Source organism: Haliotis asinina, chromosome 4, assembly GCF_037392515.1.
Source record: "Haliotis asinina isolate JCU_RB_2024 chromosome 4, JCU_Hal_asi_v2, whole genome shotgun sequence".
Classification (NCBI taxonomy): Eukaryota; Metazoa; Mollusca; class Gastropoda; order Lepetellida; family Haliotidae; genus Haliotis; species Haliotis asinina.
Genome location: NC_090283.1, coordinates 74,186,227 through 74,258,315, shown reverse-complemented (window position 1 = coordinate 74,258,315; position 72,089 = coordinate 74,186,227). Strand labels below are relative to the sequence as shown.

General features: G+C 39.2%; 2 protein-coding genes across 5 annotated transcripts; one reads left to right on the top strand and one right to left on the bottom strand.

Moving 5' to 3' along the window:
• The first annotated feature begins 14,825 nt into the window (after positions 1-14,825).
• On the top strand, positions 14,826-24,806 carry LOC137281860 (zinc finger HIT domain-containing protein 1-like). Its single transcript, XM_067813516.1, has 6 exons — positions 14,826-14,893; positions 19,547-19,717; positions 20,407-20,489; positions 22,355-22,443; positions 23,244-23,324; positions 24,218-24,806. Exons 1-6 carry the CDS (start codon positions 14,869-14,871, stop codon positions 24,237-24,239), a joined length of 471 nt encoding a protein of 156 aa, XP_067669617.1. The 5' UTR covers positions 14,826-14,868; the 3' UTR covers positions 24,240-24,806.
• A 3,015-nt stretch (positions 24,807-27,821) lies between these two features.
• On the bottom strand, positions 27,822-69,798 carry LOC137281865 (transcriptional coactivator YAP1-like). 4 transcript variants are annotated; one of them, XM_067813528.1, is made up of 7 exons: positions 69,175-69,798; positions 35,778-36,049; positions 34,896-35,083; positions 34,167-34,344; positions 33,747-33,827; positions 32,024-32,142; positions 27,822-31,238 (listed from the first exon to the last, which is right to left on the bottom strand). In XM_067813528.1, exons 1-7 carry the CDS (start codon positions 69,603-69,605, stop codon positions 31,155-31,157), a joined length of 1,353 nt encoding a protein of 450 aa, XP_067669629.1. In that variant the 5' UTR covers positions 69,606-69,798; the 3' UTR covers positions 27,822-31,154. The 4 variants fall into 4 exon arrangements, with proteins under 4 accessions (XP_067669629.1, XP_067669631.1, XP_067669630.1 ...); XM_067813530.1 differs by having other exon boundaries at positions 69,187-69,780; XM_067813529.1 differs by having other exon boundaries at positions 34,896-35,086; positions 69,187-69,764.
• Positions 69,799-72,089: the final 2,291 nt, after the last annotated feature.

Below are 72,089 nucleotides of genomic sequence, written 5' to 3'. Positions count from 1 at the left end.
TCTGTCAACCTGACATGAAAAATGACGATGCTGACTCATTATGCAACATGTACTAGATGTGGTTCTCAGCCTGACCTAAAACACCACAAGACTAACTCATTCGACGGCAACAGAAGCCTGAAACAGTTGGAAACCAAGGCATTGAACTACATGTACAAGGTTGTGTCTCTTAACTGGATCGAAAACATCGATGAAATTGCTGTTCACACCATAACAACATTTCTCTTCTTTTCAACCTTTAGCATAGAGCTAGTCCATGTTTACAAATATACGTTCAAAGACGATCTCACTTCTACACGACCTCAGCTGACACAACAACTGCCTTTCTACGGTAACTGGGGTATCATTGGGTGTGGACAGCACCCGCAACTCATTCTTACACTTCACCATGAATGCGGAGGGTTATACTTTCCCCGTTACTCGGAACATTTGGACAAGCAAAATACACCCCCTATATCTACTGACCACGTTCTTCACAGGGAAGTCCAACATAACATGGCTTTCTGGGAATGGAGCCCTCGTGACCACGGACAGTTGTAGTGTGTAACCCCTGTCCAGGCACCTCGGTCGTCTAGGTATAACCTAATATGGTACAAGGACATAGCACATTCTCAGTCACTGTAACTATAGAATTACAGCTGTTTCCAGCCTAAACTTCAGAAGGATTATGTCTTAGGAATCATTATTTCTTCAGTAAAGCGTTTCTACTTGAACTGGAATATTTAAAAACATTCTTTGTGGTAGGTAGTCTGGTGTCCCACAAGGGCCTAAAATGTTAAGAAAAACCCAACTCAGTATTAAAGAAAGCTGTGTTTCTCAATGTGACATGAACGTGTGAGTCAGCGAGTTTAGTTTTACGCCACACTCAGCCATATTCCAGCTATATGGCGGCGGTGTGTAAATAATTGAGTCTAGACCCGACAATCCAGTGATCAACAACATGCGCATCGACCTGCACAGTCTGGAACCGATGACATGTGTCTACCAAGTCAGCGAGCTTGACCATCCGATCCCATTAGTCGCCTCTTACGACAAGCATAGTCGCCTGTTATGGCAAGCATGGGTTGCTGAAGGCCTATTCTACCCCGGGACCTTCACGGGCTCTGACATGAAAAAGTAGAACACGAGCTCATTAAACAACATATATAGAACATGTACTGGTTGTTCTTTCAGTCTTATCTGAAATGTAACACGACTAATTTACCATACAACATGTACAAGTTGTGCCTCTCAAGCCGACCTGAAGCGTGACAAGACCAACTGATTTTACAACATGTACTGGTTGTGCCTTTCAAGCCAACCTGAAACATGAGAAGAATAACTCATTATACAACATGTACAAGGTGTGACTCCCAACTCCACCTGAAACATGACAAGAGTAACTAATGATACAACATGTACAGGTTGTGCCTTTCTATCTAATCTGAAATAGTACAAAAGTAAGTCATTAGACAACATGTACAAGTTGTTCCCATCAACTTGACCTGAAACATGACAAGACCGATTCATTATGCAACATGCACAAGTCGTGTCTCTCAACCTGACATGAAAAATGACGATGCTGACACATTATGCAACATGTACGAGATGTGGTTCTCAGCCTGACCTAAAACACCACAAGACTACCTCATTCGACGGCAACAGAAGCCTGAAACAGTTGGAAGTCAAGGCATTGAACTACATGTACAAGGTTGTGTCTCTTAACTGGATCTAACTGATTTTACAACATGTACAGGTTGTGTCTCTTAACTGGATCGAAAACATCGATGAAATTGCTGTTCACACCATAACAACATTTCTCTTCTTTTCAACCTTTAGCATAGAGCTAGTCCATGTTTACAAATATACGTTCAAAGACGATCTCACTTCTACACGACCTCAGCTGACACAACAACTGCCTTTCTACGGTAACTGGGGTATCATTGGGTGTGGACAGCACCCGCAACTCATTCTTACACTTCACCATGAATGCGGAGGGTTATACTTTCCCCGTTACTCGGAACATTTGGACAAGCAAAATACACCCCCTATATCTACTGACCACGTTCTTCACAGGGAAGTCCAACATAACATGGCTTTCTGGGAATGGAGCCCTCGTGACCACGGACAGTTGTAGTGTGTAACCCCTGTCCAGGCACCTCGGTCGTCTAGGTATAACCTAATATGGTACAAGGACATAGCACATTCTCAGTCACTGTAACTATAGAATTACAGCTGTTTCCAGCCTAAACTTCAGAAGGATTATGTCTTAGGAATCATTATTTCTTCAGTAAAGCGTTTCTACTTGAACTGGAATATTTCAAAACATTCTTTGTGGTAGGTAGTCTGGTGTCCCACAAGGGCCTAAAATGTTAAGAAAAACCCAACTCAGTATTAAAGAAAGCTGTGTTTCTCAATGTGACATGAACGTGTGAGTCAGCGAGTTTAGTTTTACGCCACACTCAGCCATATTCCAGCTATATGGCGGCGGTGTGTAAATAATTGAGTCTAGACCCGACAATCCAGTGATCAACAACATGCGCATCGACCTGCACAGTCTGGAACCGATGACATGTGTCTACCAAGTCAGCGAGCTTGACCATCCGATCCCATTAGTCGCCTCTTACGACAAGCATAGTCGCCTGTTATGGCAAGCATGGGTTGCTGAAGGCCTATTCTACCCCGGGACCTTCACGGGCTCTGACATGAAAAAGTAGAACACGAGCTCATTAAACAACATATATAGAACATGTACTGGTTGTTCTTTCAGTCTTATCTGAAATGTAACACGACTAATTTACCATACAACATGTACAAGTTGTGCCTCTCAAGCCGACCTGAAGCGTGACAAGACCAACTGATTTTACAACATGTACTGGTTGTGCCTTTCAAGCCAACCTGAAACATGAGAAGAATAACTCATTATACAACATGTACAAGGTGTGACTCCCAACTCCACCTGAAACATGACAAGAGTAACTAATGATACAACATGTACAGGTTGTGCCTTTCTATCTAATCTGAAATAGTACAAAAGTAAGTCATTAGACAACATGTACAAGTTGTTCCCATCAACTTGACCTGAAACATGACAAGACCGATTCATTATGCAACATGCACAAGTCGTGTCTCTCAACCTGACATGAAAAATGACGATGCTGACACATTATGCAACATGTACGAGATGTGGTTCTCAGCCTGACCTAAAACACCACAAGACTACCTCATTCGACGGCAACAGAAGCCTGAAACAGTTGGAAGTCAAGGCATTGAACTACATGTACAAGGTTGTGTCTCTTAACTGGATCTAACTGATTTTACAACATGTACAGGTTGTGCCTTTCAAGCCAACCTCAAACATGGGAAGAATAACTCATTATACAACATGTACAAGTTGTGCCTCTCAAGACGACCTGAAGCATGACAAGACCTACTGATTTTACAACATGTACAGGTTGTGCCTTTCAAGTCAACCTGAAACATGAGAAGAATAACTCATTATACAACATGTACAAGTTGTGACGCCCAACTCCACCTGAAACATGGCAAGACTAACTAATGATACAACATGTACAGGTTGTGCCTTTCTATCTAGTCTGAAATAGTACAAGAGTAACTCATTAGACAACATGTACAAGTTGTTCCCATCAATTTGAGCTGAAACATCACAAGATTAAATCATTATATAAGACGTACAGGTTGTGTCTCTAAACTTAAACCTGAAACATCACAATGCTGACTCATGTAACAACAGATGCAAGTTGTATCTCTCAACCTGCCCTGAAACATGACAAGACTAACTCATTCGACAGCAACAGAAGCCTGAAACAGTTGGAAACCAAGGCATTGAACTACATGTACAAGGTTGTGTCTCTCAACTGGATCTATCTGATTTTAGAACATGTACAGGTTGTGCCTTTCAAGTCAACCTCAAACATGGGAAGAATAACTCATTATACAACATGTACAAGCTGTGACGCCCAACTCCACCTGAAACATGACAAGACTAACTAATGATACAACATGTACAGGTTGTGCCTTTCTATCTAATCTGAAATAGTACAAGAGTAACTCACTAGACAACATGTACAAGTTGTTCCCATCAACTTGACCTGAAACATGACAAGACCGATTCATTATGCAACATGCACAAGTCGTGTCTCTCAACCTGACATGAAAAATGACGATGCTGACTCATTATGCAACATGTACTAGATGTGGTTCTCAGCCTGACCTAAAACACCACAAGACTAACTCATTCGACGGCAACAGAAGCCTGAAACAGTTGGAAGTCAAGGCATTGAACTACATGTACAAGGTTGTGTCTCTTAACTGGATCGAAAACATCGATGAAATTGCTGTTCACACATTTCTCTTCTTTTCAACCTTTAGCATAGAGCTAGTCCATGTTTACAAATATACGTTCAAAGACGATCTTACTTCTACACGACCTCAGCTGACACAACAACTGCCTTTCTACGGTAACTGGGGTATCATTGGGTGTGGACAGCACCCGCAACTCATTCTTACACTTCACCATGAATGCGGAGGGTTATACTTTCCCCGTTACTCGGAACATTTGGACAAGCAAAATACACCCCTATATCTACTGACCACGTTCTTCACAGGGAAGTCCAACATAACATGGCTTTCTGGGAATGGAGCCCTCGTGACCACGGACAGTTGTAGTGTGTAACCCCTGTCCAGGCACCTCGGTCGTCTAGGTATAACCTAATATGGTACAAGGACATAGCACATTCTCAGTCACTGTAACTATAGAATTACAGCTGTTTCCAGCCTAAACTTCAGAAGGATTATGTCTTAGGAATCTTTATTTCTTCAGTAAAGCGTTTCTACTTGAACTGGAATATTTAAAAACATTCTTTGTGGTAGGCAGTCTGATGTCCCACAAGGGCCTAAAATGTTAAGAAAAACCCAACTCAGTATTAAAGAAAGCTGTGTTTCTCAATGTGACATGAACGTGTGAGTGAGCGAGTTTAGTTTTACACCACACTCAGCCATATTCCAGCTATATGGCGGCGGTCTGTAAATAATCGAGTCTAGACCCGACAATCCAATGATCAACAACATGCGCATCGACCTGCACAGTCTGGAACCGATGACATGTGTCTACCAAGTCAGCGAGCTTGACCATCTGATCCCATTAGTCGCCTCTTACGACAAGCATAGTCACCTGTTATGGCAAGCATGGGTTGCTGAAGGCCTATTCTACCCCGGGACCTTCACGGGCTCTGACATGAAAAAGTAGAACACGAGCTCATTAAACAACATATATAGAACATGTACTGGTTGTGCTTTCAGTCTTATCTGAAATGTAACACGACTAAATTACCATACAACATGTACAAGTTGTGCCTCTCAAGACGACCTGAAGCATGACAAGACCTACTGATTTTACAACATGTACAGGTTGTGCCTTTCAAGTCAACCTGAAACATGAGAAGAATAACTCATTATACAACATGTACAAGTTGTGACGCCCAACTCCACCTGAAACATGGCAAGACTAACTAATGATACAACATGTACAGGTTGTGCCTTTCTATCTAATCTGAAACACTACAAGAGTAACTCATTAGACAACATGTACAAGTTGTTCCCATCAATTTGACCTGAAACATCACAAGATTAAATCATTATATAAGACGTACAGGTTGTGTCTCTAAACTTAAACCTGAAACATCACAATGCTGACTCATGTAACAACAGATGCAAGTTGTATCTCTCAACCTGCCCTGAAACATGACAAGACTAACTCATTCGACGGCAAGAGAAGCCTGAAACACTTGGAAACCAAGGCATTGAACTACATGTACAAGGTTGTGTCTCTCAACTGGATCTAACTGATTTTAGAACACACTCAGCCATATTCCCGCTATATGGCGGCGGTCTGTAAATAATCGAGTCTAGACCCGACAGTCCAGTGATCAACAACATGAGCTTCGACCTGCATAGTATGGAACCGATGACATGTGTCTACCAAGTCAGCGAGCTTGACCATCCGATCCCATTAGTCGCCTCTTACGACAAGCATAGTCGGGACCTTCACGGGCTCTGACATGAAAAAGTAGAACACGAACTCATTAAACAACATATATAGAACATGTACTGGTTGTGCTTTCAGTCTTATCTGAAATGTAACACGACTAAATTACCATACAACATGTACAGGTTGTGCCTTTCAAGCCAACCTGAAACATGAGAAGAATAAGTCATTATACAACATGAACAAGTTGTGACTCCCAACTCCACCTGAAATATGACAAGACTACCTAAGGATACAACATGTACAGATTGTGCCTTTCTATCTATTCTGAAACACTACAAGAGTAACTCATTAGAAAACATGTACAAGTTGTTCCCATCAACTTGACCTGAAACATGACAAAACTGATTCATTATGCAACATGCACAAGTCGTGTCTGTCAACCTGACATGGAAAATGACGATGCTGACTCAGTATGCAACATGTACGAGATGTGGTTCTCAACCTGACCTAAAACACCACAAGAATAACTCATTCGACGGCAACTGAAGCCTGAAACAGTTGGAAACCAAGGCATTGAACTACATGTACAAGGTTGTGTCTCTCAACTGGATCTAGCTGATTTTACAACATGTACAGGTTGTGCCTTTCAAGCCAACCTGAAACATGAGAAGAATAAGTCATTATACAACATGAACAAGTTGTGACTCCCAACTCCACCTGAAATATGACAAGACTAACTAATGATACAACATGTACAGGTTGTGCCTTTCTATCTAATCTGAAACACTACAAGAGTAACTCATGAGACAACATGTACAAGTTGTTCCCATCAACTTGACCTGAAACATGAAAAGACTGATTCATTATGCAACATGCACAAGTCGTGTCTGTCAACCTGACATGAAAAATGACATTGCTGACTCATTATGCAACATGTACGAGATGTGGTTCTCAACCTGACCTAAAACACCACAAGACTAACTCATTCGACGGCAGCAGAAGCCTGAAACAGTTGGACACCAAGGCATTGAACTACATGTACAAGGTTGTGTCTCTTAACTGGATCGAAAACATCGATGAAATTGCTGTTCACACCAAAACAACATTTCTCTTCTTTTCTACCTTTAGCATAGAGCTAGTCCATGTTTACAAATATACGTTCAAAGACGATCTCACTTCTACGCAACCTCAGCTGACACAACAACTGCCTTTCTACGGTAACTGGGGTATCATTGGGTGTGGACAGCACCCGCAACTCATTCTTACACTTCACCATGAATGCGGAGGGTTATACTTTCCCCGTTACTCGGAACATTTGGACAAGCAAAATACACCCCCTATATCTACTGACCACGTTCTTCACAGGGAAGTCCAACATAACATGGCTTTCTGGGAATGGAGCCCTCGTGACCACGGACAGTTGTAGTGTGTAACCCCTGTCCAGGCACCTCGGTCGTTTAGGTATAACCTAATATGGTACAAGGACATAGCACATTCTCAGTCACTGTAACTATAGAATTACAGCTGTTTCCAGCCTGAATGTGAGAAGGATTATCTGGAATGAATCTGAAACAAGACAAGAATAACTCATTATACAACATGGACAAGTTGGGACTCTTACCTCGACGTGAAACATGAAAAGATTAACTCTTTATGCAATATGTACAAGTTGTGCCTCGCAACCTGACTTAAAACAGGAAAAGACGTACTCATTCGCCTGAACAGAAGCCTAAAACAGTTGAAAACCAAGGCATTGAACTACACTACTTGTGATAGGTTGTCTGGTGTTTCGAAAGGACGCACAGTTTAAAAAGAAGTCAGTATTAAAGAAAGTTGTGTTTCTCAATCTGACATGAAACAGTAGAACACGAATTCATAAGACAACATATATTCAACACGTACTGGTTGTGCCTTCAGTCTGATCTGTAATGTTACGAGACTAAATTACTATATAACATGTACAAAGCCGACCTGAAACATGAGAAGAAGAACTCATAATACACATGTTGTGACTCTCAACTCGACCTGAAACATGACGATGCTGTCTCATACAACATGTACAAGTTGTGTGTCTCAACCCGTCCTGAAACATGAAAGGACTAAACCATTATACAACATGTACAAGTTGTTCCTGGCAACTCGAACTGAAACATGAGAATACTTTTTATTGGTTGTGGACATCATCCGCAACTCAGAAAGTCCAGGATAGCATGGAGCTTTTTTTGGCTTTTTTTCGGGAATGGAGCCCAAGTGTCCACGGGCATTTATAATGTGTAACCCGTGTCCAGGCACCTTGGTCGTCTAGGTATATCCTTTTACGGTAGAAGGGCATATAGCATTCAAATTCAGAGTGACTGTAGAATTTCAGTTGTTGGAGCAGCACTGGAAAGGATTATGGTTTGGAAATGAAGCTATGCGTGAGTGAGTGAGTGAGTGAGTTTTACGCCACACTCAGCCATATTCACGCTATATGGCGGTGGTCTGTAAATAATCGAGTCTAGACACGACAAACCAGTGATCAACAACATGAGCATCGTTCTGCGCAAGTGGGAACCGATGACATGTGTCTACCAAGTCAGCGAGTCTGACCACCCTATCCCGTTAGTCGCCTCTTACGACAAGCATAGTCGCCTGTTATGGCAAGCATGGGTTGCTGAAGGCCTATTCTACCCTGGACCTTCACGGGTCGAATCTATATGCACTAAGTGAAGCAGTTTCACTTGAACAGCAGCGTTTCAAGACCATTCTTTACCACAGGCATTGTAACGGTACATCTGGGTGAAATGACAAAATAAAATTTGAGTTAGGTAGCATGCTATCTAGCATTGTATGTTCTGTCGGCCACTCTCACGTTCACCCTAAATAGCTTGACAACAAGTAGGGTAACGTGTAGTTGAAACAATGAAAAAGAATTTATTGCATATAAATTTATCAGAGTCAGTAATGTCAAACATTGTAGATAACGATTTCTGGAATTAAATACAGAGAGAGACATTTTGAATGCTGCTAACCCTCAGCATTAAATATCTAGGAGTATTCATTTACAAGAATATCTCAAGCAAAGCTTGGATGTAGAACACTTACATAGTGTTGTTCTCGGTAGGTGTTGGTGACATATATAGAGAGAGCGGAAACTTCTTTTCCAAGGAAAGACAGTGACCTGCCTCCACCACAAAAAAATTCTACAACTGTCAACTGTCATATGAACTGCTAACTGACAAGAACGTCACAATACTAATGACGTAATTTGTTTGCAATCAACAAGCAAAGAAAGAGATTGGTGTATTGTTGGTGCAGTATCATTACATGTAGACTAGAGAGTTACGCGACTCAGTATAAATGTGGAAATGCCTTTTGACAATCGAAATATAGAACTTGCAAAAGTAGCTTTGTCAACAAACTGTGTACACATAAACTCATGACGTCATTATCAAAATATGGCCGCCTTCTTAGACAACAATGCCAAAGCAAAAGCTCTGACAAGACAATAGTAAGACATAAGCTTTATCAGGTGAAAAGCCTATGCATTAGAGTGTACACAACACTGGGCAGTTTTTAATAGGGTATTACGCTATTACGTCTCACAATCTAAAGACTGGGGATAAATATAATGACAGTGACAGGGGGAAAATGTAAACACCTCCGGAATTAACCCGAGGCCAAATGTGAAAAAGATAATTAGGCCTGTAGATTACAGAAAGTAACGCGTTTCAAGTGAATCTACAACGTTAAACAATATCTCCTCATGAAAGAGAGTTGTGTCTTATGGCTTTCTGGGAATGAAGCCCTCGTGACCACGGACAGTTGTCGTGTAACCCCTGTCCAGGCACCTTGTAGTCTAGGTATAACTACCAGAAGGACATAGCACATTCAAAGGCACAGTCATTGTATAGAATTTCAGCTGCTAACGAGCACTGAAAACGATAATGTGTGGACAATGAATTGATATTTCCCAAATAAAGCGTTTCCACTTGAACAGCAGCATTTCAAAAACTTTTTATTTACATGTATAATCGAATGTCTGGCGTCTCAACTGGATCTACAATGTTAAAAACCAACTTATTATTGAAGAAAGTTGTATTTCACAATTTGACATGAAATATTAGAACACGAACTTATTAAACAACTTGCATACAACATGTACAGGTTGTGTCTTTCAACCTGACCTAAGAAAAATTGCTACCCATTAGTGAAACACAAAGTAAGCGCAATGCATCTCCGCCTTTGGGAAGTTTACGTGGTTGTTCCTCAAAGGGGGTCAAAGTACTGTAGGATACGCAAGTTCACAAACCTTCAAAGTACGGTAATACCTACTAAAATGTTAAATGTAGCAGATGTGTGATTTTAAGTTATGGCTGAATTTTCCCACAGTGGACAGCGGCTGAAGTGATGGTACAAATCCAGTTAGGGGTGGGACCATGCAGGCAGCAAAGACACTGTAACTCAGTGTAAGTCCCTATGGTTCCTCGTGGTTGCTGGCGACCCATAACCCGTAACCAAGTGTATTGCCCTAATTTGAAATCCAGTTTTAGATATAAATGCTAGTTTTATATTTTCACGTCTGTGACATTTTATTTATTTTTTTGTTGTCCGCCGTGACCGGCTTTTAGCGATTTACATGTCCAATGTATTTATGATAGTCTCTCATAACGCTAAATGGGTGGCTCACTTTTATTCTGTATTATAGGTTATATGTGTCCTGTATTTTTGTATGTGAGGTGAGACTCAAATAAATAATCTGTCTGACTTTAAGTTATTTTCGTTTGTTGTGTAACATCCTACTCCGCAATATCCCAGCTTCATGTGGCAGGTCTGGATTGATTGTTATTTAAAACCGGTCTCAGCAATATTCCAGCTATACGACCACGGACGGTAAATATCTGAATCTGGACCAGAAAATCCAGTGATCAACAACATGATCTACGCAAATTGGAAACGATGTCATATGTCAGTCATGACCCGACCATCCAGTCCTATCAGTTGCCTCTAGCAACAAACATGGCTTGCTGAAGATCAGTTCGACCCGGATCTTCACGTGTAAGCATGTGTGGAACAAACAATCGTGTGACCGACATATTTAGCATCGACCCTTTGGTTGCAATTGGCATATCAAGGTAACATGAAGAGAGAAGGCTTATGAGAGATGGTAAACATGCTCATATAAATAAAAATAGTATAAATGGTATGTTATACTTTATGATCATAACGGATAACATATTGATACAGTAATAAAATCAACAAAATAATCAGTGTATATAGAAACAATATTTAATTGATACGTCTCACGTAATGGCCATGACTTACCGGATGTGTTGTTATGCATGTATAACGATGTTCTAGATCAAAAGTTATTGTTGAAATAAACATCCTTTGTAATATACAAGTGTGTTAAGTTTCGACGCTTACTACACTGAAAATTAGGCACTATACTACAAACTTCATCCAGTACGCCAGGATAACAGGATATGAAACCTTTCAACCACAAGCTAAAGTTACTCCATGCTAAACCAGTGAAATACAACAGCAGTCTCGCACACTATCAGCTATAACGCTTCCACCACACAGTTATTCAACGTTAATTATATATTTTATCACCAGCACAAGGAGTAAGTCGTTGTATTAGTTTCTAACAGGTAATATACGATAACCGGATATAGTGCAGATGCAGTTAGGATATCAAAACCAAAACAACACTGTAGATAATGAGCTATCGGCTATAAACTCTTCAAGGTGGAGGGTGGACTACATACAACATCTATTAATTGTCTACAACGAAAGAGTTGTTGAATCTTAGATTTATTCACTCACTTTCACAATAAATATTACATTTGGAAAGTTTATGGATATATTATACAATATATATTGTATGTTGTACAAACACATTGTTTAATTATATATTGATGCACTTACCTGAGTTTGTTGGGTTTGTTTCAACATTCCCTCCAAACTAACAAAATTCGGCAGGGCAGGAAGGCGTATTGAGCTACATTCCTTCTTGAACAATCTTCTGAACTCGTTGCATTCCGATGTATAAAGAACGGTCACCGTAGCGTGTAAATAATAGAGACGTGGACATTGGGGTTCAAATGTATGTTAATATCCTTTTAAACAGAATTCCAAACGCCTTGTCAGAATTAATATGACGTGCACTAGAGGACTTGATAAATAAGTTGACGTCTGCTTCTATCCCTCTAGTCTGAATAACGCGCAAGAAAAACTCGTGCAGCGGAAGTGGGCGCTGATTGGCCAAACTCGTAATCATGACATTACGTGACAGTTCTGTTGAACACCTGCGTGAAATATACATCACTTCTTACTTGGTTTGACATTTTGTTTATATAAGTGATTTTAACTGACTAAGCCAATGATGGTTGCACAGTAAGGTTAAACGTGTTGAAGTAGTGACTTTATCCTCACACGGATTGTACACTTGGAATCTATGTGTTGCCATTGGGGTTTTTATTTGCATATTTTAAATAATGATTCTACTGTGACTTCAGTAAATACAAGATTGTAATTAACTGAGAAATATACATACCGTGTTTGGAAATATGCTATGTTTTTATTGATAAACTCAGAGTATAATTTTGTTACATACCTCTGATTTTCTGCTAACTAGTCATTTTCAACATTATTTTTTAAGTGGTCGAGTATAATTATTGTAGTGAATACAGTCAATTATGAGCTGCCAAGTGCCTTATCATTATTCATAGTAAATTCAGCAATAGGATGATCATGAATAAAAGTAGAATGGCGACCAGTATGAATAGATGTGATGTGCAGAGTTGCGTCCCTTGGGTACACCAGAAATCTGTAATCGTTAGTTTGAATCCCGGTTCGCCCCGATAAGGGTTTAAGCACCATGTCTATACTGGTGGTAAATGTCTCAGAATTCTTTTTCATCTCACTCTCATTGAACCGGCAAACTGGCAGTTACTAGTTTTGCCGATATGTTAGTTACCCTGTGAATACATTCTGTGACAAAGTCTATCAAAGTAAATATCAAGTATACTTTGGTAGAGTGTATCAATTGTTCCCGCGTTATACTCAAATATACAAAATAAGCGAAAGAAAAGATATATCTGTGAATTGAAAATGATTCACACGTTATAGGCTGTACTCTATCGTGGAAGAGTGAGTGAGTGAGTTTAGTTTTACACTGCACTGAGCAATGTTCCAGATGTATGACGAAGGTCCGTAAATAATTAAGTCTGGACCAGATAATCCAGTGATAAACAGGATGAGAATCGATTTACGATAATGGGAACCGATGACGTATGTCAACAAGTCAGCTAGCCTGACCACCCGATCCCTCTTACGAAAAGCATTGGTGACTGAAGGCCAGTATTCTCACTGTGACCGTCACGGATTTACTGTGAAAGAAAACGCAAACACTGAAAAGGGAATTGGACAATCCATAAGCCACAGAGATCCGTACTGAGCCTGTTTGGCGGGTCCGTACTCAAATGTTCGAAAGTCCGTACCCGTGCATACCTGGCCAAGTTAATAACTTGGGGGATGTGCGGTGGGGGGTGCGCGGTGGGCGGTGGGCGGTGGGCGAGCTGGCTACAGCGCCAGGCTAGCGATCAAGCGAGGTTTGAGGGGTTGGGATCGAGCCCACCTGTGACCGGGTGCAGTACACAACCTTGTGCAAGATTCCACGAATCCGTCCGTATATCACCAGATGGTAGCCACGTGAGTACGTGCAAACACCTACTTGAGGGTACGGCAACGTGCAGTAAACAGAAAAGTACTGTGACTATGTGTCTCAGTACACCCAGGTGTGAATGGGTACCTCGATAGGATGAGACAGCTACAAACAACTCAATGTTCCTCAAGTAGCATGGGTTGAGTACTCACCAGGGAGTTGAAACTGACAATACGATGGGCCGTTGATATTGACATCCAATGATCGAGGGAAGTATATGTCAGCGCCGTGAGCAAGCACTAGTTGCCTGGATATGTGCACTATATACATAATAATCTAATAATAATAAAAATAATGATAAGTTATACCCAAAACTGTGAGACATACCAATTAAATATAATATTTGATTCGGAACGTTAACCGTTTGTAACAATTCCTTACCTTATATCCATATTGATGACTATTTAAATACATACATGTATATGATTTTCATATGACAGTATATAAATAGTTCAATCACCATCTGTATTTATACAGTATGTAGGCGGTTTGACCAATATCTCAAATACAGGCTAATATTTTGGGGAGACTTTTCAAAACATTCAAGACTTTTTCCACACTTACACATGCATATTATCTTGTGCAGTCGATATTCATTGTTGGTTGAAAAGGAGAGTTTGATGAAATTGTGAAGATATATTTGAGAGAAAGGACTTCTAAAGAAACAAATATCTTGTGAAAGTGACATTTGCCAAAACATTTATCTGCTGTTCATGGCGACTTTTCTTTTCATATTGATTGAACATTGAATATTATTTCCAGATACTGTTTACAGAATATTCCTAAACCCAGCACACTTTCAGAATAGATATGCACCCAAATGACAAAATACTTTTGGAAACCTGGCGTTATGGGATGTTCAGGGAGGGGAGATAATTGCGGGTTACGGAAAGAGGCGAGTAGTTACGAATGCAGGTTACGGAAAGAGGCGAGTAGTTACGAATGCTTGCTCTTTGTGTGAACGACAACATAATTGATTGTTAAAATGGTATTGTAACTATATAATATATATATATATATATATATAATAATTGCCTCTTGACGTATTGCACAAACTGTGCATAGAATATGAATCCAAATCTTTGCTGAAAGTATATCTTGAAGACATATACGTTTCATTTACTTTGACGACATGTCGTAAACTAGAACCGGTAACAGGATTATTAGCAAGATGGCGGGAGAAAAGCGTGAATCAGGTCTAACGACATTGAATTTTTTCGTTATTTATACTTTACCAGGATCATACTGCATAATTAAACGCTCGACAATATGCTTGATTATAGAATATGTTCGCCACCTTGTTTTTTGACAATTTTACCATGTTTACCAATAATCCTTTCCTCTAATACTCCAGGAGTTAATGTATTTTATGTTTAGCCAACTTTAGCCTTAGCCCATTTAGGGTTTTAGAGTTAGGGTTTGGGCGAACCTTTCTTTTTTCTGCCTTGGTGGCGAAAATGCTGCTATGTTCCGTATGTGCTTATGCTCTCCAGCAAAGCAAACTATGTAAATCTTAGTTCAGAATCAAATAGCGGTGGCTGAATTTGTCTTGGATCGAGGATCGGTTCCTGGTATCTCTAAGACGTAAACGGAAAGAGTACTGCCCATAACCCCCAATTTTTACATAAAATATTTCTACCTTCCCCAGTGTAATATTACAGCTTATCGCTTCTCCCTAAAGATGCAATATTGAAACATGTAGGGGAAGATCCGTGTTGTGTTTCAGAAACTACTTGTTATGTATGTACTACTGTACACTCTGTATTCTCATCATTTTCTTTATATGGAATAGGGTGAGAATATGCTTGTTAGTTTGTAGTTTTGTCTTTCGATTGGTAAAGACGGCCACCATATAACTGGGATATTACTGAATGGCACGTTTAACAACAGCGAACAACAATGCCACTGTGTCACACCACACTCATACACACACTTCTAGCATCTGTCACAGTTCAGGCCATGCAGTTAAAATGATGTTTTGGAAATACTATGTTCCTAAATGATTCATCAAAGTGTACAGCCCTTAGGTTGAAAGTGTTTGTGTTTCCAAGCGCATTTTGAGGTTGGATTTACTCCATGGAACAATTTATGGCTGTTTGTAGACAGTTAAAGTTCACATGCAGCCAAAAAATCAAACATAATTAAAACACATTTATCAGTTATTCATGACATATAATGTACATTGCTGCTTTTAAAAAGCAAATAAACACAATTATAAGCGTACAATCGTGATTCAAAAGTGCAATATTTTGTGCTTGGGCTTACTTCCCCCGAAATGAAGCCCTCGGGAGACCGAACTCAGTCATAGCGGGTGGATATGCACTCAAGTGTAACGACGACTTCCGATTGGCTGTTTCATTTGCTGATAAGCTGAGGGTTCATTGTGTGTACAAAATTCTGTTTGATGGGCATTTCAGAAGTATAGCCAGTCACAAGAAAGTAAGATTCTTTATAGATAACAACTTCTTTTTGTGTACTTGATGCAATGTTTCAGTATGGATTCATATACTGTTGTCAAACAAAATCATATACACGAAAAGAAGTCGTTATCCATGAAGAATGTATATAGAGATGTTGGGTTTAGAAAATACATGTTCTCTGAATTTGCGCTCGATCCAATAAAAAATCATGTCAGTAGAGATGGTAAACTACTGCGTGGCTGGAATCTGTCATTCGTCCAAGTACAATGCAGGACTTGAAACTGACAAGAGTTTGCACCAGTTTCCATCAGATCCAGTCATCTGAAAAAAATGAATGTAGTTTGTTTGCAACCCACAGACATAAAAACATGTCATGTGTATCACATGTGCCTAATTACATAATGTGGCATACACGGGACTCGGGTGCGCGAGTCATAAATCAACTTATTTTATTTATGTCGTATAGTCTGATAGGTGTTAAGTTCAAATTGCAAGTGGTCAATGATTGAAGCTGTGTATTGCATGTTGTCTTTAGCAGACAATGAGCTTTCTCTGTGACAGAGACTGCTTACCACAATCAACAAGTTGTTTTGCGTAACGAGTAGATTATTTACTTGTTTGTGTACACAACCAAGATTAGACTACTGCTCACGACCTCAGACGCTGGGCATGTATACTGTTTCAAGCTCCGCGAACCTATTCACTGCGCATGCGTTATGGACGCAGCGCAGCGCAGCACAGCTGTTAAAACCAGTTTTCCCCCCAGCTCTGGGGGGAATTTAGTGAAACGTTTGAACTCTGATTTCGCTTTTTTTCAACCTTTTAGGTTGGATTGCCATTTTTTATGATTTGTTTCGGTAAGTGCAAACCGAAAGGTACCAGAATCTGCAAAGTTGTGTTTTTCGTTGCATGTGACCTTTAACTAAATAATTGAACTTCATCACCTTTTGTTTGCAGAAACAAATTATCAACAATGCAAATTCAACTTATAAAGTTGAAAAATAATACGATTTAAAATACCCTGCAAAATCTGATTTCAGACGATACACTTATTTTCCCCCACTGTTGGGGCAAAAAAGTGGTTTCAACAGCTGTGCTGCGCTGCGCCCATAGTGCATGTGCAGTGATTAGGTTTGTGCTGCTTGAACTGGGGAAGGCGACTCAGTAAAAACAGCAAGTGATGCATACAAGGATTATTGCTGTAGTCGAAGTTTGAGAACAAGTGTAAAGGCTAAAATCATTATTTTTCAATTTTATGCAAAAATGCTCATTAAGTTCATTTATTGACAAATTTATGTTTTCATTTATTATCACAAAATAGGTTAAATTCAAAATATTTCATTTTCAAATTCATATTTCCAAATAATAACAGTGATCAAGCCACTACCTGCATAATCATAACAAAAGCACATGGCAATGTTTATAAACAGTAGGTCAGGTGACCTAATTTGCATGTCAGTCTGCCCCTGGTGGCTAACTGAGTGCATATCACCTTGCAGTCAAGAAGGTCACACCATTTTGAAAAGGTTACCAAGTCCATATGGTTACACAAGATGTGAGTAAAATTTTGTCATATGTCCTATTTAATTGCTTTCAAGAATGTTTAATGTAATGAATATTTGCCATTATTGTCTTAGAAATGTTTCTGGTGTGAAATATGTCATTTGAAGGGAAATTTACTGTGAATTTGTATGTTTTTGTTATTTTCATGACTAAGCCTAAATGAAATGTGTAAAATGGTTTTGAAATGTTGTTTAAAGCCCCAAATAAGTAAAATTATGTTAAATAAGGTTTGTTAACATCTGCATATGAATTTTGATATTTTTGATATGATCTGTAGTACAGAGGTTCTTTGTTTGTTTTTATTGTAGTTTTTGAACCTCGCCACTCCTCGGCATGAATTGTTCAACGCTATACTGTTATTGTAAACGACCGTACAACGATGAAACGAAAATGATTAAAACCTGTGGCGCGAGTTTCAAGTCTTGTGTTCTTGCTGCTACAACAAGAGATGTTTCTTATGATTACATGCATCTTGGATCTGCAGTAATAAAAGATACAATGGCGTCATACATGCAGATTTGGAAAGTTTTTCTCGGATGACTGGATCGGACGGAAACCAGTGCAAACTAGGATTGTCAGTTTCAAGTTCTCCTTAAAACTTAAATCTCAGTATTTGTTTATTGGATTGAATGCAAATGCAGAGACCATGTATTTACAAAACCCAACGTCTCTGTGCAACGTCGTCTTTATATGATGTGACATTTTGGTATGAATTCTTATACTGTTACCACTCTTGCGTGACAGAAATATGTAAATCCATACCGAAACATCACATCATATACAATAAAAGAAGTTGTTATTCATAAAAAAATCTCAATTTCTTATTACTCACCATACTTCTAAAATGCCAGTCAAACAGATCATCTCTGTATACACACAATGCGGCCACTGCATATTGGCAAATGAACCAGCCAATGAAAAGATTTCATTACACTTGAGTGCACACCCACTATCTCTGACTGGGTTTAGTCTTCTGGCTGCTTCGTTTCAAGAGAAGTAAGCCGTTTTAGATTCACAATTGTACGCTTATAATGTTGTTTATTTGTTTTTTCACAAGCAGCGATGTATATTATATGTCATGAATAAGTGTTAATTGTATTTTGATTATAATTGTATTTTTGGATTGCATGTGACGTTTAAGTAAGAGCACAATAAAAGTGAACTATGGCTTACAGGGTTTGAACTATCTTGAAAAGGCTGGGAATTTGGACATTTGGCCTTTGAAAACCTGGGAAAAGCTTTGAATTTCATAGCGGTTGTTTATTCTTTTTGCGTGTGTCCAATGTAATACAAGTTTGGAATTACTTCCCTTGGTATTACATTTAGAATTCTTTGTGTACTACCATAGATAGACCAACACTGCCTGAAATCAGAATTTCTGATTAAACCAAACAGTGCTTAAAAGTCTTGGTTGTTATTATTTTCAATAGGTTTACATATATAAGTGCTTGTCTTACTGGCCTTAATTTTACCCAGAAAATCCTTGGAAAAGCCATATTTTGGTCTTTAAATTCTGTATGAACCCAAGACTGGTATAGTAAGGTGGAAAAGTGCATAGCCATGATTTGATAGCAACATTTGAATCAAGAGTACAAAACATTGTCAGCCATTTCACTCCATAACTTTGGCCAATAGTCCAAGTGGAGTCAAATTTCTTCTAATCATGTTAATTAAAAAAATTACTGCTGTTGAATGATAACTGAGTCAGTATGTCATGCATTACAAGTATGGCTGTAAATAGTGTAATGTGACTGCAGTGTTGAAAAACGTCTGTAGTCATAGCTTCTGTCGGTCTGCTCTTTAATTCCTGTTGCTCCAACACACAACAGAGGATAATATGTCCTTTCAACTGTGTAAATGTTGTAGGTCGTATCAAAGATGTCCAGCAGAGGAGAGTGCTTGATGAGGCAGCTCGGCGCCGCAGACAGAGGAAGGCCCTTGAGGCACTCGAACAAGACAACTTTTCTGAAGATCCTCATGCTGATCTGAAGATGAGCAAAAAGGCACCAAAGTTTGATGAAGCAATGGATGCTAATGGTTAGTAATTAAAGTAGATTCCAAATATTTTTTGTGCTATATTTTAGCAGACCATGACATGTCAGTGTGGTACCGGTTACACAAGCCCTGATTCCGCTGGTGGTTGATTTGAACGTAACACATTAATAATGTCTGTGATTGTATATGCTTAAACTTACCTCATAGCAGAGTTAATTGTAACTGATTGTGTGTCTGCATGTCAGCCTCTTTCATTTGTCTATGTTTGAGGCCTGGAATTACATATCAGTTTTAATTCATTTTCAGTTCAGATTTCTTTGAGTGGCATATTAAGAAACTGGTGAACAAGATAAGGACAAACTTTATGAACAAACAACATGTACATTCGGGAGTTGCGAAATTTCAATACAGATTTTTGTATCATTGCAATATTTGCTTGAGAATGATACAAGAATCTGTATCGAAACGTTGCATCTCCTGAATAAAGAAGTGTTTCATCCATGGAGTTTGTCCTTATTCAGTACAGATGGCGTTATGTTTATCAAGAAATTACTGTCAGACAGAATCTGAGTGTTGTATGTTAGTTTGTAATGGGCAAGTAGTGAGTGAGTTAAAATTTAAAGTCATTTCAGCAGTATCTCTACTATATTGTAACTTTGGAAAAGAAACATGTTCATGTGAAGATTACAGAAACTTGATGAACAATAATGCTTGACTGTTTTGTTTGTCAGCTACCAAGAGGAAGCGAAAGTCCAAAGGTGGTGATTTCAAACAACGATACCGGAAAAACTTTGCTGGTCTGCTAGAGGAAGAGGTATGAAAATTGAGTATCAAATCATCAGACGGACCATTAGACCTGTTGCTTCAGTCTAAACTTGCTGCTTTTGTGTGATTACTCATGCAGATGAAGTTTCTTCTTAGTATAAGCTACATTAGACTCTACTGGCTAGCAATCAGTTATCGGCACATACCAGTTACCACCAACACCTGGTTGAAACGCTTGCGCAGACAACTTGATTTTATCTTGTAGCCTATCGCTTTTGTGCTGTGTCAATGTGTGAAATAATGTGGAAGTACAAGTGAAGCTCTCTGTGCAAGCGCTACAGCCAGGTGTTGGCGATAACTGTTACTCTGCGATAACTGGTCACTAGCCCGTACATGAACCAACCTCTCACCTGATGTTGCTCATAACATCAATCATGTTAAACATTCACGGACTAACTTGAATGTTGTTGACTACAGAGTTACCCCAAAATGCATGTTTGAATATTCTCCTAATGATGATGTATGTGTATGTAGATGTGCTTGATGAGTGTTGTTGTATCAGCCTGAGGTGAAGAAGCTCATATCAATTACATGTCACAGGCAGAAACAGAGAATGCTAGACTGTCCTGTGTAATACCATGTTTATGAAACGAGTGAATGGTTTGGTGTCTAACAAGTGAAAGTGAGTTAGATACTGATACCATTCACAAGTTCATAGTATTATATTTATTACTCACCCAACATTAGCAAAATAATATCAAGCAAAGTGCCTCTTTCCAAAGAATTCAGCAAGTCAATTCCGCGAGTCAATCAAGGTCTAATACTACTGTGACAGAGGTATTAGCATTGTGATGTCATAACTTTGATGTCATACATACGGCATAAAGCGATGGTATTACACAATATGTCATAACTTTGTAAAATTATTAAACAGTGATATCTTCAACGGGTAAGTAGTAAATTATGTCCTTATACCCCAAACAGGTCGTCATGGCCATGGCCAGATTAGATGATGTGTCATAGTTGTCTCCCTTGGTCTACTTGATCTGTACATGGCTTGAGATCATACTGGCTAGTACTGGAAACATACATTCAGAGTTGAACAGAAAAGGCATTGCAACCATAAATCCAGGTTCCTAGAGTAGCGGCAATGCGGGAGGAACTAGTCTTGGTATAAGCAGACCTCTATGGGTATAGCTGGGATGAAATAGGTCTCCATCAGTCTACGCTGAATTTGTGTCTCTGAACACTGACAGTGCTGGTACAGCATCAGTCATTTGTTTGTCAGATCAAGACATGATTATTTACCAAACTCTGATACAGCTGCAATACAGCTGACAAGAGTCATTCAAACAGAAAGTAGCTGTATATTTCTGCGGACACGGTTTCTGTTGGTTCATATTATTCATGTACATACAGAGCAAAACATGACTTATTGAATTATAGTGCATTCACAACAGCAACAGCTTTTTGATTACATACCGTCTCTTATTAAAAAAGTAACTAGTAATGAGCATTTGTGCTTTATTCACTGCTGATAGTGACAGACAAGCGTCCGTTTTTTTTTCATATAATATTAATACAGATTTTTAGGTGTGTACTAATGTAAGATATGTATTTGTTACTTGTTCTTCAGCTCAATTATAGCAGCATGTCATGTGAAGACATGTCGACAGTGTTGATATGTTTGTCATGTGAAGAACTGTCGCCAGTGGTTGATTGACAAAATGTTAATTTGCCTGTGTCATGTGATGATGTTTGACAGTGGTTGATTGACACAATGTTAATGTCTGTGTCATGTGATTAAGTGTTGATATTGGTTGACTGACACAATGTTTATGTGTCTGTGTCATGTGATTAAGTGTTGACAGTGGTTGAATGACACAGTTATATTAAGTCTATGTCTTGTTCCAGCAAATGCTGAACAAGGAAGAAGCCTCGTACTTCAGCGCTGGTGTTCCCCCATCCAAGATGCCGCCGCGACACTTCTGTGCTGTGTGTGGATATCCTTTAACACATCAACAAGCTTTTCTTTGGATTTGGTTGTTTCTCATTTGAAGTAGATAAATCAGGGTTTCCAGAGACAATAACAAGTCTTTGAAAGGAATTTAGAATTTGGAAGAACATGAATGCATGATGTCTTTACAGATTACAATTTCCTTTATCATGTGAATATGAATTTACAATGCCAGTGGTCAAAAGAAATTAGAAAGTGATGGGATGTAACACGATCTAGGCTAGAAGTTGTCTGGCCTTCATTTTCGGGGAAAGTGTGGTGGCTGAGTAGGTTAGGTTGCTGACTGTGTGTACCTGTGATTAGGTTTCTTACTGTGAGAGTGTGGGTTCGAATCCCAGGTGGGACACAATCCGATAAGAAGTACAGATACTAGAATCTGTATTGATAACATAATCCCAAATGTTGCATTTTTTTAATCACTTGCGGTTATTTAATTTAAAGATATATAGTGATTCTTAACATATATCAAGATAGTTTCTTTTCTACCAATGCCAGGTGACTTTAGACATCCCAGCATCATTGTTGAAAATGATATTTATGTGTTAAACCTTTTCTAAATGTTAGAAAAGTACTTTCTGAGAACCTCTGTTGTGTGCTGTTATCAGTTTTTCGTGTTGAAATGTTAAAGGTCTTATTCAAGTTGATATTGAACACCATTTGACCACCGCTTTGACCAGAGGATTATTATGATTCGGAAACACATTTTCCCAAATGACCAAGGAAACTAAATCTTTGCATTAATGTATGTCCGTTAACAAGTGTCACTTATTTTCCTTGACTGAACACGTTTCCCTCCAATTACACATGTGTTCAGTGTGGAGCTCGTTACTGCTCTGTGCGATGTCTAGGGACACACCAAGACACTAGGTAAGCACAGGAATTTTCTGTCTTTGGTGAGTGAGTGAGTGAGTGAGTGAGTGTAGATAGCAGGGGACACCACATTTGGATGTCATACATTGTAGAAATGTGGGGAATTGAACCGAGTCTTGCTAAGTAACGAGCAAATGCTTTAACCACAACACTACCCCACCTCTCCTATCTTTGACTGGCCCAGATGAAGACTCACTCAACACATCTTCAGATGAGTGAGTGAGTATGGTTTAATGTCAAATTTAGCAATATTCCAGCAATATCACCATGGGAAACAGCAGTGAAGGTCAGCAGACATTGTTTATGCATTGTTGAGGTATTTACATGAGATATGCTGGTGTATTTCTTTAATGCCCATTATTTCAATCTCAGATTTACATGCTTTGGAATTGTTTTCTTACAGCATGATGTAATAATTAAGGGTGGCAGAACAGATCAATAATCTGAAATGTTTTCAAGTCAGAAAATTATTGACAGTTATCAGTAGGAAAACTGTGTCATGGATATTGTCATATCTAAGCTTTGCAAAACCCTGCAAAAAAGTTCTAATTTACTCGAACAATACAGGGCTATGTCTTCATTCATGGTCTCTTTCTAAATCATATTCAAGATGCTTTTTGTTTTTTCTCTTTAATCTATGTCACCATTCACCAGTGAAGAGATAGGCTGATTTCTTTCAGACAAGGTGATATTAATTGATATTATAATCATTCAGTGTTTTCTTAAGGATCATCAGTCTCTGTGATCTCTATCGATAACCACCCTTAGTGATGAAAACCTATTTATCGCTTTTCTACAGCTGTTATTATTACTGTGTGTGTAACACTGATTGATTGACCAGGGTTACTTCCTGCATTGCAATTTTATGGTTTGCCTTCTCTCTCTTGCAGATGCCTCAAATGGACAGCTTGAAACTGAATTCACATCAAGTACTTGGGTCACATCCTTGATGCCATGTGCTGCCTATATAAACTTCCCACCGAAGATGCAGACGAAGGCCAACCAGGCTAGTGCTGACACAGCTTACTGGGTGTATAAGAAGGAGTCAGTCAGACTACTGTAGCTACTGCCATTGTGGTGCTTAACAGTTATGGACAAAAGCTGTAGGCTGTAAGTGTGTGACAAGATGTCCCTCTTGCTGGACCAGGAGAAGTACAGGCATTGCAGGGGCAGGGGAGGCAACTCCTTGGCAGAGAGAAAACGTCAGAGAGACAACTCCACAGAGCCTTGTGGCCTACATATTTGTAAATCTTAGGAATATATTGACAAATTGTTTTTGCCCATTTTCTTAACCAGCCTTGGTTAATAAACTGACCATTCAGTCAAACCACATGAATAATTGAACCAAGGCTAGACTTAAGAGTCGCCTTTGATCCTGAAGTTCAATAAATACCCACATACAGTTGAATATATCTTTTACGGCAAAGTGTACTAAGTGTGTGGAGGTTGTGCAATAAATATGTTATTTTATGTCAAGTGTAGATGTGTTGAAAAACAATGGTATCGACAGTATCTGACCACAAAGCCATGTTATAATTAGGTTTCAAATGAAGTTGTCCTCAGGTTTGCCAGGGTGATTAGTTCAGAGTTCAGTCTTTAAGAATGCTACATATCAGAGTGATTTCAGTTCAGTGCCACTCTAAACTGAATTCAGTTGAAACCTGCAATGATACGTAACTTCTAGTCCTCATCGGGAATATCAAAAAGGTAGTTACCTTTCCCATTACTTATTTTATTATTCTCAGGATAGTCTGTTATATGCCGTGAAGTGGAGTAGCGAGCAAACGGCCATCATAACACGGAATATTTACATCAATAATTATGTAATGGAAGCTTAATATTAATAACAGCAGGCCCCCCTAAGTAACTGAAGGAATTACAGCAAATTTGAAGGAATTGCATCTCAAATGTAAACAAACGCAGCCCACTCGCGAAACAATTGCAGCGATATCGGTAGTTTAGCGGTAATAACAGAAACACATCGGCCCTATCGTAAGCAATGTCAGTAATACTGGAAACACACTCGGCCATCTCCAGAGATTTGTCGGTCGCGAGCGGAAACGCACGCAGCAAAACATGGCGTCGTTGGAAGAAGCACCCGTCTCGGTGAGTTTTGTTTTTAGTTCCTACTATTACATTTTTATACTTATCCATCTTTGACCACCCGTGTTGAATGCGTTTAGGTATGAGGTGTTTTCGGGGCAATAGCTTATGTTTTTTAGGAAAAGATAGTCACTCTAGAAGAGTGTCATAAGTCATGCCCCTGGAGATTGTTTACATCTGAACATCGAAGTCGTGCCGATGATTACGAACGTGCGCTAGATATAACATCATTTTTTTTGTAAAATGTGTTTAAATCATCGGCACGACTTCGATGTTCAGATGTAAACAATCTCCAGGGGCATGACATGTGACACTCTTCTGCAGTGACAATCTTTTCTTAAAAACATAAGCTATTGCCCTGACAACACTTCATACCTAAACGAATTCAACACGGGTGGTCAAAGATGGATAAGTATAAAAATGTAATAGTAGGAACTAAAAACAAAACTCACCGAGACGGGTGCTCCTTCCAACGACGCCATGTTTTGCTGCGTGAGTTTCCGCTCGCGACCGACAAATCTCCGGAGATGGCCGAGCGTGTTTCCAGTATTACCGACATTGTTTCCGATAGGGCCGATGTGTTTCTGTTATTACCGCTAAACTACCGATATCGCTGCAATTGTTTTGCGAGTGGGCTGCGTTTGTTTACATTTGAGATGCAATTCCTTCAAATTTGCTGTAATTCCTTAAATTACTTAAGGGGCCTGAACAGGCCAAATTCTGAAGTGATCATGTCCTATTCTGTCTCGCAGTCCCCGAACCACATTATTTTGCCCAATGCCAAGAATTCTCAGCAGTGCTAACGCCTTAAATGAAGCAAGTCTAAATTTCTTCATGTTCTGAATCTCTGATCTCCCTGGGGCTCCTTTTCACTTAAAATGGGTTTGTTTGTTACTATCAAAATTATATATATTCAGAGACTAAGCCTCAGTCTAATCATGTCTGTGATATGGAATGAGAGTGTGTCTGTAAAGTATATTTTACTGGCAAGTGTGACAAAGTGAGTCACACTGTCGTGAAAACCCTGTTGTTGAAACCAACAATTCTGGCAAGTTTAGATATGGACTGGCCACTGACTTGCTATGACACCTGTTGTTTGAGTAGTTACTGTGTAATTGTTTCACTTCCTTTAGAGTCATTTACAAGTTGGTGCAGTTGGGAAGGATAACAGTATGGATGAACAACTTCTTTATTGCTGCGACAACATTTCGATGTAGGTTCTAACACTGTTATCTTATCAAGCAAGGAAGCATCAGTGCTACAACCTACACTGAAATGTTGCTCTCGCAGCAGTAAAGAAGACGTTCATCCATATATTGCTATCCTTCCTTACAATTAATTCATCCGATGCTCACTGATCGTGACAGCTAATTCTGTCCTCGTGAGAAAAACATGGTGCGTACAGATCAAACCTGATATTGTTTTATGTACATCATACTCTGTAGTCTGGTTGAGTTCCCTGACCAACTGCAGTATCTCGCCATAGAGTGAAGGGTAATTGAAACAGAGGTGGCGCTAAACACTCCTACACATCTTTTCACGCACTGGAATATTGCTTGGGATTGAGTATCATATTACCCATGTTCCAGCATTATCGTGGCACGTGACACAATTTCACACATTGTACCCATGTGGGTATATGAACCTGGGTCTTTGGTGTCGTGAATGAATGCCATACCCACAAGGCTACCCCAGTCCAGTGAAGTATAAATCAGTGTCATTTCTATGGTGTCATCAGGCCATGCCTGTGGAGGTGAGTGTTAGAATGTGGTGTATATTAACGTTATGTCTGCCGTATTGCTTGCGCAAACCTAGTCAGGGAATGAGTTGCTTCCATTGGTGCACTCTCATCATTGCGTAAAAATACGCAAGTAAAAAGAGAAGCATGTTTCAACCACCATGACAATGCTGTGTTGTGTTCAGTCCGAATGTAACAGAATAGGGCTTCAGCAAACCATGCTTGTTATTCAAGACGACTAACACGATTGAGTGGTCAGACTCGCTAACTTTGGTGGAAATGTTATCGTATCCCAATTGCATAGATCAATGCTCATGCCAGTATTTGAAATACCCGCCTGCCTGATGGCCCAAGACTGGTTGTTATCAACATGGACTGCCAGGTCTTCAAATTCGCCTGCTCAATGGTTGGGTTAAAAATTCATGCGTTTATGAAGATATTTTGTGGGCACGTACGTTTTGGTCAAGACTGGCAAGTCTTACATCTATCCAGACTGGGTTTCTCTCTGAAATGTCTTAGAGTTTCACATCCTGTTCATGATCATGGGATTGTCTGGTCCCATTTATTTACACTGCCATGTAACTGCTGTATTGTGCATCATTACACAACAAAACCAACGAACCTTTACAGAACACAAACAACCACTAAACACATACAGTTTTAATATTTTTATTTCATTTTATTTTTTGTACCCGATACTGGGTTACAACTGATTAGACAATGATAAAGTTTTCATGATTATTTTTGGGCTATGAATTTTGTGATGTTTTTTCCTTATTTCAGTCACTGAGATCTATGTACAATTAACAAAACTATTTACACTTCAACTGACTTAAAATACTTGTCACCTTGGAAGGTATTCGTATCTCAAGGTATAGTAAAAAAAATAAAATAAACAATGGAAGAACAAATATGCCAAAATGAACAATGATAGATTAGTGGAGGATGCTTACTTCCGAAAATAACAGCAAACAAAAAACCCTAGCACCCCTCTCAGCCTAAATGAGCCTGTCCATCTCTTTGAGAAGGTGATGCCCACTTCAGGTTTTGGGGTGCTGCAGTATGTTACCCTGTCAGTGATGTACTGGACAGACTCCTTCTGCTGTAGCTTCAGTGTCACGAAACAATCACTACTGTTGTCTAAATGACGATATACAGGTAGATAATGCTGCACTGGGTATCAAGGATAAAGTTAATGCTTGGACAAATCATGCCATTTAAGTCAATAAATGCAGGAACAGTTTCTATGGCAACAAATAGAAATCATGAATTTATAATCTTTCTAAAATATTCTTTTTTTGGATTTAGTTTTTAACACAGCATGATTAGCTCGTCTGGTGAAGACTACACTACTACTTCCTCATGGAAGACAAGGTAACAGTCTACTGTCTGTACAGGTTTAACTTAAGGTGAGATTGAACTTTGCGAAATTAGTGAAGGGCGAGAAAAGTTCTTTCTACTAAGTCAACGCAGTAAATTGTGGACATTTGGCCCTGACGAGCTATCTCTTTAGAAATAAAGTGGATCAGAGAAAAAGGTTTTGTTTCCGACACTGAAGACAGCATTTCAATTACAACAGCACTTCCAACCATCTGTGATGGCTCGTTACGGACATGCAGCTAAACCACATTGACTCTTGTTGAAGATAGCATGCATATTTGTATTAAGTCAATATATCAGTACGGGCATAATGCACTAGGGTATTTTTTGCATATTTTATGATCAACACATTAAAATCAATCTAATATGTAAAAAGAGTAACAACAGTTTAAGTAAATATTAGTTATATAGGTAATATCATCAATACACGTAAAGGCTACAGTGGGCACTTACCCACAATGCATCATCAGCAATAATATTGAACTAATGCAGAAAGTGGTGTTTAACAGTAACCATAGTAACAGTAACAAAAAAGCATTTGCATAACTTGAAAATAAACGTTTGGTTTTCTGTCATGTGTAGAAGGGAATCGTTACAGTTTGCATTTTGTCTGAAAGTACAAAGCAATTGTTTGGATACTGGTGATGACGAATCTGGAATGTATATGTAACGCATTGCTTAAAACGTTTCAAATGATGAAAGTATCGAACATTGTGATAAAAAATTCATGTTCACAAAAAAATAATTTGTCTCCGGAGACAGAAGGCAACACGGCAGTATTGCATGACAGTACGAAAATAGAAACTCTTAACACTTGAATAAATTTCATTACACTAGGAACACGACATCACAATTACTTGCATCTTCAATCCCACGTCGACACATTTCTAGAAGAATATACATAGGACAGGTGCTTGCTTGCCCCCCATGCAGTTATTTATGAAGGCTTTACATACAGCACTTGGGGCGCCTTCAGTTTCATCGCTTATACTGAGGGGAAGACTTGAGCTGCTTTCTTTGCAGCACTGCATTATGGGAGAGTATGCTCTTGGTGCCTTGACAATGTCAAGGTCACAACCGAGTCGTGACAAGGTTAAGGTCACATGTGCCTCATGTTACTAGGACAATATAATTATAACAACCATTACCAAAGTCAAGGTCACACTTGTGCCCTGACAAGGTCAAGGTCATGCAGCAGATGCGGTGCTATTTCAGCAAATTACTGCTTGCTTACAGGACGGTCGTAGTCTCACCAACTCGACACTACGTAACATAACAACAACAAGGTTCTCTCATATTGACCACAAACACAAACCACTAGGAGGTGGTTTAAACATGCCAGGGGCCGAACTGGCCCCTCTGAGCTAGCTCTCAGTCTCCGGCAGCAGTACCACTTCTTCAATACTTGTAAGGCAAAAAGACAGTACAGCACTCCATATTTTTGTCTTTACACAAGAATACACTGATCAATCCAGTCTTAGTAATAATAAATACCAATTATCTAAAATATTGCATAGTAAAGTGTTGGAATTTTCCATTGATAATGTACATCCATGTTTAAGGGAACTACCAATGCTTGCTAAGCTATGATCTTCCACTAGAGTGAAAGATGGTCCAATTGTAACACTAAGGGGGAGGGGGGGATATACACAGGAGGGAGAGTGGAGTCAAGCCAAGTTCACGAGCTCCTCAGGGGAAAAACATTATGTAAATGGAAATGACACCGTTAACAATGGAACCTAATATAAAATCTCACAAAAAGTCACTTGCAAAAGGCAGGCAGGCCTTTAATAAAAAAAAGACAGCAAATCATACCTCGTACTTAAATACGTATATTGAGGCCTAGGGACACTAATATTTCATGCATGATTGTGCCGGCACACCAGTACATGATTAAAACCTTTCAAAATAAATGAAGTATGATTACATCACAATGCCATCTCTCAGATCTCATGACATCAAAGTGCCATATGTGACATCATGATGACATCATAATGCAGAATGTGACATGCCATCACAACCAAAATTGTGACATGATGACATTACAATAGGTTACATTATGACATAACACTAATTATTGTGACATCACAAAGACATCACAATGCAAAGTGCTGCATTATGATGGCATCACATTAGATGGGATTCCTATGCAGATGGCTATTCTACTATAAATATTTGGTGATAACACATGAAGGCTGAAAGTGATTCCCTCCCGCTACCCAACCCCAATTGTCTCCCTTTGCCCTGAAAATATAGATTCTTGGGATTGGAATAGTAGTCATTAATATTGATATTTCTCCGGATCTTGTTACAAAATTAATATTTTATTTTTTTGTATTTTTCCACTGAAAATACAAAATAAACTACGAAACTAGTACTTTGAGCTTTTCCCTGATATTAAATTTTTTGAAAATACATGTCTTAATATCTTAATATTTTATAAAACTACATTTTATATAAATGTCACTTCTCAGACATTATGGAATCCATGAAAGTCAAACAGCACTGCTCCGATGAAGTTCCTTTTCCACAAAAGCCAGACATTAACCTTGAACTGTCTGGCTTGCTCAGTTGTCATGGCAACACCATGTCCTTCTGGTCACATTTCACAACCATGTTAACAAATTATCCATTTTGTTCGAGCTTAGCACAGTTTCAACATCCTTCAAAAGGTCATTGCTGATGTCTTCCTGAAACGACAAATTTAAGCCATTAGTATCAGTAATGTTGATCAATGTGGCAATTCTCTGTCCATATCAAAGAGAGAGAGACACACCAGAAAAGGGCTCATATCATCAGCTGACCAAAAGCAAGTCCTCACCATTATGGCTAGCCATCCACCAGTTATTATATGTTGCTTAATCCTACAATCTAGGATCATACAGACGATTACAACGGATATCAGAGTGAAAAGAGTGGATATCACAGGGAAACTACATGAAAACCCATAAGTAAAGCGTACAGTGGAAGCTGCCTGAACCGGCACTCATTGGGACAGAAGAAATAATACGGTTTAGACAATGCGCCAGATTGTAGAGCTGATGATAAATGTATAAACCACGGATGAGACTGAGATTTTATGCCAGCGTTGACAACTTGCTGGATGGACAGATGCTGGTTTTGACAGCTTCCACTGTATTTTACTGATACTACACATAATCTGTTAAACAAAACTAACTCTGTTCTACTCATGCTGCCTTAATATTCTCAATAAAGAATAGACATGTTGGACAAGTCTATGGACAAACCAGTTAGGCAGCTGCTAGTGTATGCCTCTTTATGATCTGTTTCCTCCTTGACTTTACCATTTGCAAGCTTCATGCATGTCATCTTATCTTATCAATGCTCATGTGAATCACTGGATTGTCTAAACAAGACAAGATTCCTTAAAGGCCACTGGAATACTGATTGTGGCTTTATTATATTTTATATAATAAATACATAGTTTTATATTTCTGTGAAATACAATGTTTACCTGTAAACTCGGCACCAAATCGTCGCTGTCCATGTTTGTGGCATCACTGCTGCCATCTACACTGCCCATTGGGGTCATATCTATACTGCCAAAATCTCCCTGTCCAGACAGTTTAGGGCCTGAAAAAGTGAGTGAGTGAGTGAGTTCGGTTCAAGGCTGATCATTGTTACAGCTATTTCACAAAGTCAATTTAACATGGGATAAAATGACAAATGACAAAATTCATAGACAAATCCCATCCTATGAATATTGATATAAATTGTGCAAATGAACTAAGAATTGTAGGGAAAATGTGATTGAAACCCTTCATATAAGGAAGCTGACACAACACATAAAACTCTACACCTACTCTGCAGACAGATCCTTTATGAAAATGAAAATATATAATACTTGCATTTAAGAAAACTTGGAAAGATATTCTGATAATTGATTAACATAGGCCTTCTTATTCTTATAAATTTAAAAAGAAGAGGCACTCCCTAAATTCTAGTTCTAAAAGACCCTCAACCTGACTTGATAAACCCTCATCAACATGCAGATACACAACCAGGCTTGCCCAGTATTTTCATTATAGGTAAACCTGCCACTACACCAGAGCTGACTCCTGCCAGAGTTGTCTCCCTTCCATCAACTAAGGCTGCACAGCTCCATCAATACCAGCCCTTACAAGCCCTCAACAGACAACACTGTACCAAACAATTTAATGTAGTTCAGATATATATTAAAAAAAAATGTTCCCGAGTCCTCGATTTCTCATAATAGAATTCCTATTGATGTAAAAAATGAAAATGGATACAGTTGAATGGAAAGTTCAAAATAGGCATCTCAAGACTGTGTAGGCACTTTCAGCACCAAAACAAAAAGGAAATAGAAAAAGGCAGAAAGACGTTATAACCGTCAGTTCAACTCCTTCAGTTTTCTGTTGTAGCAAATCAAGGATTGACAGATATTGTCAAGAAGCATGAGATTGCTACAAGAGGTTAAGATAGATCTTATACTTACATCTTTAAAACATTTATTTCTATAGTGCTTTCAGATTCCCAATGCAGTCACATCTTCTTTGATTTTACTCATGAACCTCAGAACCTGTTTTCTATCATGAGTTAGTGAGTTTAGTTTTACTCGGCACTCAGCAATATTCCAGCTATATGGTTGCAGTCTGTAAATAATCAAGTCTGGACCAGACAATCCAGTGATCAACAACATGAGCATCGATCTGTGCAATTGGGAACCGATGACATGTGTCAACCAAGTCAGCGAGCCTGACCACCTGATCCCGTTACTGGCCTCTTGCAAGTATAACGGTCTTTTATAGCAAGCATGGGTTGCTGAAGGTCTATTCTACCCTGGACTTTCAGGGGTCGTTTGCTATCGTGAAGATGAAGAGTGAGGGGTCACACTGAGACAGGGCAGCATCATGCCTGGGGCAACTCTCATCTCTGCTCATTGGTTGTTCAACCATCTGATCGAACAGTCCTCAAAGATCTCAGAAATAAAATTCTGTCTGCATTGACAAATGCATGCACCAAGGAAATTCAACACCAAGATTGTGATAAAACTTCACGTACATTCTCAAGGTATACTTACACTGAGATTACTTCTTGAAAAAAGGCCACATAGCTGGAATATTGATGAATGGCCTGAAGTGTTAAACAGCAAAGAAACAATTTATTGCTCTCGATTTAAATGAAAGTTTCTGCTAAGGGAGATAACTACTACCCACCCCCATCTTGTGTGTCCATATCTTCCATGCTCAGGAAATCTTCAGGAGTTCTAGGTAGGCTGTAGTTTGTGCCCATACCACCTGCAACACAAATCACAACAATCACTACACAAGCTGAGCAAGGTGTAGCATTTACGTACAAGTAACACTGACAGCTGTAAGTGTACATTAAAAAACTGTTGCATTATACATCACATTATGCCATGACTGTTATAATATACAAGTATTATCTAATGTATTATACAAGTATTATCTTTACTGTTGTCATATTTCTCAAATCATCCCCTAACTGTTGCAACAAATACAAATACATTTTTACTGTTGCAATATATTGTATTCTGTCCTAACTGTTGTCATATATATTATCTCAAGACCTTGTACAACAAGCATGGTACAAGTATTTGTAACAAGGTTTCGTACCAAGGCCACTGTCAGCGCTTTCTTGTCGGGAGTGAAGGTCTGATGTCCCCGTCTGGCCGAGGAAAGGGTCAGTGACCGATGTCATCTCATTTGCTTGCACCAGTTTTGGTGTCTGCGACTGTATCTGCTGCTGTTGAGCTTCAGGGTTTCCAGCGAGGTTGGCACGGATCAACATTTCCTGGGAAGAGTAAGCAGAGATGAATACCATTCCCTTGGCACTTAAACCATTCCTCTGGCACTTAAACCATTCCTCTGGCACTTAAACCAATACAATCACAAAAGTTAATGATGTTACATTTGGTTCTAAGGAACTCTGCCTCAGACAAGCACGTAGTAATGGTGCTAATTCTACCCCAAACTCCACAGTGAAAGATACAAGAACTTTTGAGGACAGATTCAATACAAGAATTACCAGAGACAAACAAGCAATGAGGCGTTGTGTACCTATTCTAAGCCGTAATCACAACCGGAGGTAAACTATGTGACCACTGACTGATAGTGATACATATATACTGTAAGTGGGAACATTAGAAAGAGTGACTTTAGACTTATGCCACTTATAGTAATATTCCAGCAATATCATGACATGGGACATCAGAAATGTGATTCACACATTGTACCCATGTGGGGAATGAAACCCAGATCTTCGGTGTGATGAGCGATGCCTTAATCACTAATCTACCTCACCGCCTCGGAAACACTAGAGTAGTGTTCTTGTCTTCTACTGACCTGACGAGCAATCTCGTCCTGTCTCTGCTTCAACCTCTCCTTCTCGCGTTGTAGATGATGTAGTTTCATCTGACGCTGCTGTTCCTCTGGTGTCATCGGTCGCTGGCCGGGTGACATCGGCTGAGACGGTGGACGATTGCCGCCCATTTGTTGCTGTAACCTCATCCCCGGACGTTGTAGATGTGCCGCTGCTTAAAGAACCAACATGCACATGGTAATAGTCAGCCATCAGTAACGAATTTACATCATAAATGAATTAAGAATTTCCTTGAGTCAGTTTTGTGATTATACAAGTATTATTGTTAAAGCCAGTAAGCAGATGCCAAAATGAAAAACAATGTGAAGTGACAGCTTGGAACAGGCAAACTTGTCATTTATTTCATGGATAATCATCCATGTCCAATGATACAGAATCGGTCAATTCACAGTCCCTGAATACCTCACTCTTCATTAAAGTCATCATCTACGACAAGAATTGATGTTTCTACTTTAACCTGTCTTCGCCTGAAGGAGTGAGTGAGTTTCAGTTTTACAATGCTTTAAGCAATACACCGGCAATATCGCGATGGGTGAACACCAGAAATGGTTTTCACACACTGTGCATATGTGGAGACTCCAATCTGGGTGTTTGGTGTGATGAGGGAATGCTTTGACCACTTGGCCACCTCACTGCCCATCACCTGGAGGAATGTCTCTGGGTAATCTGAGTAGTATGTGCACCTGTTTTAGACCACTTCAAACAATACTCCAGCATAGGATGCCAGCAATGGACATTTTTCATCCTTCAAGGCATCAAACTAACTTTTTGCCATGAGTGAAAGTTCTTTACTTATAAGACCTCCTCTTTCAGCAATATAGGAACCATCTGAAAGATGAACATACGTATATTTGGATGGAACCAGCTTGTTGTGCGGCTGAGGTGGTTGATGTAGTAGACCTCTCCCTCTGCTGTGTACGCCCTCTCCCAGCCTTGGGGGAGTGGGGTGTTATCTATGGTTTGTTGTGACTGTGAAGGGCTACCCGGTGGCTGGGGAGGCTGACCCGACTGCTGCTGTTGTTGCTGTTGCTGCTGCTGCTGCTGTTGCTGCTTGTTGAGGTTGTTGGTGCTGACAGACTTGCGTGGGTCTTGCCATGTAGTAGTCTGAGACAAATGGCTGCAATCGAGAAGAAACCATTTTGAGACTGTTACCTTGTTAACAGAACATAAAACATGTCTTTTTGATGCACTATGAATTATCATTCTTAAATCTTTCAGGGTTAAAAATGAAAACAATATTTGAAAAGGATAGAAACATTACATATGAATGAAATCAGTATTTCTGAACAATTTAATTCAATAGCTCAAAATTTATTTTACTTCAAGATAGTTGCAACATGTTTCTGAAGAAAACTTCAATCTTCAAATATTATGAGTTAATGTATTATAAATAATATTTCCAGTAATGCAGTTATTGAGCATATAATGTTTATACTGAGTTAGTATATATCTATACAAGTTTAATACAATACATCAAGTCAGTGGTGCATGAGGTACAATGCACATAAATATCAGCAGACCAACTTCAATACATAACAATCATGATTGAAGACAATGACAGGATTTAAATCGGGTTTAATTTTTTTTCAAAATGTTCTCATAAAAGCTCTGGCTCACTCATTTCACTTGTTTCAGCACTGGCGGCCAGAGAGCAATAATGTTTCAAGGACACAGACACTGCAATTTATGAAAGTTTCTGGGTAGTTCAGGGGGAATAACTCATTGTACTGCAGTTGGTTTGCTGTTGTATCTATGATTAACAAAGCTACAAAAATAAATCTTTGACAGAAGGTACTGGGCATCCCTGACAAATCATGACACACTGATGAGACAAGAAAGGAAACCAGCTCAATATCTGGAGCCAAGTCACCATTACATGGAATTCAGCTGACCAGTAATGACACTAATTTCGAGCAACTCAGGCTGCCATGATGGAGCACACAGAGACAATAGATATGACATGACACACAAATGATAAAGGAAAATAAAATGAAATACAAAGAAAGGATGCTGACTTATTTCACTGAGACAACAGGTGGACAAACAAAAGCTCGATGTTTCCACTATTATGACAAATATATATGCACAAAATTTAAATCTTTTCATGGCTCTAACAGTTGGGCATACAGTAAGTTAATCTTTTGACTGCTATGACAGATGGACAGACAATAAGTCAATCTTTCACTGCTACAACAAATTTACAAACAATAGCTTAATCTTTTCACAGCCACAACAGATGAATGGACAATAGTTCAATCTTTTCACAACAACAGATAAATGAAAAATAAATTGCTCATTTTAAAGCTACAACAGTTGGACAGACAATACGTCGATCATTTTACACCTACTAACAGTCAGTCAATCATTTCACTGCAACAACAGGTGAACAGATTTCAGTTCAAAACAGACAATCAACCAATTATCTGCAAGCTTCTACATATGACATATGACGGTCGATGTCAACTGTAACAAGTAAATTAAGTGTTTTCTGGTGTGCATAACACACTCAATCACAAGCTTTGTTCTTGACTTTAAGAAATGTTTCCCTGTTTTGGTTACTTACAGACTACACAATAATGTGGACTTGCTTCCACGGCAGGGTGACCTTTACATTAATTGTAGAAATCATACAACTTCTTTCAATAATTGTAACAATTGCTCAATTCATTGTGGTCAAACCAATTTCGCGCCCATTTCATTCATGAATCAATCAGTTAATTATCTCTAATAAGTGCTAATTACCCCCCAGCCTGACTAATGTGCTGGTATTTCAAAGTGGGACAATTCGTCTACGCGCTACGGCATCTGTAGTGTAGTAATACTATAGTTCATGGTACTACAAAAGCCACTTTATTGCTATTTGTTAACTCTTCCTGACCATATTGGAACAATTACAAAAGAAAATGATGACACAAACCTCAGGTTCCTATGTCTCTGTTATCATAAGTTTCACTATGTTGTAGGATATCAGTAATTTTACCAAAACATAATTATTTCTTAAAATTTTATCATTACCATATAACAATGCTACTGATGTAACCATGGGAACATTTAATAGTTTTACAAACACGTTGCATATAACGTGAATGAAAAACTCAAAGAAACAGTTTTCCTCGTTTGAAATTAATTCTTCACCAGAAGATATTTAAATTGCTCCTTGTCAATTAGGTGCACTGTTGATATGACTTGGGTATCGTTAGATGCAGCAGAGAGCTGCTCAGACATTCATAGTCCAGCCATTAACTCTGACCTTATAATGAGGGGAGACAATCTGTCTTCCACATTTAAGCGGAAACTGTTACCATGACTTTCAACCTTTCATGATTAATCAACAGATGAATTTCAAAACAGGAATTACATTCCTTCAGACATGACTACTGTCCTTACCATTTTGCAACATGTCGCATTGCCGCATGTCCTTTAGTAAAGTTAATATATTCCCCATTAATAATTAAACCCAGCATGTCTCAGGAGCAGTCGCATCTCACAACCAGATTTAACAAAAGCCACATGCATTGTGGATCTTTCATGTTCCCCATGTTACTTGTCAAAGTCACATCACAGTCCTTCCACGTACCCTTTCACAGCTTGATGAACAGAGGTATATTTAAAAAAAATACTGCTATTGAAAGAGATGCCAAATGCGTTTCAGTGTAGGTCTAGCCAGAAGTCCTTTCAACTCTTGGGAGTCAAGTAGCACAACATGATCATCATCCCGACTACTCCATGCAGCCAGCACTGCTTAACTTCCAGTAATCCCTAAAACAAAGTTTTTCCATCAGTCTATTTGAGCCACAGCAAACCAAGCTGATCATTTCGCCAGCCATGCCGACTCGGCAGAATAACGCCTTCCTTGTGTAGGAACATGATTTACATGCTAGCACAGCAACCAAAAGAGTGTAGAAGCACTGAATAGCGCTGTACGAGGTAATACAAACCAAAAGGCATCAGCTGTTCTGTGCCACACCCTCTCTCAAAGTCACTCAAGCAGGACAGCCGCAATTCACGCCCCTTGGTGCAACCAAATCAATGAAACTTTTTCAACATGTACATTTGGTTTCATTTTAGTTGTGACAGAAATAGCCATGTTCATATATATAGCCAGCAAATGAGAGAGACATACCATTTAAAAATCATCTTCCGATAGAGTCATGAAACACCAGGAAACATTAGCTTTTCAACAGTTTTTTCAATCTTAACTGTCCTTTCAGCAATATTTCAAGCATAAGATGCATGCCAGTAAACAATTAAGTGTAGACCAGACAATCCAGTGATTCATTTTGTCAACAACGAATCACGCCATAAGTACATGAGGTTGGATTATCAACAAAGTGACAGTTTAAAAAACCAATCCATTTTGTCATCTTAACCAGGGTAGTAAACTTATACCATTGAAAAGAGCATGAGATGTAATCACTGTGCCATGCAATTTCCAATCTATACAAAGTCGACTTTCAGTCAACTCAATATCTATTAATTATGACCCATTCACCCATTTATGCATTATTTAATTAAGGTAATCATTCTTTCAAAGGTAAATTATGTACAAAATAAATTATTTTCATCATGAAATCTATATCTTATCTTTCTCAAAAGATAAAAAATTTATAAAACTTTAAAGCAATGAGCTCTTTCCCTGAAAAATAAAATGCCCAGGTCCTACAAAAGCTGAATGTGAAAGCAATCTGTTACCTAGGATACTTGTGTTTACCCAGAAGGCTGTTCAACACTACAACTGTCGTGTTTATTATCGCATCGAAAGTAAACTTGGAGAAGCAAGCGGATATGATAGAAAGCAGGGTTATTTACTTCGCCAACATCAGCCGCCGCAAGTGCATTGTTCGGCCTGTGGACAAGACAGACCAGGCCGCGCTCCAAAGAGAGGGAGGGTGACCGACCATCTTTGCAAATGGCCACCACCATTGTGTGCAGGGGGAGGACCGTGTTATGACGTTCCCGTTTGTATACATATGCAAAATGTGTACACGTCCCTGTAGGATGTTCCTCTGTCTAAACACGTTAACATTGAAATATTTGCAGTTTAAGTAAGGGATGTCTTCTTATTATGAGTTGCGACAAAAAGATGATTTTCAATGAAACAGTAACCTCTGGTTAAATTTACTCACATGAAAAAGTAAAATGGCACATCTACCTACATTTATACCCATCGACACTAAATCAACACTTTAACTGAAAGTTGGCCAACTTTAACAAATTAAACATTTTCTGAAATAGTTTGGGGTAAAATATCTGTATCAGTGACTACGTGTGTGTGTGTGGGGGGACACATCTGACAACAAAATATCATGGAACTATAACACGTGTCACCTGTGTGCCTTGGGATGGCATTTGGTGACGAAGGTCACATGTAACTGAAAAAAGCCATGTGTGCTGACCTGAGATGAATCACATCGGTCAACTCTGAGGCAACCCTGTACAACAAAGATGTCCACTTTGGTACCCTGGATGGGTTGGAAATGACGGGTGGATCAAATTGCATCAACTTGGGATTTGAACCACAGGCAGGCGCATCACGTAATCAGGGGAGACAATTCTACTCAAGACATGTTCACTTAGGTACCCAGGGTGGGTAGGCAGTGGATGGGCAAGGGGGATGGTAGGTCGTGAAGGGGCAAGTTTGGTGGATATAAGTTGGGAGGGAAAATGTAGGGTGGGCGACTTAGTGGAAAAGGAATGGTAGGATGTAGGGAGGGAGTGCTGGGAGGTTACGAGAATGTTTATTGCATGTAGTGACAACCCCTGATTCGGCAATAATCTCGCTGGGAGTATGGCTACACTTCCTTTCTCAACCACACAGATACTGGTGGTGTAAATATTTCACATGTGACTCATCTGTTGTACCGATATATTCAAACATCCACGGCCAAGCTGCTGCAGGGAATGGATAGATATAGTCCAGCAATGAAAAAAATGTCAAACTTGACACATCAATATTAATGTAGCATTGCATGTGGGACATGGATTGAACCAGTTCATTCACCTAAGGACTATAACATCTTTCTTGTATATCAAATTTGAACTCATCATATTCTTTTTACTACTAACAAGGCCAGGTTTTCAGGAAGGCAGGCATATACTTAAACCAATTTAGCTCACTCATTCTCCATCCACAGCATAAGAAGTGTATTACACATGATATAACATATATATAGCTTAAATGATAACTGATAACTGATGTGGATATACAAAAGAGACTCACAAACTTAATGGCGTTATGGAACATGCTTAACCTCAGCACACAATCATTGAATATTCTAGACAATGTGCAAAAGTCTCACAATATTGTTTGAAAAATGGGGTCAGAAAATTTAAAATTCTCAAAAGATGTTCACTTATAAAAGAAAAAAATTTTCTTCAGAGAAATGTGACTTTGTGACTTGGACTAGGTAACAAATTAGGATTGAATCATCATGATGAATGGGTACGGCCATATAATGCAATTTAGATTTGCTAAAAATATGTATCTAATGTTTTTTACTTTTAACGGTTGCATTGATTTACAGTAATGGGTGAACTATTTTCTTTACACAAAATACAATGTTGCTTAGTGACTCCTGGTAGATATCAGTGATGTATTCCCTTAACTAATTTTGTAGCAAAATACAGCTGAAAGAAACTGGATCACAATGTTCTGCAGAGCATTGATTTACAAGTGACAACAAGACAAATTAGTGTCTAGGAACATGGATGCTGACCCTGATGGTGTTCAGGTAATTAATTTCTAGTAAACAAGTTCAATCTACATCTCTGCAACTATGAGATGCACACCTCTCAAATCCCAATGAAACGTATGAATAAGCTTAATCCCTTCTGTTGAGCAGTTTTTGTGGAGTAGGGGATAGACTTAATCCCCTATTTCACTATCACCAGAGAGAAATTCCACAAAATTTATCCAAGTTCAAATGTCTCTAAACATACAAAAAAATTATAAAATACAAAAACAAAATATGAGAAGCACACCTTTAGAGTTTCTATAAAAGACATATATAAGCTAAGTGTGTCTTGTGCAGTGGTTTTTGAAGAGTGGATAAAGTACACTCCTGTTGTATGGGACGAACAGGATGAATAGAACGAACAGGATGAATAGCACCAAAGTCAACTAAGTTCAAACATCTGTAGAAGGGATGAAATTAAGGAACTGGATAAACAAGGTATGAGATGCACACCTTTAGAATTTCAATGAAACACACGGAGAAGCTCAATCAAATCTGTTCAGCTGTTTTTGTGGAAAAGTGGTAGACTTCATCCTCTATAACACTATATTCAGAGAGAAATTCTACAAAATTTATGTAAGTTCAAACAGCATTAACATTGAAAAAATAAAACACAAAACCAAAATATGAGATGCACACCTTTAGAGTCCCAGTAAGGCCCACGCACACGTTTGTTGAATTCCATAGCATAGCTTTTGAGAAGTGGATAACGTACACCCCACTTTGTCCCCTATTAAACAATCATCATAGAGAAATTTTGCAAAATGTACCCAAGTTCAAATGTCTCTAAACTTACAAAAAAAACCCCTATAAAATACAAAAACAGAATGTGAGATGCACACCATTAGAGTCCCAAGATGGTACATGTATAAGTTCGCTGAATTCCATAAAGTAGTTTTTGAGGAGAAGTGGGGAGGAGGGACTGACATGGAGGGTAACCCTATATATGGGGGCATAAAAAGTAGGAGGACTGAATTTTTGGATCACCACTCAAAGATAAAAGTTAAGCCTCAGCAGACTTAGCTTTAGACTTTCATTGCCTCATGTTGATATGTCTGTGTGGATGCCATTCTCCATATATCATCAGCATTGACCGGAGATTCACTTGCATATTGTGTGAATGCCTTCGGCTGGAACACAGTTTACTGAGGATGAAAGTTCACGCAAATATTGGATGGGGAAAATCCCTCCCTTGGGCTTCTGAAATTCCTTAAACACTTCAAAATGAAAATGTGTAAAGTTATGATTGGAATTTTGAAATTCTCCCTCACTCCATAACGTATGAGTAGAAGCCTCTATTTGTCACTGTCACTTTGTAGATATTTCAAATGTTTACCCTGAAGGAAGCCAGCCGTCTGCTGGTAATAGCAGCTGATAGGTGGTGCAGTTTCTAGTGAAAGACTTATTGTGTGATCTCAGCTGCAGTTGGCAATATATTAGCTCGAGTCATCCTAGCAGAACCCCCTACCACAACTGTGGGTGTTCCTAGACAAAGATATCACACATTTTGACATACAATGACATGTGATACATTGTATATAGCATGGGCAGATACGAGGGGACAAATCTACCGATCCATGATAAAGTTTTGATTTGATGTTTCAGTCTCATGACTTGGTTGTTGCATTCAGTAATACCAACTTGCTCTTGACTACTTAAGAGGAATACTTGACCCAGGGACAAGCAGACTTGCCAACGCAAAATATATTTCTCCCATTATGACTAGTTCAAGAGAAATAGAACAGATGGCATATTTCTGGCAAACAGAAAAAAGGCTATTCTCCATTTCTTCTTCATTCTATTACAAGCAAACACCATGCCTCAAATCTTTACATTGCCTTGAATTATCTTTGACAATTTAACAAGGTCATGTGTACTGTGCCAGGTGTTGTAACACATTTTCATCTCATGATAGACAGATATGCATATAGCCCTACACAATTCACACCAGTCTGCGACACCCATGCTTCAAAACTGCCCTCCTGACAACTAAACATCTCGTGATAGTAGCCCTCAATTACCAGTAATACCAGTCTCTCCATGCTACAAATCTCTGCACGCAAAGAACTTCTGAAGACTGGTGATGCAAGTTTTGCCCTTGTGCTCTGGACAGGTCTTTGAAAATAACATAAACTCAGAATTTCATAGAATGTGATGTCAGATTGCCTTACGTGTCCATGTATAGGACAGAGAGTCAAGATAGGAATAATACCACAGTTACCTTGATGAACTTGTTAAATATAATATGATTAAAAAAATTAGTCTACCTCAAAACTATGGATGAGCACCAATATAAGTAATTCACAGAGGCCTAACTAAATAAAATAACACATTGGCCTATTTGAATAAAATAATGCGTAGTCCCCTGTTCTGTGATGCGGTGGGGTACAACAGTACTCTGGATAGACGTAAGCGTTGATGAGAGAGTGCTAATATAGACAGTTCCAGTAACTCATCTAGTTTCTTGTTCTTGTACAGAGAACAAAGCAAACCCTGTCCCAGAAATATCCAGTCCAAATCCAAGCGAGGAAACCAGCCATCAAATAATTACATAACTCATTACCAAATATCAAAAGATTTCGTTGGCAATAATGACGATTAACATCTTCCTAAACCCGAAATAACTTTAAGAACCAGCTATAGATATTTTGAGAGCATTTAGGAGCTATGTTTGTGTATAAGCATGAAAAAGTTCAGGATTCTGCAACAGATATATTGAGAGAATATTTTGGTAGCGGCAAATCATCTAATCTTGTCTGCAACAGGAGCCTGCATGACGAGACGCAATACCTTCACATGTCTCCGGGGCCAGCAGTTACTTCCCTTTATTCTGACATGGGTTAGCAACACCTTCATAAATATTGGCTATTTTAAGTCGTCAAGCCATGCAACCTCCTCAAAGTTTCTAAAAACAGGTACTTTATCTGGCTGCAGCGCTCGAAATACAGAGGCCTCTTTCAGGAGAAGATACTGACATCACTAACTGAGAAATGAGCCTTGAAGTGTGGCAATCTTCATTTACACCCATGGAAAAGTGCCGTCTGCTCAGCTGAACGGTGGCTCACAGCAAAAGCGGGGTAGAAATATATGTTGGGTCAAATACAGGAGGTGGAGTTAGGGTATGCACCTTGAATTGTGACATTTTGCATTTAAGTGACTCCCATGGAGAAGTGCCATCTACTCAGCTGAAGTGTGGCTTTCACAGAAGTAGGGTAGCAATATATACTGCGTCGAGGTTGTATGAGTTAGGGTTTGAACCTTGAATTGTGACATTTTTCACTGAACTGACTCCCATGAAGAAATGCTACCTGCTCAGCTGAAGTGTGACTGGCACACAAGTAGGAAGGCAATGGGTCGAGGTTGTATGAGTTAGTAAGTGATTTTAGTTTTACGCCGCACTCGACAATATTCCAGTTATATGGCAGTAGTCTGTAGCCATATGGCTGCCTGACCACTTGATCCCGTTAGTCGCATCTTACAACAAGCATGGTCGCCTTTTATGGCAAGGTATGGGTGAGGGTATAAACCTTGAATTGTGACTTTTTTTATTAACCTCACTCCCATGGAGAAATGCTATCTGCTCAGCTGAAGGGAGGCTAGCACTAGAAGTGGGGTGGACATAAATAGTGGATAGGTTACACAGAGTGGGTTTTGGAGGTGAACCTAGACGCTTGGCATGCTTCATCATGAACAAGTGCTTGAAGAAGTGACTGGACCAGTCTATATGGATGGGATGATGAAGATGTCAGGACAGTAGAAGGTAGCTAAGTATCATGGGGTGATACAAAAAGAAGAAATGGGGAAGAAGAGAACTGAATCACAAATGTTGTTAAAAGGCACCAGAACAGTCAAAACATGTCGCACTGCACATACACATCAACCAGCACTCACAATAGTGACAACTATAGTTCTTGTCCTGCTGAAACATGACGCCATCTTTGTTTAATCCAAGCCTATGAAACTGATCTATATTACAAACACAACTAATGTGTGTTCAGAATATTGCTTGCCTGACAACTAACAATAACTGTCCAGCCACCTCGTTTATTTTTAAAATCTGTGAAAAATCTCCATAAAGAAAATAATTTGATCCAGATATGAAGTCCTTCTGAAGCACAAACGTGCAGTGAAAAACCATTACAGCTCAAGTTGGACAAAGACATGAAAACATTACATACACAACCTGGTTGACAAAAGCTCCACAAATCTATTTCCAAACACTCAAACACGTACCGCTTTCTTCATGACTACTGTTACCAACTGACCTGACTTTACAGAGATTTTTCAAGGGTTTGAAGGTTTAAAATGATAAAATAGTCTACATATTGTTTAAACAACACATCATTTGATCTAATTCCTGACATCTTGTCCAAACAACCAGAGACATAAACCTTGCAAGCAAGCGGACAAAATGTGGATGTCATCGCAGTACTACATACGGTGCCTGTAACAGAGAGGCAAAGTCAGGACCACTGAGGTCTAGAATGCCAGAAAACACATTTGATTAAACGTGAAGTAAGTCGTGATAGTTTTGTACATGTTCCTGCAGGTGTTTTGGTGTTGTACCTACCATGGTGTATATCTGCCAGAGCTTTTTCCAAAACCATGGCAACCAGACAAACAAACAATAACTGCAACCAAGCACTTACCCAGTGACATAAATCCTATCTGCTGGTCACTAAGACATAACATGGAAAACAGCAGCATTCACAGCTGAACTTCCTAACATTATTCCCTAAAGCATGGGGGCAGTGGGGTAGCCTAGCAGTTTAGGTGTTTGCTCATCACGCCGAAGACCTGGATTCAACTGCCCACATGGGTGCAATGTGTAAAGCCCATTTCTGGTGTCCTTTACCACCATATTGCTGGAATATAAAGTGGGGTAAACCTAAATTCGCTCACTATATTCATGTTAAGTCTTCATACTCATGGATGCTACAAGAGCGTTGAAGAACATTATTTCTGTTTTGACAGTTTGTTGTGTGAAAACATAAGACATCAGTCAAACACACAATCATAAGTATCCTGTTTCAACACACGTTCACACACAGTTGAAATCCATATTGTAATCTCAAGCAACTGGTCTTATTTATTTCCTATTTAATATTTCTTGACAGCTAGTAAGGAACTTATTTCAGGATTTTTGCACTTAAGGAGGAACTTAATAAAAAAATAGAAATCAGAAAAGAAACTCTCCCAAATCTCACAATCAGCAAATCAGGATTCAGACTGCTACTGGGCAGACTGTTTGTTTTTCTCTTGGTTAAGAAAACATGCACAGAAAAGATCACATCCCACAGAATCCTAAAAAGTTTATTCAATAAAAATTAAACTCAAGTAACAACTTTATCTAATGAAATCAGTTGACACAAACAAGGACAACATGGTAAAGAGTCAACACGTTACTACACAACCATCAGTCTGTTATTACTACACCTAACCACAAGCCATCACAATCCTCTGATTGGATCCGTGCAGACTAACTGCGACCTAAATCCCAAACATCAAACATGTTTATGTCTCGAGCTAGGCCCCCTGGTGTCTACAAGCTGAACTACAATCCTGCCCACAATAGCAAACAAGTACCTCTCAAGGTGGAGGCTGTTCTGTAGGCAGTGTAGGGAGTTTACCATCAACACAAGTCTTAATGGCCGGAGACAATAGCACCATTCGTGTGCAGTCAAGGGTGACTAGGCCTGCAGCTATAAGACAGTCACCACTTGTTGGGTAGAAATGTGTACCTTTAAGAGATCATGACTATTCAATGGTTAAAAAAACTCTCCGCTCAAACATTTTAGAATGGGTTTCAGTAAGTCGCTTCTTATCAAACCTGGTCCTGTAGATATTTTAGAAGAAAGGTAACAGGTACTCCTATGAATAGGTACGACCTATGATAGTTGTTTCATATAGTGCAAGTAGTGAAGACGGGGATATTCCATTTCGCGAACATACCACAAGTCAATGCCAATATGAAAAAAAAGTAACATATATCCATACAAATGAAACAATTCCAAAGGAATGGAATAAATTGTCACATATTCCCTCAATTTCTCATTATCATCTGTTTCCTCCTTGGCTCCACTATTGTCTTGCAAATCCCCATATTCCCTACTTTTTTTAATGATATGACAATGTAAGATTAACATAATACAGTACATCATGATTACCTGGCTGAGTGTAGATGTCTTCAGCATTAGGACCTAAAAACACCTGGTTGTATCCAACTAACTATACCTGGGACTTAACGACAATCCATAATTTAGTGCGCCTAGCAAGCTCACTAAATATTGTCAAAAACTATACTCAAATCAATATTTTCTTACACTGTATCAAGTTGTTCCCTTTATAACCATGAGGAATTTCAAAACTGCATGTTGGAATTGTTTAAGTTTTATTTCATAAAATAAGAAAGTATTTAACCTCACAAGTATGAAATCTTTTCTCATATGTATAGGTTTTGATAACAGTGAAAAACAGGTCATGTGGGGAATGTCGCTGGATAGAACCAGAATGTTTACGTCTAGAAAATCACTCAATTTATCACTTTCAAGTTCCAACTAGCACACTAATGCCTGCCCTGACAGACTAATATCCAGGTCACCCATCAGATCTTCAACAAGATGCAATCTTCGTTTTCAATTAATTCATCATCTAGCAGAATTTTCCAGTTTATCAGCTGAGGCCAAGTTTTGATTGATGCTAGAAAGGTCCAGAGCCTGGGGCAAGTGAAACCCAAGCACTGACTACACCTGTAGATCAGTCCATGGTGGCATCTAGACTGACAGGCCGAGCCTCCTTGACCATCTCGGCTTGTCTGCAGGGTCAAAAGTTGGCCAGCTATCTAGCCTGGATCTCCCCAGCTTGAAGAACTTATTGTTCCCTGTGTCACCATTAACATCCCTGCCACACCCTATCTTAAACCATCTCTACTTCTACACACTGTCCCAATCTGTACCAACCTTCTCTCCTCACCCTTTTCATCTTGTACCCACTTTCGTAAATGATATTTATTTTCACACACTGTTCCAACCTCAACCAACCTTCTCTCCCCACCCCTTTCAAATCCTAAACACAATGACTGCACCCGACACACCTAATCTGGTATACAAGTCACTTCATAGAGTCCTAACATTAGGTTTAACTGTATAAGACTAAAAATCCAACTTCAATTTGGAAAATATTTTGACATTAACTGCTGACTTTGGGCCATATATCAATCTCTGAAGTGCCCAGCTAACTCCCTGTCTGAGGACACTGGTATTATTACTGTCAGTGTCTACATATTAAGGAGACAAAAACATAGTTCAGAGTAATGTCCCTTGAGTGAACTCTTCACCACCATGATCCCATCAATTACCATCCCGTATCACTTGTCCTCTTATAACTACTTGTCCACTAAACCCAGGCACTCTGGCCACAAACAATAAGCTGGCTCTATTGAAGATAATATCCAAGTATTCTTTAGCAAGAAAACAAAGCCAGTGGAGGTCAAGGGAACCACTGATTGTGATTTATGAAGACATTTAACCAGCCTAAACATGTAGGGGCTTCATGTTATCAAGACTTTCCATATAATTTTTTAGTAACTTATGTTTTTGCTAAAGGAATAATGTGCTGTCTCCAAACATCAGGCCAACAACATTTAAATAACTCTGGCCAACAACATTTAAATAACTCTGAGTTGGGTAATCTAGTTTGTACAACCAATCCCTCATTAATCAAGTTGCAAACCTGTATCAATCGTCATAAAGTTCTAAAAATGTTTTTCATGCTAGTTTAGAGCTTTCATGGATATTTTACTGCAAACAGACCCTTAAACAACTGCAGGTGCCCTTTATCTACATGCACTTCCAAGTCCAACTGCACTGCTGATCATCCCTTGTAAGAGTGTTCTACCATCCATAATGCCTGTAAACAAGATCATGATTTTGCCATTATTGGCGACGGAGTAGAACACATGTAAACACATGGCTACCTTGCCAAACTGTTGCACCCAGAGTACACGCTGTTACCTGAAGGATAGGATGCACTGGAACATGGCATAAGAACCATACTGAGGTTCCAGAAAATACAGCACCACCTGTTGCTGGTTTGTTCATAATAATCAGCAATCATGTGATCATTTCTCTCTTCAACATGTTCAAACCTTGGGAGTAATAGTCCCTATTTGTGTCTCCACATAAACTGTTTGAGAGGGATAATCTATTCCATCATATATTCAAATAAGCACTCCCTGAAAACCTAACCCTGGACGTTATCTTTCTTATCACCCCCTGCAGAGCAAGGAAATACACTTAGGAGTACATATTCTCAGAAAATTCGGTAGAAGGTTTAAAAACTGGCATGTTATTAAGTTGAAGTTTTGTTGGTGCATAAACTCACTTCTTTCCTACTTCGGAAAATTAACACATCATGTATGGTTTTGATAAGGAGCCCAATCAATTTTCTACACGTTCAACGCACTTGGTACTGCACTGGTTGGAATCACACTCTCCTGTGTGACACTGTATTATATAACCTTCACTATCAAGGACAAGAGTTCTTTCTTTTCATGAACACTAATACACTACTGTTACAGCCTGGCTATGTCGTTCATATACACTGATGACTGTTTCAGCATAACATCCATGTATAGTGAACTATTCACAGTCACACCAGACAGATCACCATAGCATGTGGCCTGATGTTAATATATCATGTTGTTGAAAGACTGTTATTTGAACTAATGATTTTCTTGCTCACTATCACACAACCAACAAATATTATTTCCTCTATTCCTCCCTAAAATGTCTTGCTTCATTGTTACCAGTTTAACGATGACAGTTTTCTCATCTTAGACAATGGCAGGGTACTGGTTTCAGTGTCTGGATTTACAATGAAAATGGTACCAACAAATGCAGGACAGAGTCCTTCCAGCTGTGATAAATTCAAAGACTTCACACATTCTGTTTTCTTTACTTTATCCACATTACAAATACATAGTCCAACTTCACAGACACACTTGTGATATAACACCAGTTTAAATCATACACAGCCATGGTAAAACACTCATTTTTAACATACACTGGCATGTTGACTGAGCTGGTTCAACATTCACTCAGAGGTGGTCTCACATGAAACAGGAACACCTGGGTAATGTGGGGGGTCTCCAGGTGTGTCATGGATTAACGAGATCCCACGGACCAGGAACTATAAGAGACCTGGCTGAGGGACTGTGTCAGGGGCATCAGACAACCTCATTGTCGACACCACCACCTATGAGTGTGTACAGGGATATCCTGATGGTGAAAAGGATACAGGTGTGGTCATTACCCCAGACATTAATTTTGCTTCCTAATTAATGTAGAGATTCATCTTTGATAAACAACCCCATGATATATCTGATCATGCAGTTTCTTACACCCTGCATGAGCTGGATCGTATTAAGGACATGTACACAGTCTCAGTTATAAGTATGTTGAATGTTACTTAGAACCTTACCATGAATAAAACTTTTTCCTGTCTACATGGTTATTTTTTGTTCTCTAATGCAACAATATTACTGCTATATGACGATGGACTGTAAATAAATAAGTATGGAATAGACAATCCAGTGATTGACATCACAAGCATCAATCTATGCTACTGACACGAGTCAACAAAGTAAGAGAGTCTGACCACCCAATCCCAGACAGTTTGATCAATTACCCTTATACTGCCCACACCAACTGACTGACGAACAGTTACAGCAAAAACCAACTTCACTGACATCATGACTGTATCTTTATTACACTCTCAGATATTTTAACTCACTCAGATGACCTCCTGACGTCATGTCAGGCTTTCTAATTGGGTACTTCATACCAATACTCAACATCCCACCACCTGTCGGTGTGAAGAATTAAAGATTTATTCCACACAGTTAAATATTTAATAACAAAACTTACACTTCTTTCCACAACCTGTGAAAATTACATACAGTTAGGACATAACTGCCCTATCCCATATTGAGAGAGGAAACAGTGTCTCCCCTCTATTCAGCATCAGTTCTGTCAGCCCATGTTGCTTTCTCCGCACTAACCAAACTGGATCAGCTCAATAACATGGAGGAAAAATACGAAGATATTTTTTAAAGAGTCAGAATTAATTCCAGATTTGAAATAAGAGATGTTGTCTAGTATTCGACCCTGACCTCCCAGAGACAATCAGAACTGTGTCTACAATGAGATAGGGGACAATAAACAAACACACAAAAACAGAAACATCACTATCTTAAACCACTTAAGCAGGGGTGGAAATAACCCATTGCTCGAAGTCCCAGTCTAGTATTTTTTTTCTGGCGCGCAAGCTAATTTGTATATCATGCTGCACCGGTGTCCAGTGGAGTTTCCACAGTTAATTATGTTGTTTGTTTAAATAATCAACGAGAAAATCAGGTAGTACAGTGGAAAAAATATCAGGACAAGTGATTTTACAAGTGCCACTGTACCGGGGTACATTAGCAATTCAAGAATTATTTCCATCCTGTTAAGTAATACTGTTTACTCTTTTTCAAATTTTAACCAGAACGGAACTATTACACATCACAGACAATTATTTTGTAAACTTGTAAGATGAAAATTTAAATGATTACAAAGCCCATTTCTTAGCAGTGTAAGAAATTAGAGGAAGGATAAAACTAATACAGCCTGACTGAACTACACGGCATGGACAGCGAAGTGGAGAATAACACAGCTTATTCACAACAACAATCCCTTGTTTATTCCCGCTCCAACCCAGTACACTATATCATTTATAAAACACTCCTTGCTGATACTCAGCTGCACCAATCCGAGGCTGGGAACACGTTCCAGTCCATGGCAGACCAGCGCCACAACACACGGCTAGTGTTTTGTATATTACCTACCCACATGACCAGTAGGGGGCGCTGTATCTACATGTTGGCCCGCTGCCAGACAAGAGTAACCTCTGTGAAGTCGGTCACTGGCAACTCCACTTGGTCTGGCAATAACCCACACATAAAGTGATATTCCTAATTTCTCTAGCACAGCTCTGGTTTGTGGGCAACTTTCCCTCCCGAACCATTGAGGGGAACTTCTTAACTTGTTACGTCTAATCAACCATTTTATGAAAGAATCTTGCTCCAGACGACAAACTATGTTGACTGCCTGCTGAGACTCTGAAGACAGTTTGTTAAATTGATGTTAAAGTGTATTTCTGTAAGAATTCACAAATTTCAAGTTTGAGAATTGTGCCATTACATTTACTAAATTGAAAATAAACAGCAACAAAATGGGTCAAAAAGAGTATTTCATAGGGTCATATTAAAAAAATGAAGAAAATGAAGTGACATATTCAAAACTCAAAATAAGATCCTTCCAAAGCTTTAGTAAGAAGAGTTTTGCAACTGACAAGATCTTTTTGTGGAAGACAAGTCTCGATCAGTTACAGTAAACAATGTTAATAATTGAAACACTCAAACCAAATCAGTAGACACTATGAAGGTCTGGTCTCAGGAGTTGCCGGTATGTTTTGATTAACTGTGTGCAATAAATTACAGTCATAACAAACTAAAGTTAGTCCCTTTGAATTTGTTTCAACAATAGTTTACAGTGATACTCTTGATGTCTATCACTGGATTGTATGGTCCAGGTGTGACTACTGACTGATGCCTGCCCCATATTACAAAAGTGCCCTGGTAAACAACTACTACTACTAACAAACATTTACTTGTTTTCCATAGGCTCTACCTAATTACAGTGACAATACAAAACATTCTGTTTTGACCAAAAAGAAAGTAACTGATTGGTTGAACAACAACAAAATTCACTTCAGCACACAAAGTTTTGTACAAACTTCGGGTGTGAGCTTTACAGTTTCAGTAAGGATGAAAACAAATTGACTATGAAAGAACTTGTAAAGATCTGTAAAGTAATTGAACACTGAGTGCAGTGAAGCCTTGATCTACATCCTTTGTGACTGCCTGAGGTTTAGAATTGTGATAAGCTTGTACAGCGGTCTCATCTACCTGTAATTGATTGCTAGTGTACTGGCTGGTTCCCCGAGAACTTCGGGTTACCTAGTTGGTGCTTTGTCTAGACTTGATCTGCCAGCTCCAATCACAAACAACCTCAACTGTTACAAATCCAACACATTAAACACTAAAGGGTAGTTTTGTTGGTGTTATTGCTTTGTAGGTTCTTCTATTGCATGGACGAGTGGATTGCTGGTTTTGCAGAGGCAGGTGCAGCTAGTTCTGGCTTGGCATGTTAGGGCACTATGGGAGTTATTGCATGGGAGGTTGCATGAGCGTTACTGCATGGGAGGTTGCATGAGAGTTACTGCATGTCAGGTTGTTTGGGAGTTACTGCATGGGAGGTTGTATGGGAGTTACTGGATGGAAGGTTGTAAGGAAGTTATTGCAGTTGAGGGTGTACAAGAGTTATTGCACGGGAGGGTGAACGGAAAATTATGCATGGGAAGTTTACGGGAGTTATTGCATGGGAGGTTGTATGGAAGTTACTGGATAGGAAGTTGTAAGGGAGTTATTGCAGCTAAGGGTGTACGGGAGTTATTGCATCGGATGTTGTACGAGAAATTATGCATGGGAGGTTTACGGGAGTTATTGCAAGGGAGGTTGTATGGGAGTTATAGCAGGGGAGGTTGTATGGGAATTATTGCACGGGAGGTTGTACGAGAGTTATTGCACAGGAGGCTGAATAGGAGTTATTGCATGGTAGGTGGTATGGATGTTATTGCAAAGGTTATTTTCTGGAATTTTTGCCTGGGAAGTTGCATGGAGTTTTTGCTTGTGAGGTTGCTGGAGAGGTACTAAAGGAGTCATTAATGTGGCATCCTTCAACCATCAGGGTGTTTCAGAATAGGTGCAGCTGCACCTGGTAAGAAATTCAATATCCTGGTGAGTCAGATAAAGCACTCACCACTGTACGTAACTGAATTCTGAATGTATATACAACAGTTGTGAGTTATGTTTAACATACAAAATACACAAAATGAAATTTCCTGAAAAGAATCAACACTGACACCTGAAACAAAATCGAAGTAAGATGAGACATCAATGTAACTGTCATGATCATGCTATGGGCAACAATTGTCAACACATCAACACAAATGTTCAAACCACAAAAACCATGCCAACACTGACAGTTAAAACAATGACTGACATAAGGCAAGCTAACTACCAGTACCTCTCAAAACTACAACTTCAAGCATGCTTGTTTTCAAACACTTTCTGCTTTAACAAAGTCTCCTTGCACTGTCCTGGAACTCAAAAACTATCATGCATTTGTTACTTGTTAACAAAGACCAACACTGTGCCTGAGCTTTGACACATCAAAACCGTCTCTGCAGAGTAGGATAATTCTCTAATTATGGCAAAGAAGCGTTCATGCATGAAAACAGACAGTCGCTGCTGCTGCTGCTGCTGCTGCTGCTCACAATGCAGTTGTGACCAAACCATGCTGTAACTATCCACCACAGAGATCACACACACGCTGGACTACTCTCAAATGCATGCCTATATTTAGCAAACAAGATCAGAGAAAGTTGGGCCGTGTAGCTCGCGGTATCAAACTTTTCACTGGAATCACAAGAGGGAGTAACTCTGAACTGACAACAGTCTGGTTTTTGAAAACATGTTACATTTTGTAATTGCTGTGAATGGCTGCATTTAGTACACTTCCACTCAATCCAAACTCAAACTGCTTGCCAAGAAATAAACTGAAGTTAAACTCTCTAGGAACTGTCCACACTAAACCATGAAAAACAAATGCAACTTCTAAAAATCCCCTGAAGTATTTTCTCAAAGACTAAAAGACCAAAGCAAATGAAAACATCAATCCATATCACTTTTAAGAATCATCAAATCTCGAACTAACATATTCCAAACACAATTCAAACATATTCACAAATAATGAACATGATCAATATACACACAAATACTTGCTGAACAAAACTGAATATCAGGAAAAAGTCATCATAATGTTTTTTCCCAGTGGCCAGACTGACCACAGATTCTGACATGTTAAAATTCACTCCTGCAATTTGGACTTTTTTCCCCTCTGTTTAGTCACATTAGCTGGAAGCACTTGGTCATCATAAACAGTTAACGCCAAGTCTACACAGAAGCTACGTCAGCTCACTGCAGCAACAGCTGCAACAACCACAGCTTCGTCACTAGGCCAGAGTATGATTCATTCTGGAGAAACAAAGCACTTCAGTATATACCCTACTGCCCTTTCTTTACAACTTACTCTCTCATGACTAGATTTTACTGACCTACTTATTTGTCAATGCAGATGGACATCACACGGGTAGTGGCGCTGTGACATAATGTGATCAAACAGAACTAGGGGCATGTAAACTGGATCAATGTTCAGATTGACATGCAATATCTCATTACATGTAGTAATACAATGGGAAACTTTATGAGAATTTACTTTAGAGTTGTGAAGTTTTCATGCACTTCCGTCTCTAAATTCCAACATTACTCCTGTATCAAACCAGTACTAGTTGGTGTTACAATGCCAGCAATCGATGCTAAGTTATCAACATCTGGGTCTGTTGACTCCATTAAATAAAAAGTCTATGACAGGGAATGATCCAAGTATAATCTGCAGAAACAGATTCTATTTCGTATGGGCAAGACCTTGCACCTGGAGTGTGTGTGCATGCGTGTACGTGCATGGGTGCGTACGCGCACAGGTAACAATTCGACAGTCTGTATTTCAAAACATGGTTAAATCTTGAAGATCGTATATATGGGGGTCTGTGGGTATTATTGTATAATGTTGATAGTTGTATGTGTGGGTGTCTGTGGGTATTACAGTACAATGGTGAAAGTTGTATACATGGGTGTCTGTGGGTATTGTAATACAATGTTGAAGGCTGTATATATGGGTGTCTGTGGGTATTACAGTACAATGTTGAAAGTTGTACACATGGATGTCTGTGGGTATTATAATACAATGTTGAACTCTGTATATAAGGGTGTCTATGGGTATTACTGTACTGTGTCTGTGGGTATTACTGTACGATGTTGAAAGTTGTACACATGGATGTCTGTGGGTATTGTAATACAATGTTGAAGGTTGTAAAGTAGATGCATGTATGGATGTCTGTGGGTACTATCCAACAGGTTGTGCGTATGTGAAATCTCATGTAATGTGGGGTGAACGGGTCAATTTAGTTATGTGCCGCACTCAGCAATATTCCAGCAATATGGCAGCTGTTTGTAAATAATCGAGTCTGGACCAGACAATCCTGTGACCAACTACATAAGCATCGATCTGCGCAACTGGGAACTGATGACTTGTGTCAGCCAAGTCAGTGAGCCTAACCACCCGTTCCCATAGTCGCCTTTTGTGGCAATCATGGGTTGCTGAAGAGTTATTCTACCCAGATCCAGCGGGGGCTGTACAGGTTTCTACTGTTGTACAATGCTGACAGTTGTATACAAGCTGTTTTCTGTTGTAATTTGTTAACAGGTGTATACAGGGTATGAGTACTGTTGTATAATGTTGACAGTTGTATACATGGTGTCAGTAGTGTTGTATAATGTTGACAGTTGTATACAGGGTGTGAGTACTGTTGTATAATGTTGACAGTTGTATACAGGGTGTGAGTACTGTTGTACAATTTTGACAGTTGTACACTGGGTGTGCATACTGCTGCACAATGTTGACAGTTGTACACAGGGTGTAAGTACTGTTGTGCAATGTTGACAGTTGTACACAGGGTGTGAGTACTGTTGTACAATGTTGACAGTTGTATACAGGGTGTGTGTACTGTTGTACTATGTTGACAGTTGTATACAGGGTGTATACTGTGGTTACTGTTATTAACAGTGGAAACTGCTGTGTCAGCATGTAGACAAGGTCACACTGTGCTCCAACACAATCCCTATCCCTCACAAGACTGCATGCTGAGTTGATGACCCAAATGTGTGGAGAGTAGGTCCAACCCTGCTTCATTAATATTCAGCCTACAGCACACAGCCACATGTGACAATCTATGTTTGTAAGGGAGCAAACAGTCCCCTGTCTGTCCTGAGAGCCCAGGTACTTTCACGAAGAGCTAAATATACCTGGCAAGAAGCACTTAACTCACGTCAAGCGTGAAAACATATTGTTAGTGACAGCCAGCGTACAAGGTACGGTGCTCTCCACTCCCTTGGGCCGACCAGCTGAATAGCCTCAGTGTCAACAAGCACTGCATGTAGGTCCAGCCACTACAACACCTTCAACCAGGCTGTATACCATCATACTACACCTTCAACCAGGCTGTGCAACTGTACTTGTCATAAGAGGCGACTATCAGGATCGGGTGGTCAGGCTTGCTGACTTGGTTGACACATGTCATCGGTTCTCAACTGTGCAGATCGATGCTCATGTTGTTGATCACTGGACTGTCTGGTCCAGACTCGATTATTTAAAGACCGCCGCCATATTGCTGGAATATTGCTGAGTGCTGCATAAAACTAAACTCACTCACTCCACCAGGCTGTATACCATTCAACCAGGTTGTATACCACTATACTACACTGTCAACCAGGCTACCATCATACCATAAAACTTAACCAGGTTGTATACCAACATACTACACCTTCAACCAGGCTGTATACCATCATACTACACCATCAATCAGGTTGAATAAAATCATACTATACCATCAACCAGGCTGGTTACCATACTACTATATCAGTCAAGCTGGCTATATACCATCATACTATATTACTCAAACTAGCTATATACCATCATACTATACCAGTCACGCTGGCTATATACCATCATACTATACCAGTCAAGCTGGCTGTATACCTTCATACTATACCAGTCAAGCTGGCTATATACCATCATACTGTACCAGTCAAGCTGGCTGTATACCTTCATACTATACCAGTCAACCAAGTAATCATACTACACTGTGTGTACTGATGATCATATTGCCTCATCTTGATTATTTTCAGATCACTGATATATAAGTAGAATTTTGCAAACTAGGGAGTTTAACAAGCAACAGCTAATCATTCTTAATTAATATTCTATGATGCACCACACAACTGATATCCTCTTATAACCATGACACACTTGGATTACAAATGAAGCGGCCCTTTTCATACCTAACCTGAATTGTAGGATGTGTAAATCAAGTAGTGAAAATTAACTAAAGGAGGGGTCGTCTCAAAAGCAAACCAGGACAGTGAAGCAGATGATGGCTGGGGTGAGGCTAGGGGAGAGAGATATCAGGTAAGATATGATAATCCTATACGGATTGAAAGTAGGGAAGTACACAGCATTTCTTGACATATATTAAAATAACCATATCTTTGGGTGGTCATGCCTCATGTATTTTTTGAGACATTCAATATGATGTTTTTCTCTGGGTATCAGGCATTATACTCTTTACCATACCTTAACATAAACTTCATGAAAGAAAGACACATACATTTTCTAATATTATAAGATGTAAATCAGTAAATGAGACATATTCGACACACATGAAAAAGCACAACATATCTTTGAGTTGACCCATTGCGCCACTAGGCAGCGCATGCATTTCATGCTAGGCGAGTTGACTTTCTGGCATCACACCTGGCTGAGTGACCTAATTGCCATCTATTGTCTGATCTATTGTTTTCAGCTGCTAGTCGTATTTTGCCCAATTTTACGAGTAAACATACTTTTCTGGATATCCTCTCACGCATTCCATGGAGTGCCCAGTTAGGCCAAAGTGAGTTATTTCGACATATCCTATTTACAGAGTAATAGCCTAAAAACAAGTCTTTTTTTTATTCCCGACAGTACTTTAATATTGACAATACTGACAGAATCTGAGATAAGGCGAATCATTGTCAGACACCAACTACCTGTGAGGACCTCCATCCACCTCCCCTAACACACATAGCTCATCAAATTATGCATACTACAGCACAGTGCATAATGGAGAAGGGTGTGGAGTAATCTGTCACAACCACTTCAGCATTAGGTGAGGCCTCTCACAGACTATGATGCTCACAATGACAGCCCCAACTGTCAGTGTGACACATAAATGTGTCAACACTTCCAAGATTACCTGACATGCTGGCGGAAATGTTCTTGATGCATGTTAAGCCTATTATTACCCTGCCTAGTGCAGCACTGTGCAGACGATGACAGCTGTACACTAGTTTTATACAGGCATCTTGGTGTGTCTACAGACTGCTGTGTACGCCGTTGGATCAGCATTAGTGCTATAGGAGTGAGTGAGTGAGTGAGTGAGTGAGTGAGTGAGTGAGTGAGTTTTAGTTTTAGTTTTACACTGCACTCAGCAATATTCCAGAGATATGGCGTCAGTCTGTAAATGTTTAAATCTGAACCAGACATTCCAGTGATCAACAGCATGAACATCAAACTGTGCAACTAGGCACTGATGACATGTATCAGCCAAGTCAGTGAGTCTGACCATCCAATCCCATTAGTCGGCTCTTATAAGTATAGTCACCTTTCATGGCAAGCATGGGTTGCTGAAGGCCTATTCCAGCCCGGACCTTCACAAGCACATTGATTGATTGATTGATTGATTGATTGATTGAATGAGTGTAGTGAGTGAGTGAGTGAGTGAGCGAGTTTAGCTTTATATCTTCCTCCCTAAAGACAAACTAGGTTCACAATAATTGCTTGAAGCAAGTGCTCAAATAAGACAAAACTCTTCTATTCAGTCACTATTTCTTCACAGATCCTGTATGTATCCAAGTTGAAGCATTGCAAACAGATTCAGAATTAAAGATCCTATCTTTTGCAGGATTTTGGTTGGTTTGGCTGTAGTTTAATGCCACACTCAAGAAAATTCCAGCCAAATGTCAGTGATCTGTAAATAACTGAGTCTGGAAAAGGCAATAATCTAGTGATCAACAGCATGAGCATTGATCTATCAGTTTTTGCCCTGGTGCAGAAAACCTGACACAAATTATCTCAAATACGCAGTTAATTCAAAAGCTTGCGTCATTGTTGATGCAATGTCACTGGGCCCTAAGTTCAGATAATCTAAGCATGTCATTTGCTGTTGTTTAAAACTACCTATTTTATTGTTTTCCAGTTGACTGCTCAGAGCTGATTAATTACCTAACCAGCCCTACCTTGTTTATTATCATTATTAAACAATCACAGTTGATGTCTTGATGCAAGTTCCATACTGAAGTTGACCCCAAAACATGTCTATGACTCACTCAAGACAACAAGGAGTCATGATGACTCCTAAATATCTATGTCTAGGACAAACACTGATCTATGCAGCTGTGATACAATGGCACGTGCCATCCAAGACTGTGAGTCTAACCACCCATTGCAATTAGTCTCTGCTGTTTTGAGCGAGTGAGTTAGTGAGTTTTATGCCACTTTTAGCAATATTCCAGCTGTATCATGGGGGGTTTGGGGGGGGGGGGGGGGGGGGGGGGAAAGAAGAGAGAATCAGAAATGGACTACTGTAACTGTACCCATGCAGGAGAATCAATGTCAGGTCTGATGTGTGACAAGCAGACACTTTTACCACTAGACTACCCTACTGCCCCTCTCTGCTGTAGTGAATAAAGACTATTATAAATGGAGTTTTAATCTTCCTCAGCACTATCTAGTTGTAATATGAATCCTGAAGACCTACCAACACACTACCTACTGCCCAAATATAGTGAGGAACATCTTTCTAAACAAACCAACACCTGGCATCAAACTTATCAGTGTTAACAGGAGTGCATCAGGATGAAACTAGTACTATTGTCCTTTAGCTGATTAAAACAACAAAATTATCAATTGTGTATCACTATGCCAAATGGCTGGTGAATATAAATGCTTATATCCACCATGGCATCACATGTTGTATCATGCATTCTCTCCTTTATCACACTGGAACAGAAGCCAATATATTTTCAACAAGATAAACTGCTGCTTCTACAGGCTAATCCATAAGTACTTTGCCCCACAGGGTCTTTGTTTGTTTTGGAGTAGATTAGGTTTAGGATCATAAACTGAGAGCATTTAGGGTCAGGAACATTGGGAACTGATAAACGGAGCAAGCAGTGTGACAGACAATCTTAACATTTAAACATTTTCAGTAATTACTGCCCTATTTTCACAGCTGCTGAGGAAAACAGTCTAATTTTCTTGCTATCAAAACCAAAGGGAGATATACTCATATTCAGTCTTTATCATTAAGTACTCCTTCAACTGTGTCGATATCATAATAAACTCCTTACAGAAATAGTTCACTTCCAGGCAGACATAATTGTCGACCAATCAGAATGATGGGATATCTTCACTGCGTAACCAGATCCTACCACAACTGTGTTCTGCACTGGGAGCTCCCTGTTTCTGCAAGTCGAGTTGATGGCAAAAAACTACTGTTCCTCTCGAGTGGAGTGCATAACTTTGCACATGTGCGGGGCACCCATAGACCAACTTGCATGGTAATATAGCTGCTTATACACTGTTGATACTAACCTAATCACACTGTCCATTAAAAACCCTTCAATAAGACATGAAAATTGACACTAATCTAGTCACAGTCATCTCAAAATCTTTCACTTTAACAATTCCAAAATACAGCAATATTCCTGACAAGACAGAGCTCGGGTAAATGAGTTATCTAAAAAACACAGTTAAAAAAGGCTGCATATTTACCTGTGTCAAAAGACTGGAAAATACTGCATATATATATTTTTCATTCCACAAACAAGTTATCTCATATTTTTCCAGTGAGGTCAGGCATTTGAGTGGTGTTTTATACATATAAATCTATTTTCATCACCAAAATTTAATCCTCTGTTGCTATGGTAATCTAAAGCCCCAGCTGTATTTAAAAAGAAATGGCCTCCTTGAATTACCCAACCCCAAACAAGATCCAAGAGAAACCTATTACTGGAACGAATGGAAAATTGGGGAGTCTTTCAAAATATCCTGCAGCTGATTAAGATTCAGAAAGCAGCAAATCAACAAATGTAATGCAACCAAAACAAACTGATATTACCAACCAATGTGTCGTGCCACTTTCACATTAAAGCCTTTTCAGGGGCTGCTGTCAAACAAGGGTTACAGCACACCAGGAAAGAGGCAAAGGTAAGGTCAAGGTCAGTAAACAAGGGAATAGGGGTTTGATCGCTGCCTTCCTGGGTGGCCTTGGGTCTCAGGGGTTTCCGGCCATGTGAGCAGGGTCCTTGCTCTGGATGCCTGGCAGGTATTCATGATTTATGGGGTGTCATAGAGTGCAGTAGGTGTGGTCGAGGTGTGGCATAGGAAATAGAAACTGGTCAGGGGATTGGCATTGTGGGTACATGCATGAAGGAGGGGAGGACCTGATGGAAAGGCGATACTACCCCTGAGGTGAAATTATGGGGTGCATTTACTTATGTGGTTTGTTGGAGGAAGACGACAGAAGTGGTGGCTTATTGAGTGATTCTTTTTGGGTGGAATAGCTGATACCTGCTACAGGTCTTAAGGACTTAAGGGTGTACTCAAATGGGGTGGATGATACTCGGGGATAGCCTAATACTCTCAGCTCACTTCAGATAACTGGTACTTGTAAAATGATAAAAAAGAACATTTCAGTCCACTAGACCTCAAAATAAAAAGATTTTCAAAACCCTCAAATGTGAAGTTTTCCATTCCACCTCATGAGACCTTAACTGCAATGTATAGCCCATTTCTGGTCATGTGAAAATCCTGGGCTTCATTCCCCAGATGGCAATAATGTGTGAAGATGATTTCTGATGTCCCCTGCTGAGAAATTGCTGGAATGCTAAAAGCAATGTAAAACCACACTCAACTATTAGAAAAGTATCCAAGTAAAAGTATCAGCACCTGTGCCTGTGTTCACTGTTACAACTGACTTAACCAGAGGATACGACAACTTGGGTGTGTTTTCATTAAAGGACTGCTGGAGTGAGCGAATGAGTTTTGTTTTACGAGACACTCTGCAATATTCCAGCCATATGGTGGCAGTCTGTAAATAATCGAGTCTGGACCAGACAATCCAGTGATCAACAACATGAGCATTGATCTGTGCAAATGGGAACCGACGACGTGTCAACCAAGTCAGCGAGTCTGACCACCCGATCCCGTTAGTTGCCTCTTAGACAAGCATAGTCGCCAGTAATGGCAGGCATGGGTTGCTGAAGGCCTATTCTACCCCAGGACTCATCAGCCCTGTGTTAGCATGGGTAGGCCTCCAGCCAGACAAGGTTGGGTGAGCTGAGCGGTGATGAATTCTTATTCATACAAGACTGGTGTTAATGGAAGCGCACTATCTCAGTTTACTCTAGATAAAACTCAAGTATAACTACAAACTACAAACTTCCGCTCAGCCATTCTCAAGTTGATTCCTATTTGAATGGAGTAATTTTCATAACATCAGGTTCACAATGTAACAAAAAAATGTTTGTCTTAACCAGTCTCTTGAACGATAACCTGCACCAATATATTAGTAATCTCTTCCATTCAGAAATAATGAAACCCTGCATGCAGGACCTTTCCATTTTCACAACAACTGTGATTCAAAGATCAACTATATAGATATTTCAGGTATCCATTCATATACAATTAGTTCTATGGGATCTGAAGCATGGCTAACCCCTATTCATTTCCATGGCTTTCCAAACTTTTTTCATGATTTTTTTCTTTTTTTCACTTCCATTCAGTTGAATACACACATCACTTTTCAAAACTTTCAAGTGAGGCAGACCTCTACATATTCACTTACATTATGTGCTGTGTATAAAACACTAAGATTTCTTAAGTCAGCAAAGGTTTAAAAATTAAAAGGCATGTTCTTTAACCAAGATTAGGCAAACCCAAGTTTTTTCATGTTCAAGGCGCATGAAAGTGGGCAAAAGTTGTAAAAGACATACACCCAACACCAATGCCATTTTCCCCATATTTCAAGCACAATCTAAGCCTTCCCCTAAATTTGAGCCACATTGTGTTTGCAAAATGGGAAAAAAACTGAAGTTTTTTAAACATTTTGAAAACATTATTCACATTGTTTCTGCTCAAATTGCAACTTTCACTTATTAATTATTATTTTTTACATCTCCCACCAAACTCATACTATGAAAAATGTAGAATGATATCCCAAAGTGAAAAGAAAAGAGTCCCAAATTGACTTGCCTATTACTAAGCTAAGAGCTGTAGATGGCAGAAGTTACCCTGTAGTGTTCTACCAGGTCAAGTGGGAAGTCAATAACCGCAAGTAACTGCAGGTAAACACAGGTAGACATTATTGTGACCTATATTCGCATACACAAACACTGTAAGGCCCTTGAATCATGCCTTCAACCAAGCAAAACGGCCCATAAGGGACAAATGTAACACCACAATTTTTAGTGAAGAATCAATGTTTCTGACCTATTAAGAAACTGACCTTAAAAGTAACAAATATTGTTCTTTGGACTGAAAATCAATATGACTGTTTTATTATTTATATAGCCTAAAGATAGACTTCTATACAAAACTTACAGCTTAAATTTTGATTGTTACCATGGTTACTAAAAGTGTTAAACCTTTAAATTATTACCGATTTCTTCTTATCTGAGTCCCACTCTGCCTACTTGATAATGCACTTACTCACACCTGCTGTTAATTACCCACAACACTCAAGCTTCACCCCTAGGGACAGACCTGACCCCCAACAGTTCCGTTGTACCCCACCCCATGACAGTGATCCCCCAGGGATGTCCTAATTGACTGTTTACAAAGGGGTACACAAACAAGCATAGGGGGATATTGTTTTTTTTTTTGGGGGGGGGGAACCATCTACTTGTCAAGGATACTGAAACTGCATCCAAGAAACAAAGGTGAATGTAGATCAAATAGGAATAATTTTTTCCCACCTGGGAGTGGCAACTATCAAGTGCAATGGCCTGCACCGCAACTAACAGCTCAATGTATTCATGGGCAGCTGGAACTACTTTCAGAGTAACAGTAAACCGTGAGCTTAGACTATGGGAATTTCTGATCCAACAACTAGAAACAGAACGTCAGGACATGGCCAAGTTTAATCCTAACTCACCAGTATGATATTTGTTTTACTACTAGTATCCACATACAAATAATATCCACATAAATAATTTTAAAAAAAACAATTCAAAGCTCACATTCAATCATAAACGTGTAGATATTCACAAATATTGCTTTTCAACATGCCATACTTACTGCCATGAAAATAGAAATTTTCTTTTCAGACTATATAAGATTTGTCAGTATGTTACATCTGAGACTAGACTTAAGTTCACTGGGAAAAAGAGGATGAAAGTTGTACTTGATTCTGAATGAAAACATTACATAGTTGTTAGCAATGAGATATAAGTCGTACTGCTCTTCCTGATGGAGGTCTACTGTATATTCTTATTGAACATTAATAATGGATGGTGCCAGTGGGGCAAGAAAAGCCAGCCAATCAAAGACAAGATGAGCATATAAATGATTCATTCTGTTGATAAGCTGCAGCATTTCACGGATTGAGTTTCAAAAACCAAATATATCCTCTGGTCCTCAACACCACCCCTCATCTTTTGTCTCATGTTAAGTTGATAGGATAAATGGGCTATGGAAGCAAATTTGAAAATTGTTTTTGAGATAATATAATCCCTGTGTAAAGTTAAATCTTCTCCATTCAATGACAAAGAAAGTTCTTCTCCCGACAGAATATGTGTGTTGTTATCGTGGGTATAAATTATTCACCAACAGAGCTGATAAGGTTACCCTGGCCTGGCGTCTTCCTTCCATTACAAAATCCCAAGATTTGCACTGTGGTTTCCATGGTAACGCAATGTTTGAGATCTAAACACATGTTGCAAAGGGGTGTAGTGAACTGCTTCAACAGCCTGCACACAAACTGTATCACATTTTCATTTTATAAAAAACCCAAAACACACTTCCCTATTTCATGTTAAGATTCTCAGTTATAAAACTTGAATTTGGCAAATATAAAACATATCTGAAAAAGTTGTGCATTGTTGCAAAACATTAAAATGATTTCATTACTGATATCACTATTTACTGATTTTCCAATAACACTGTTTCTTGTGAGGTTTAATAAAACTTGAATCATCACAATCATATATATCCCGTTATTTATTTCAGTATTCCTATGAATACTACAGACAAAAAACATAAACATAAATATATCATTCAAAGTACACTGAAAATACCAGGACTACAAGTCCTTCAAGGAGGAGGAAATCATGTTCAGCCATTCTGAATGTGGGATTTGATTCCAATTATCACTTTTAAACACTAAATACATCTGAAAGAGGCAGAGAATAGCGAAACCTTGACTTAATACGGTATTACTTTACTACAATGGATAGAATGGACAGAGAAGGAAATAAACAAAAAGATTCATCGTACCAAATCCTTCAGAAGAAGTGGGGAAGAGCCTGATAAAAGTGTGCAGTACACTACAGCATGTCATCACTTCATAGGACACTTGTATTTCTTGTAAAGACAAGTGAAACCAGGGTAAATCCCCAGATTTTTAGCTCAGCCCTGCTTTAACAAAGACCACTGCTTTTAATACAGCCTCATGTACATGATCAAACATGATCCCACACATAATGACACAGATTACACAGATCAATCGTCCGACTGACCAGAAACAACCCTTGGACCAACTATTTCCACATTTCGAAATCGAAATCAGTGAACACATCCCACGATTCCCTGCCCCCACAGGAAGTTCTCAACAGTCGACTTCCACTCATCAAGCAATAAAACAATCGGGACAATGATCCATCACTTCCTCAATAGCCCATTGTCATTATTACCCACAAATGTAATAAGGATCCATATTTACCATGTGCTATTGACACCATATCTAACTTCAGCCAAAATATTTCCACGCTGCTATTTTTACCAAGGATGAACAGCTGACTACAACAATTGTGAATTATTCCAATCCCCTCCACCATCATATTTACTCAAAATTTCTTTTAGGAGTAATTGTAAAATTACTATAAATATAAATATAAATATAACATCTGTACGATAAATTGACTACCTTTAACACACTGATATAGCGACTGAAAATAGTTTGTTGTTGAACGCCAACTTTAGATAACACCTTTCTTACTTTCTAATTCTTACTTGGGATTTGATTTTTTTAGAACACATTGAAAAGATCACCCAAAACTTTTGAAGAAAAACGCTGATAATACACTGAGAATTTTCAATATTACATGTAACATGATATCTTCAGATTGTACATTCCATATTGAATAACATCTTAACCTTTTAAAAAGAATGAGTCAGTCAGAGACATGTTCATGTTCTGATCTTATTCACAATCAATCGCTTCGTTGAAAGATAAACTGCAGTTTTTTTTCAATTTTTAATAAGTATTTCTGGTTCATACAGATTATGGAGGACCAGCTATGACTCAGCCTAGAGGCAAGTGTGACACATGACTGCCTGACATAACTCCCTGTGTTTCCAACTGAGAATGTTATAGCAACATAATGGTCAGTATCACATAGTTGTCAACAAGTCAACATATACAATGTTCACTTTCATTAATGTTCCCCCATGAAACATGTCCAATTCAGTTTTTGATACTAAATAACAGCTTCTTTCATGTTTCATAAACGTCTACAAATTGTGCAACACTTTGACCAAATTACTTGCTTTTTTCAAGGTAACTGATGTTATTGCCTCATTATATGATCAAGTTATAACAGCACCTAATAGTCCACAGTTCATCCTTCTAAATAATGACTTGAAGTGTGTAATATCTACAAGGTCAATAACTGGTAACTATGACTATCATTTACTGAAGTACAATTTTTTATGTATGACACCAAAACTCAGACCATGATATTCCCTCATCATAAAGTGTGTAGTTAACTGACTAGGAAATACAGCAGGATATACCAGCTGTATCACAACTGTTGATCTCGTCATGTCCGTACATTTACAAACAAAAGCACTTCCTTTGCATCCTCATATTGTAACCGATTAACCATACGTTATTGCTGCTTACTGCGTTTGATGTGGGAGTGGCTTCAAAACATTCTGCTCTTACTTCAAAACTTCACAACTTTTAACTCTTGACCTATCGACATATATGATACTTTCCTTCTGACAGGAAATTCATTAATGTTTTTATGTAATAATCGATCGACAATATTGAAGTTTCAAAGTCGAAATAATGTTGAATGTAATTACCACTTGGATTGCACCAAAATTGTAATACTGGAGCATTGTAAACTTAAATCGGTTGAATGACAGTTGAATAAACAAACTTCTGACACAAAGTAAACAACTCTTAAAAAAGGACCAACACGACATATCTACGACACCCACCAGTCCACAAATTGCCGAATAAGTAATCAGTTATGGAAGATAAAAACAAACTGTTATCCCATTACCGATCTAACATGGAACATTTCTCAACATCACCTGTCAACTTCACAATAATGTGCACAACCAAATCCAACATGGCGGCCAAAATTCGCCGAGCCCCGAGTTACCAACTTTCGCCGACTTACTTCAAAAAGTACCTTTGTCCGATCGATGTTTTAGCAATGTCCCAGCCAGGGGGTAAGGGTTGATCTTCTGTCACTAGGTCGTAACTGTGCTGTCGCATGTGTTGAGGGGGTAGAGGTGGAGCCGCGCTAAGCGTCTGCTGCAAACTTGCAGGGGAGGAATGGGCCCGACTGTGTGCTACAGCCATTCCTGCGACTGAGTTTGGAGGGGACGGGTACCCTGAAATGTCTCCATCACCAATGTTCTTCTGACTATCTGGTTGTTTGAAGAAAGAAGCGGGCAAGTTTCTCATACGAAGAGGGACTGGTGATGGTTTTGTGGGATTTTCTGGGGGGTTTATCACAACTTTGAACAATTCCTCGAATGCTTGATCGCTTCCGTCCCGCACATGCACTACCTGAGAACCTTTACGTTCTGTCCTTTCGAGCGACATTTTGGGTGAAAATTTCACTCAAATCACACAAAACAGAGTCTGATTAATGCTCCCAGTCAAGACTTCCTCCCCTTTCACGAAAATAATAGCAGTAAATCCCGAAGTTTTCCTGGCAAGAAATGAGGTGAGTCGAGTCACCATTGGAGTGAGCACGAAATTGAGTTTACCCACACCGCATCACTACTAGTGTAACAGGTACGAGCATCCGAGGTCGAAAATAGTCCGGGAGAAAATGAACGCTCACTTTCCTCTCAGTGGAGCTATTGCAATTCTGAACAATTGTTAGAACGTGATGAGTAATGGTCGTTTGTCACAATAACTTATGCAAACGCGTTGCGGAAATTAAACATATGAGTTAAACGGACTATATACAGCGGATATGAACAAGGTCACTTGTACAGCTGACGTCATAAGAGCTCTCCCGTTTGGGACGTTCACCAACACTGAGGTTTCAGCCAAATGAGCGTAAGGTTAGGCAAATTAGTCAATAAATAGGGCCGCTACGGTTCAGTAGCTGATTAAAGAAAACACCTTTGAGTGACCTAATCAAACTGTCATCGCAAAGGTGTTGGCAATTAGCTGGGGGCGGGCCGAGGTAAAGAGAACTGACCAATTCCCGAGAATGACACTGCAGGGGGCTTTGCCTGTTTCCAAATAAGGAATTTTGCGTGATCGAATTGAAACGACTTAACCTGTCAGTCATATGTATCACTCATTTGACAAAACGTTGGACGGGGGCGTGAATTAACTGTGTTATTCTCTTAAATGTGAAAACTTTCTGTTTAAAACATCTTTACGTAAATACGTAACAATGAATTACTACGCTCGGCTGAATGGGCGGCTCATGAATGAGGTTAGCGACCTACGCGCTTCATAGTAAATGTGTACTACGGGTAAATAGCAAGTGACCCGAATATACAACAGTGTTTATTGCACCCGCTGCGCACGTGAGGACAAGATAAATTACCAACGTCCGTATTGCACGAGATCGTGGTGCATGAAACAACCGGGGATTATCACGTTTATTTCCCGAGGTACCGAGAAGATGGGTCTGGTCGATTTTTACAATTTTGAATAATTGATTGATGTTATCGATTTTGAACTGCTTTGCTGAATCTTTTGGTTTTCTTTGTTTGAGGTAATTCATTTTGCATCACCATAACCGATTCAGTTTTATTATTCATAAAACTTGCAAAGTGGACTTAGGATGGTTATCTTGTTTTACATAGGATTAAACTAAATAGTGAATACGAGAATAGTGCTGTCTTTTTATATTTATAAATATCTTATCACAAAAGAAGCCCAAAAGAAAATTTCAATGTTTGTAGTTTGTAATAATTTAATTTTGAACGTTATACATCGTTTAGATACGTGTCCTCAAATTCATATAATCTGGAAGCGAATATTAACCAATAATATTATCTAAATATATAATATATGTCAATATATTACCTTTACAGTCGTGTAATAATAACCTAACTTCAAATTATAAAATTCAGACAGCTTAATTTGGTGTGTTTGTGTGTGTGTGAGAGAGAGAGAGAGAGAGAGAGGGGGGGGGGCGGGGGCGGGGAGGGGCCTCAGATATAGCTTGTGCATTGGAAACCGGCGGTCTATCAGGTCGGGCATGCACCTGTGAAGGTTCGGGGTAGAACAAACCTTCAGCAACCCATGCTTGCCAGACAGGCGACTATATGTATGTCGTAAGAGGCTAGTAACGCGGTCGGCTGGTCAGGCTTGCTGACTTGGTTGACACATGCCATCGGTTCCCAATTGCTCCCTTGCTCATGCTGTTGATCACTGGACTGTCTGGTTCAGACTCGATGTTTTACAGACAACCGCCATATACCTAGAATATTGCTGAATGCGGCGTAAAACTAAACCCACTCACTCACTCACTCACTATATGGTCGGACCAACATGCGGGTACAGCGTGAACGCGCTGACCCCTTGTTATCTCAGACCTAATGACGACGACAGTTAATGTGTGATAGTGATGGGAGGTTATAGTAGATATAGCCCGGCAGGTAAACAAGTTCTTGTCTGACTCATTATAGTCTTCATTAAACGTAAGCACATGCACTTTATAGCCCGGCATTTCAGTTACACTCGTATATACAGTATGGTTCAAAATTATTGAGAATAGCTAAAGCATTTCATATTATTAAACGAGAACAAATCAGATAAAATTGAATGTATTGTAAAAGTGAACTGACCTTTTCATGTTGTGTAGGTAACAATTTAATATTTTATCAAGTCTCCTTGAGCTTCACGGCACAGTCTAAGACGGGTAGGCATACTTCCTATCAGAGAGGTTAGTGTCTCGTGAGTTATGCTGTCCCAGTATCGGACCACTTCTCTCTTCATGTCTTCAATTTTTGTCAACCCCTTTTGATTCACACATTCCTTCATCATCCCCCAAATGTTCTCAATGGGATTTAAGTCAGGACTATATGCAGGAAATGGTAATGCAGTCACATTTTT

Coding starts and splice junctions, on each gene's coding strand:
- LOC137281860 (XM_067813516.1), top strand. CDS start 14,869: ATGGCGGGAGAAAAGCGTGAATCAG. Junction 22,444..23,243: donor CACTTCTGTGCTGTGTGTGG/ATATCCTTTAAC, acceptor TTGACTGAACAC/GTTTCCCTCCAATTACACAT. Junction 23,325..24,217: donor GGGACACACCAAGACACTAG/GTAAGCACAGGA, acceptor TCTCTCTTGCAG/ATGCCTCAAATGGACAGCTT.
- LOC137281865 (XM_067813527.1), bottom strand. CDS start 69,605: ATGTCGCTCGAAAGGACAGAACGTAAAGGTTCTCAGGTAGTGCATGTG. Junction 36,050..69,174: donor GGACAAAGGTACTTTTTGAA/GTAAGTCGGCGA, acceptor TCTCGATTGCAG/CCATTTGTCTCAGACTACTA. Junction 32,143..33,746: donor TATGGACACACAAGATGGGG/GTGGGTAGTAGT, acceptor TCACTTTTTCAG/GCCCTAAACTGTCTGGACAG.